Source organism: Oryza glaberrima, chromosome 6 (assembly GCF_000147395.1).
Source record: "Oryza glaberrima chromosome 6, OglaRS2, whole genome shotgun sequence".
NCBI lineage: Eukaryota > Viridiplantae > Streptophyta > Magnoliopsida > Poales > Poaceae > Oryza > Oryza glaberrima.
The window spans coordinates 17,276,943-17,349,031 of NC_068331.1; the positions used below are offsets into that span (position 1 = coordinate 17,276,943).

The following is a 72,089-nucleotide window of genomic DNA, read 5'->3' on the forward strand; positions in this document are numbered from 1 at the left end:
AAAAGACAAAATTATGACATACTTAACTTAAAATGTAAGGATTTTTGTTTCTAGCCTAAAGTTTTTGAATTTCAAGTTAATATTTTACACATAGGTGTAATATAAATTAATGTGTATGCATTTTTTTAGAACTTGTTATGATACACCCTCCGTTTCACAATGTAAGTCATTCTAGTATTTCCCACATTCATATTGATGTTAATAATCTTATCTAGATTCATTAACATCAATATAAATGTGCGAAATGCTAGAATGAATATCTAGATTCATTAACATCAATATGAATGTGCGAAATGCTAGAATGACTTACATTGTTAAACGGAGGAAGTATTTGTTAGTTGATGTGTTCTCGAAATATGTTCCTCGGATATGGACATATAGCCCATACAAATAGTTTACCTACCTAATTTATTTTACTTAAAGATTTTATTTCCATCAATTTTGACTTGTGGGCCTAGTTTACCTACTTTTCCTTGTGAATAGCTTGTTGTATTTTTAATTGACTTTCCATGGTTTGCTGTGTTACCTTATCTTGTTACTTAACTAACCGAGAAAAATCCTATTCAACACCGGAATAAAAGATATTACTCCCTCCGTTTCAGGTTATAAGACGTTTTGACTTTGGTTAAAGTCAAACTACTCGAAGTTTGACTAATTCTGTAGAAAAAAAATAGTAATATTTACAACACCAGTATAATTTCATTAAATCTATAACTGAATAAATCTATATATAATACTTTTTCTATAAAATTAGTCAAACTTAAAGTAGTTTGACTTTACCAAAGTCAAAACGTCTGAGGGAGTACTGTTCTTCTCTCTCCTTCATTTGCTATATTTTCTGATGATTTTGATCCTATTCACTCTAACTAGATACCATTTTGTAACACAAACATCTCAGTGTGAAAATGGATTGGATAATATCTGATCTGTCTGAAATAAGGACATGGTATGGATTTATAGAAATCTAGTGGGAATGAATGTGAATACGGATGTGGATATGGTATCTCTAAAATCCGTTGGATATGGATTATTCGACGTTGCTATCAAATTATCTGATAAGCCGTTTACGAGATAATCAGAAATTATAGACCGATATAACCACTCTATCTGTAACATACAACATAACCAGGCCCAACTAATGACCTAATTCACCATTAAACTCCTTAGTCTGAGGTTGTCACCCTCATCTCAGCTATGTTTTATATTGGGTGAAGTGTATGGACGATCCTTGTACAGATGTGTTATCTAGGTCCCTAAACTCTCAAAATGTATTTTTGGGTCCCCGAACTTGTCATGAGTATCATGTAGGTCCAAACGGGCTCCAACCTGCTCGTGAGATGACGTGGCATGCGACGGTGAGGCTTATGTCTTAGTGGGATCCACATGTCATTCGCATAAAAAATAAAATTTAAAAAGTGAGGAGAGAGAGAGAGGAGAAAATGATGGTTTTAATTTTGAAAAACAAAAGAAAAAAGAGAGGAGAAAAAATATTTTTAATTTTTTCTATATATGACTGATACATGGGTTCTATTGACACATAGGTGCCACCATGGCATGTCACATCAGCACACAGAGTGAGTTGGAGCCCATTTGGACCTATAGAACACCATAGACAAGTTGAGGGGCCCAAAAATGCATTTTGAAATTTCAGGACCTAGGTGACACACCCGTATAAGTTTAAGGACCACCCATGCACTTTACACTTTTATATTATAGACATTGTGTTCTTCGTGTTGTTTAGTACTTAAGTATATATTAAGTATATAGTTATTGCGTTAGATTATTTATTGATTATTATATTGTTGGTATTGCTAACTTGATGTTGTATTGGTTATATATACAGATTCGACAAATTTAATCCATTTATGAACCTAGGCCACACCATTTTTGACATCTTAAACAATCCGCTCCTTTTCCACATGCGCACGCTATCCATACCTCCTCCGAATCCTCTTAAAAAAAATATGATTTGGGATATTCGTCTAAATACGCTATGTTTTTACCCCTGTAGTAGTAGTAATAATTTTGTGAACTTAAAGTATGAGAAGGATAGAAATAGAAAGAGAATGGGGAGGGCAGTATATTTTACTAACCAAAGGGGATAGGATAGACATGCACAAGTGGATAGGATCGTAGGGACCAGTTAAAAAAATGGACAAATAAATGTCCAGGAGGTGAAAGCTATCCTATCCATTCCTCTCATAAACTTGGCAGGTGTCTCCTTAGACCCGAAGGAAGCTGCTGCTAGGGGTGAAAACGGTACGGAAACGAACGGAAACAATCTTTATCGTTTTTGTTTTCATATTTTTTTCAGAATCGGAATCGAAATATGAAACCCTGGAAACGAAAACGGAAACGAATATTATCGAAACCGAAAACGGAGCGAAAACGAACTGGCGCAGATACGGTAACGAAAATTTATCGGAATACAGAAACCCCTCAAACTGAGCTTCACAACAAAATATATTCTTCCATAACTTCATATAATTTGCATAACAAATATTCTAAAAAAATTACAGCAAGACATTGGTATAAGGTATAGACTTATTCAGTGCTTTCACTCCATCATCAGTACATACTACATAGTTCATCAATCATCACAGAACAGCAACACATATCAATCCATCAATATTTCAGTACGTAGTTCAATCTCATAACACATCACTGGCTGGGCTACTGGGCTACTGGCTGCTACAAGGCGAGGCGTCGTCGGCGTCGGTGGCGGTGAGGAAGAGTCGTCGGTGTGGTGTGGCTGTGGCGTCGTTGTCGGTGTCGCGTCGTCAGCAGTGTGGCTGTGGCTGGCGTAGGCAGTGTGGTTGTGGCCGGTGTCGGCGGTGTCGTCCGCGTCGGCGGCGGCGTCCGCGTCGTCGTCGGTGGTGGCGGCGCGTCGTTGGCGGTGTGGCTATGGCCGACATCGGCAGTGTGGCCAGTGGCCGGCGTCGGCGGTGTGGGCGTGTGGCCAGTAGCCGGCGTCGTCCACGTCGGCGGCGTCGACGGTGGCGGCGGCGAAATCGGTGGGGCGAGGAGCCGAGGACGGAGCGAGAGAGGAAGGGCGGCGAGACAGCGGGGGCGAGGTCGCGACTCGAGTCGCGAGGAGCCGACTAGCCGAGGACGGCGGCCTGGCACGCTCGACCGGCTCTGGATGCGCCGCCTCTCTCGATCCAGATACGGCGCCTCTCTCCTCTCTAGGGTTAGCCAGTTAGTGACTTAGAGACTTGGGTTGGGCTGGGAACTTAGGGAGGAATTATGGACTATTTGGATGGGCCTTTTTAACTTCGGAAATTCCGACAAACTTTTCGGAATTTTTCCGACCGATTCCGAGTTCCGACGGAAACTGCTATTATCATATTCGATTCCGTTTCCGAAAAAATATTTCCGTTTCTGAGAAATTCCGAAAAAAGTCTGACCGGCTGATTCCGTTTCCAAAAATAGGTCCGGAATCTAGAAAAATTCTGAACCGTTTTCACCCCTAGCTGCTGCTATAAAAGCCTCCCAAAAACCTAGGAATACTACTTGCACCATAGAAGCACAGGGCAGAGCAAGGAGGTAAATGTATTGTTACATTTTAATAGTGTTCAGACCTAGCAAGTAGCTAGTAATAAGCTAGCTAGATTAGCAAAAATTTCTTGTGGTACTAGTAGGCTGCTACACTTACCTTTTTTTTAGGGTGCTTTTCATAATCCTGTGTATTAAATGATGTAGATATATTAGTGTGAAAGGTTAGTACTTGTGGTGGCTAGTATAGAGACTAGGAGTTACTAGCTAGTACATGCATGCATGCAGTACTGCCCACTCGACTAGATGCATGCAAGCACCTACACACTACTCCATGTTGGGTTTTCTTTCTCTAGTATAGTCACATCAGCCAGTTATCTATGGTGCTAGTAGCTGATGTAAGTAGCTAATGTCCTGCACGACAAATATAGATATAAATTAATACCAAAGACCTGTATATTTGATTAGGTGAGATGCAGAGGAAGAACAACAGAAGACAAGGCAAGATTGCGCCCATCAACTATTTAACTTTGACTAAATTTGTTTACCAGTATTATTGAAATGGTGATACTAATAATCTAACAGAAAGTATTATGAACACCGAATAATGGATTGATGATTTTATTAGTGTTTGGACAGAATTTTAACTAGAATTTCCCCGCCCAGGGAAATAAGATGTACGGGCGTGCCAGTGTACTAAGTACACAAAAATAAAATGGACGAAGAAAAATGCATTTTATTATAATTCTCGAAGAATTACAAAAATACAAAATCCTTGGACAAATACGCTCCACAGCCCATAGGCAAGGTGGATCTGACTTGGCGATTGTGATCTCCTGGTTCCCGGGGTCTCGGAAGACACCCGGTTAATTACTCTCGCGGGTGAAACCCGTGAGATACCTCCGATTAAGCTACGCTGGTCATCGTCGTCCGTCTTCGCTTCATGTCCTCTCATGCATGATGGTGATGATGGTATAGATGTGTGTGAGTGGGCGCCGGCAGTGTTCCCGGCCTTGTCGGTCCGCACGCCGGTGTTGGTGACGTCGTCTTGATGTCGACTCCGCCCGCCCTGCCATTCAGCCTCGTCGGTGGAGGTGAAGATGGTGCTTGTAGTGGGGACTAGCATGGCATTGGCTGGGGTGAGAATAAGATCACGGTGCCGGTAGTGGTGCCGAGCTCGAGTATGTTCATGGTAGCCATGAAGAGGTCATCAGCGAAAGCACGAATGACATCGGTGGTGGCGTCGACCTTGAGAGTATATATGCCGATGGTGGTCACGAAGAAGTCATCCGTATGTGTATTGATATCGCTAGGAGCAATAGAGACACCGGTGGAGATTCTAAGCTTGTGGTCACTGGCGGTTGGGGTAGCATCACCCATCTAGTCTCCACGACACCGGTCGACCATCATCATGGCACAGGAGTTAGCCTTCTGATCGCTGCAGCACACACTTAGTATCAAGTGGCTGTAGGGGATGTTAGGGGCGTAGCGAAACCTGGGAGCGATGGATAACACTCCAGGTGTCGGTGGCCCTATTTTATGAGCCGACAATCGGGGCCAAACTCAAATGATGTTGAGCCACCTCTGATTGTAATGGCTTGAGTCGGGAGTGAGCATATGGCGGCCACGAAGAAGCCATCATGTGTATGGGCGCTGCAAAGTGACAGAGACACCAGTGGGGATGCCGAGCTCGTTTATTAACAGCTAGCGGCTCCAAACTTACACGTTGACGATGAATGCATGATTGGCGTCGGCAACGACGATAAGGCCGTGCTTGTCATTGGCAGAGAAACAATCTGCACGGGCGATGATCACCAGGAACAGCCGAACAGGTTTACCATTGGTGACAGCCACGAGGATAAATGTATGCCAATGATCGATGAAGAAGACGAGGATACTTCTGGTTTGTGGACGAGATCACATCACCGGCGTCGATGGCAGTCATGAAGACGCCCCGGCGGTGCGGGTCTGAGAGTATGACTGGCGACAGTGGCGAGTCGACAATCATCATCGATGATGGTGTACATATAAGGATTTTGTCATCGAGCGGTCAAGGCCGGCGAGCATGACACTGTAGCTCTTGGTATGAGGATGATCCCAACGTGCTGAAGCGAAAGCATCGTGGATGGATGGCACGACGACCTCGGCCGGCTGAAGCGAAGGGATCATGGCTGGACTCGGTTACGACGTGCGGGCACCAAGCAATGGTGCTCCAGCGTTCTCCTCGGGCGGCTCGACAATTGTAACGTGAGGAAGATCATAGCACTGGCGAGGATGACTTAGTAGACGTCGGCGGCGACCCGCAGAGACTACGACGAACGTGGGGGACTGAGGGTGTCGCCGATTAGTAGTCTCAGTGGGACATCCCTGCCCAGCAAGGCTGCATCATGACAGGTGCCGGCAACAGGGTCTGACGATACCATCGCGGCTTGTGGATGACATGTTAGTGACCTCCGGTCTCCGGATATCGGCAACCAGCACCTTGGCGACCTGAGAATATAATGGCCTTCTCCGGTGGGCAACGGATGGTGACGGAGACGAACGTTAGTTGGCAATGCCTCGTCGTCTATGGATTTGGGCGGCTCAGCGGCGTCCACGGGACCACGGCCACTCCAACAAGATAGTTCATGACGCAGCCGGAGGTAATGACGCCTTGCGTGCACCGACTAGTGGTGCTCCGGCCGGCGTTCTCTTCAAGCAGCAAGGCAATGAGTGTGAAGAAGATAGCTGCGTTGATGAGGGCGAGCGGACGTCGACGGTGTTGCGGAGAAGAGGCCACGACCGGCAAGGCGACGACGTCCAAGCATCCCGGCGACATCGCCGCACCATGCAGAAACATCGTCTCAACCTTGATGGAGACTTGCGGATGACGTCAACGGATCGGTTGGCCAGGCAACTCTGGCGATGGCGGTGCATCCGACATCTTCTCTGCTGAGGAGCATCGTCCCGGCATGCATGCACTGAAATGGAGCAAAGGGATGAAAAGATAAGAGGCTAGTTACCCATGGCAGTGAACTGGAGCGGCATCGTCTCCCTGGTGATCGTCTCCTCCTTAGCGCGCTTCCTCAGCACACGTGCCTCCTCGCCGGATGCCGAGGTACGGCAGCCGATGTCGCCGGCCGCAGAGCACGCACGTTCCCGCCGAGGCACTCAGCGCAGCGCAGCGCCTGAAGGCCGCGACGGCAGTGGCGACGGTGTGAGCTTGCAGGCTCTCTCGGCTGCCTGCCTCTCTGTGTCCTCTCTCTGCTGCCTCTGTCTGTTTTTCTCCTTGTGAATTTGCTTGGCCTTTTATAGCAGCTGCAGGTCGGTGCATATGCATGCCCGTGCATGGCTTTACCAAAAAAATGCTGAATGCGGAGATTATAACTTGCCATTTAGTTGTCTCACTTCTATACTTGTGTTCTTCAGGAAGCTTCCTGTTGATTAAAGTAGGAAATGGATGTGCTATTTTTCATCTAACCGTGATACTGTGAATGATGTATTTCCATTAAAATGATATATCCTGAAATTATACCATCAAGAGGAGATATGATCATATGTATTTCCATGTTGTTATATTGATCAGGAGCGATCATGTCCACATGTAGCAGATTTGTGGGCCCGGCTAGATAAATGGCACTTTTGGCAGGTCCGGTGAATAGCTAAGTACTGATGATTTGCTGCATGTGTGTGCTTATCGGCAATTAGCTATGACTAGGTACTAATTCCCCTTCTTTAAATAATCATGGAATGCACACATGAAAGTAAATCACAGGCAAACAACCAAGTATTTCCTTGCGCGTGACTTGCCCATTAGTTCTCAACTACATTACTCCGCACAATTCATTTTTATAATTAATTTATAAAAAAAGCGCACAAAATTTCGTCGAACAATCAGTGAGAATAATAACGTGATTGTGATACTTAGCCTAAGATAACGATATCGGGTCGGCTGATATTAGTGTGAGATGAGGAATGCCTCACACAGGTAGGGAATCCGGCGGCGTGATTATCAGATGAGGGTATCACTAGTTGGAGAAAAAAAATGGGTTGAAGGAACGAGATTACGACGATTATGTTAATACCTCTGCAGTGTGGATTTAACTCATTTACTATGGTTAATGTCCTTTATTATTTATTGGCCGTTAATATCTATGGGTAGTAGTATTTTCTTTTGTCTTTAAAATATATATATATATAGCTATATGTACTAATCTTGCTGAGTATGTATAACATATTTATATATTATTATTATTATTTGATGTGCGCAGAAACTAGTTAAGATGAGATGCCAGAGGGAAATGGTGACATGCAAACCTAGTGGAGAGTGTGGTCTACTTAGTCTTTAGAGGCATCTAGAGGTCATACTTGCATGTTAAGTATAGGGTACCATCCTGGTAATAATAAGTTCGTCAGTGAACCAACCGATGTAATATGCAATGTATCTGGAAAAAGTAATAATAATAAATGGAACCACTGTTGCTGCTTTGTATATATGCGTATAAGGATACGGCAGACTGTCACGGAAAAAAAAAATTGGGTCGTGAGTCGTGACAACCCCTATATGTATGCTTATTTATTTTCTTCCGTAATGACCCAAGGAGGTCATCCGAAACACATGCATCGTTAATAAAGTTCAAATCTAAAGCTCCACGTTCTTCTCTTCTCTTCTTCATGCTTCTCTTCTCTTCTTCCGAAACACATGCCCCTAGACATTGTTCTTCTTCCTGCTTCTCTTCTCTTCTCTTTTCTTACTTCTCTCTTTTCTTCTCTTCTCTTCTTCAGCGGTGTCGCTCTCGCGCTGCCTGCCACGAGCGCTGCTCCACCCTGCCATGCTTGCTCCAGCCCGTGCTCCTAGGCCTCCTCGTCGTGCTCCCTCGCTGTCAATCGTGGCAGTCCTCGGAAGCGGCGATGAAGGACAACGCCGACGGGACGCCGTTGCTGCTCTGCCGACCGCCGTCCCACCCGCCGCCTACCCCCTCTACCGCCCACTGCCGCGCTTGTCCAGGAGGCTCACCAAGTTATTGGAAGGGATCGTCGAGGCTTGGACAATAGCAGCTTCGGTTGGAACAGCTCGACTGCGAAGAAGAACTCCGGGTTCACGACAACGGCTCGATCTACTCGAAGAGCTGCCAAGTATGCACACGGATGGTGTTATGGACATCCTAGGGAGCTTCTATGTGCGATGGATTGAATGGTGGCTCACCGGAGCGGGTGGAATCAAAGATGGAGCTCGCCGGCCGGAGTTGGAGAAGACGATGCCGATCGATAAGCTCGCCGCGCCATTGGCTAGGTTTCTTTGGGGCTTCCGAAGAGGAGGTCGTCGTGATGAAGATGGTGTGGTGGCTTGGCCTTAGCTTCACCCGATCGACGGGAACGGCGATGATGTCGTGGTGCGACGCTCAAAGTGCGCTCCAGGGCAGCGAGGGCGTGGTCCGCGTTCACCGTTGCATGGAATGGCACGAAATTAGATGGAACGAAGATGGCATCAAGTGAAGATTGAGGAATGCAGAAAGGAGAGGGTGATCGTGGCTCATCGGCGCCGACGGCGGTCGTTGTCTTCACCGAGGGGCATGAGCGGCGGCAAGAGAGCAAGACATGAGGAAGAAGAGGAAAATAGAAAGAAATGATATGTGAGATTGACAAGTGGGCCCATGGGCAAACTTGTCTTTAACCAATGTTTCTCTCTCTGTTTCCACCGGAAATAATATAATAATAAGGCGGGTGTCCTGCAACTAATTACCACATTTTTGCAGTGTCCAGCAGCTAATACACGTTCTTTGAGTGTCCTGTAGCAAATTTTGCCCACCGACTATTACTGGGAGGCATAGTTCCACTGGACTGCATATTGTGGGGGTGCAGGTTAACCTTGGTCCAGCTGATCGTGTTCCCTACCTTTATTATGAGGCAGCTAAGACCACAGTAGCTGATGCTGAGCAAACTGCTTCACTCATGGCTATACACGCCTTAGCGGCAGAGCGCCAAGATGTCAATTACCCTCAGGTGCAGCATCTGCGTCATCAGGTGGCGTGCTTGCATGGTAGGGGTGGAGGCTGAGAAGCTCTATGCAGAACTACTGACTATTGTTCGCTCCAGTGAGAATGAAGTTATGTTTCTGGAGTGCCTCACCCATCGCCTGTACCACCACGTCTGCTACCTGAGTGAAACCATTACTTTTCTGCAGCGTAGGGGTGGGGGTAGTGACAGCTCTAGTGGCAGTGTGTGAGATGTAGGAGTGGTGTCAGTATGGGTTTTGTTTTCCCTTGGGATGGGATGTACTCCACTATAATAAGTCTTGTAGCATCAGTAGCATGTGTGGATGGGCTACGAGACAACCAAAGGAGCTTTTAGAACTGAGGAGTTAACATCAGAACTCATGGTGATGTCTTTCTAGACATCTCTTATGTAAAAACCAGAGCTCTGTATGTGGCAGTAGTACACCAGTAAGTGTTTGCCTTAGTGTTTGTGTAGCAGGATAGGCTCCTGCACTTTCTTTTCGTTGAAGTAATGCGTTGAAGTAATGCAGTAGTGCTGTGGTGCTTGTGGTTTGTACTAATTTTTATTATTTTTAAATTGGTGCATGTTAAGAATGATTATAAGACTAAAATAAGAAGAGAAAAGCATAATGGTGATAATATAACTAAATAGTTTTATTTTAATATTACCTATATTGATTACTCCCTCTGTTTGATAATGTAAGTCATTTTAGTATTTCCCACATTCATATAGTAAATCTGATTTTTCTTACCATTTTGAGATCCATCCAATGATCATTTATGTATTCTGGCTAATGAGTTGAATATGATAGATGGAGCAAAACAACAACAGCAATGGTACTAGTCAGGATGGAAATAATACTAGTAATGGTGCCACTGGAATAATTATACCTAGTGCAAGCAATCAAGACCCTTGGGCTATGGAGCTTTTAGAATGTATTACTAAAAGTGATGCTAACCGGAATGGACTTGGGGAATTTCAGAAATTGAAGCCACCAACATTTTCAGGAACTGCCAATCCACCCAAAGCGGAAGATTGGATTGTAGCCATGGAAAAGGCATTTGAAGCTATGGGTTGTACAGATAAAGAAAAGATTATATATGCTACCTATATGCTTCAATCTAGTGCTTTTGAATGGTGGGATGCTCACAAAAAGTCATATTCCGAACGTATCTCTATTACATGGGAATTATTCAAAGAAGCTTTTTGCAAGAAATATTTTCCAGAAAGTGTGAAGAGAATGAAGGAGAAGGAATTTCTAGAGCTTAAGCAATGTAATAAATCTGTAGCAGAATATGAAATAGAATTTTCAAGACTTGCAAGATTGGCTCCTGAATTTGTACAGACGGACGGCTCTAAAGCTCGACGATTTGAAAGTGGATTACGTCAACCGCTCAAAAGGCGTGTCGAAGCCTTTGAATTAACCATATTCAGGGAGGTAGTAAGTAAAGCACAACTTCTTGAGGAGGGGTATCATGAACAAAGAATAGAACACGGACAACCTCAAAAGAAGTTTAAGACTAATAATCAACAAAATCAGGGAAGATTCCGTGAAAACTATTCTGGACAAATGCAGAGGGAATCTTTAGAAAATCAAGGCAGAAAATGTCCCATATGCCAAGGTAGCCATGTTCCATCAATTTGTCCTAATCGCTGGGAAGTTGCTTTGAATGTGGAGAAGCAGGACATACTAGGTACCTTTGTCCTCTGTTACAGAAGGGTAAAAATCGAGTTAGTTCAACTACTCAGCCAAATACTAAAGTATTGACTCCAGTACCCTCGCTTTATTTACCTGGACCATCTTCAGCAAATAATCATGGGCCAAATCAAGGAAAGCCACTTGCAAATACTAATACTACATGAGGAATACGGTCGAATAATTCACAAGGTGGGAATCGTGCTCGGGTATACAACTTAACTAAGAGCACAGCTGAAGAATCCAACACCGTGGTTACAGGTAATGTCTTAATCTGCTCTTATCCTGGTAAAGTTTTATTTGATTATGGCGCAATACATTCGTTTATCTCCACCAACTTTGTGAGAAAATACACCATCCCTACTAGTCAGTTAAAAGAAAGGATCTGCATAGAAACTCCTTTGGATAGCCAAACAACTAATTTAATTTGTAAATCGTGTCCAATTACTATTGATGGATGGGAATTAGCTGCTGACCTCATACCCTTGGGTATGCATGATTTTGATATTATACTTGGTATGGATTGGTTATGCAAGAACAAAGCAAATATTGATTGCCATGAAAAACAAATTTCACTTAAACCATGGGATCAAAGCCAAATTACTTACCATGGAGATCAAAACAATTTATCAAGACCTTTAGTGGCAGAAATCATGAGAAAGGAAGCAAGTTGGGAAGGAATGCCAATTGTGAATGAGTTTCCATATGTTTTTCCAGCTGAATTACCAGGATTATCACTAGATCGAGAGATTGAATTTGGTATTGAAATAGTACCAGGAACTACTCCGATTTACAAGGCACCCTACAGAATGGCCCCTGTTGAGCTAAAGGAACTAAAGGTACAACTAAAAGAATTAGAAGATAAATGATTCATTCGTCCCAGTGTCTCCCCGTGGGGTGCTCCTGTTCTATTTGTCAAGAAAAAGGATGGAAGTCTGAGATTATGCACGGATTACCGAGAACTGAATAAGGTGACTATCAAAAACAAATATCCCTTACCAAGGATAGATGATCTATTTGATCAACTACAAGGAGAGCGGGTTTTCTCAAAAATTGATCTTCAATCAGGCTACCATCAACTAAAGATTAAACCTAGTGATATACCCAAGACTGCTTTCCATGCACGCTATGGACACTATGAATATCTAGTAATGCCATTTGGTTTGATTAATGCACCGGCAGCTTTTATGGATTTAATGAATCGTATATTCAAACCTTATCTTGATCAATTTGTACTGGTATTCATAGATGATATTTTGATATATTCCAAGACTAAGGAAGATCATGCAAATCATTTGAGAATAGTACTATAGACATTGCGAGATCATAAACTATTTGCCAAATTAAAGAAATGTGATTTTTGGATGGATAAAGTATCTTTCCTTGGTCATGTTATTTCAGGTGAAGGTATATCAGTGGATCCTGAAAAGGTCAAAACCGTCTCAGAGTGGAAAAAGCCCTCATCGATAACTGAGATATGAAGTTTTCTTGGGTTGGAAAAGGCCCTCATCAAAACCGTCGATTTATTAGTAACTTCGCTAGAATTGCAGCTCCTCTAACCCGGTTGACACAAAAGGGAGTAAAATATGAGTGGACTCAGACTTGCAAAGAAAGTTTCAAAGAATTGAAGAACCGGTTAACGACATCACCTATTCTTGCCTTGCCTATAATGGGAGAAGAATTTACCATTTAATGTGATGCTTCAAAAATTGGATTAGGTTGTGTTCTTATGCAAAAAGGTAAGGTAATTGCCTATGCTTCGCGTCAATTAAAATCATATGAGCAAAATTATCCAACCCATGATATGGAATTAGCTGCTGTTATTTTTGCCTTAAAAATCTGGAGATTACCTATACGGTGAGCATTGTGAAATATTTACTCAGAAGGAATTAAATATGAGGCAAAGGAGATGGTTAGAATTATTAAAAGATTATGATTTGAATATTAATTATCACCCTGGGAAAGCCAACATTGTGGCGGATGCTTTAAGTCGAAAGGCTCTCTGTAATATGGCTATTCAGATCACACAGGATCAACATATACTTAGAGACTTGGAAAGATTGGATGTGGAATTAAAGATCCATGAACCTGGAGTATTATTAGCAGCGCTCCAAATAAAGCCTACTTTAGAAGAAAATATTCTAGAAAAACAAAGAGACGACAGTGGATTACAAAAGGCAAAGAAAAATATTGAAGAAGGGAATGTGTCTGAATTTCCAATTGATCATAATGGTGCTATACGTTTCAAAGATAGATTGTGTGTGCCTAACAATCCTGAATTAAAATAGAAAATATTGGAAGAAGCACATTCCTCTCCCTATAGCATACATCCAGGAAGTACTAAAATGTATCATGACATAAAAAGGTCTTTTTGGTGGAATAACATGAAATGGGAAATTGCCAAATTCATTGCAGAATGTGATATTTGCCAGCGCATCAAAGCTGAACATCAAAGGCCGGTAGGACTGTTACAACCCTTAAGTATTCCACTATGGAAATGGGAAGAAATTAGTATGATCTTTGTTCAAGGATTACCTACCACACCTGCCGGTAATGACAGTATTTGTGTAATAGTAGATCGGCTAACAAAATCTGCCCATTTCATACCGGTTAAAAGAATTTTTTCTTTGAAAAAGTTAGCTAAACTATATGTCAAAGAAATAGTATCTTTACATGGGGTTCCAGTAAGGATTGTGTCAGGTAGAGATACCCGGTTTCTGTCCAAATTTTGGAAAAGCCTACACAAGGCCCTAGGAACAAAACTATATTTCAGCACCGCGTATCACCCCCAAACAGATGGACAAACTGAAAGAGTGAATCAAATTATTGATGATATGTTAAGATCTTGCATTCTAGAATTTAAGGGATCATGGGAAGAATTTATGCCCTTAGCGGAATTTGCATATAATAATAGTTATCAATCCAGTATACAGATGGCTCCATATGAAGCTTTATATGGAAGGAGGTGCAGAACACCTGTTTGCTGGAACGAAGTAGGAGAAAGAAAATTGTTAGGACCGGATATAATACAGCAGACAGAAGAAACAATACGACTGATACGGGAACAACTGCAAACAGCTCAAAATAGACAAAAAAAGTTATGCAGATAATAGGAGAAGGGATCTTCACTTTGATATAGGTGACTGGGTATATTTAAAAGTATCGCCTATGAAGGGAATTAAGCGATTCGGACTTGGAAAAAAATTAAGTCCCAGATATGTTGGACCATTTATATTGTCAAGCAAATAGGATGTATTCCACATCTCCATGCTTACAAGCTAAAGCTACCCGATGCTTTCACTGGGGTACATGATGTATTCCACATCTCCATGCTTCGTAAATGCCTTCATGCCTTCGGAGGCCAAGTGATCAGGTTGAAATTCATATGGCTGAGTTGCAGAACGACTTGACATATCTGGAATATCCTGTTTGTATCTTGGACATTAAAGATCGAAAAACAAGGAACCAAACAATTAGATTTTTAAAGGTACAATGGAGTCATCGCACCAAGGATGAGGCCACATGGGAGAAGGAAGATGATCTCCAGAAAAACTATCCTCAGTTTTTCCATCACCAAGGTATAATAATTTCGAGGACGGAATTTCTAAAGTAGTAGTAGTAGTAGTGAACTTAAAGTGTGAGAAAGATAGAAATAGAAAGAGAATGGGGAGGGCAGTATATTTTACTAACCAAAGGGGATAGGATAGACATGCACCAGTGGATAGGATCGTAGGGACCAGTTAAAAAATGAATAAATAAATGTCCAGGAGGTGAAAGCTATCCATTCCTCTCATAAACTGGGCAGGTGTCTCCTTAGACCCGAAGGAGCTGCTGCTATAAAAGCCTCCCAAAAACCTACGAATACTACTCGCGCCATAGAAGCACAGGGCTGCACAGAGCAAGAAGGTAAGTGTATTGTTACATTTTAATAGTGTTCAGACCTAGCAAGTAGCTAGTAATAAGCTAGCTAGATTAGCAAAAATTTCTTGTGGTACTAGTAGGCTGCTACACTTACCATTTTTTTACCATTTTTTTAGGGTGCTTTTCATAATCCTGTGTACTAAATACAGCAGGAGGTAGATATATTAGTGTGAAAGGTTAGTACTTGTGGTCAGCGGCGGAGCCAGCGTGGGGGCGGAGGGGGCTCGAGCCCCCGTTACCCCGCTGGACTCCATGGAAATGTGAGGGAGGAGAGGGGGGAAAAGAGGGAGAGGAAGAAGAAAATGGGGGAAGAAGAAGAAGGCTGAGCCCCCCCTCTCCTCCAAACCTAGCTCCGCCACTGCTTGTGGTAGCTAGTATAGAGACTAGGAGTTACTAGCTAGCAGCTATACTACATGCTATATGCATGCATGCAGTACTGCTCACTCGACTAGATGCGTGCAAGCACCTACACACTACTCCATGTTGGTTTTCTTTCTCTAGTATAGTCACATCAGCCAGCTATCTATGGTGCTAGTAGCTGATGTCAGTAGCTAATATCCTGCACGACAAATATAGATATAAATTAATACCGAAGACCTGTATATTTGATTAGATGGGACGCAGAGGAAGAACAACAGAAGACAAGGCAAGACTGCGCCCACCAACTATTTTACTTTGACTAAATTTGTTTACCAATATTATTAAAATGGTGATACTAACAATCTAACAGAAAGTATTATGAACACCGAATAATGGATTGATGATTTTATCAGTGAGAATAATAACGTGATTGTGATACTTAGCCTAAGACGGCAAATACCTGAAATAACAATATTGGGTCGGCTGATATTAGTGTGAGATGAGGAATGCCTCACACAAGTAGGGAATCCGGCGGCGTGATTCTCAGACGAGGGTATCACTAGTTGGAGAGAAAAATGGGTTGAAGGAACGAGATTACGACGATTATGTTAATACCTCTGCAGTGTGGATTTAACTCATTTACTATGTTTAATGTCCTTTATTATTTATTGGCCGTTAATATCTATGGGTTGTAGTATTTTCTTTTGTCTTTAAAAAAATACATATCATATAGCTATATGTACTAATCTTGCTGAGTATGTATAACATACTCATATATTATTATTACTATTTGATGTGCGTAGAAACTAGTCAAGATGAGATGTTAGAGGGAAATGGTGACATGTAGACCTAGTGGAGAGTGTGGTCTACTTAGTCTTTAGAGGCATCCAGAGGACATACTTGTATGCTAAGTATAAGGTATCGTCCTGGTAACAATAAGTTGGTAAGTGAACCAACCAATGTAATATGCAATGTAGCTGGTGAAAAAAAAAGTAATAATAATAAATGGAACCACTGTTGTAGGTGTCCAAGCTTTAGTTGTGATGGTTAGACATTGCATCTTGCTTTGTATTCTTATGGACATATATAAATATTAGTATATATGCGTATAAGGATACGGCAGACTGTCACGGAAAAAAAAATATTTGGGTCGTGACAACCCCTGTATGTATCCTTATTTATTTTCTTCCGTAATGACCCAAGGAGGTCATCCGAAACACATGCATGTTAATATAGTTCAAATCTAAAGCTCCACCTTCATTTAAAAATCACTATTGCTGCAAACAAAAACACTTTCACCTAGCGCTTGATAGCATCACAATATCCTATACAAAAACTGCTAGTTTTATATAACTTTACTATGTAAATACAACTTCAATTGTATGTTCCGCTAAAAAAACTAATAAAACATACATCAAGTTTCAAAATGCTAAAATAAAATGACATACACTACTACACAACTCATTTTCCTGGACGCGGGGCACTTTTGTTTCCAGGCAGGCCGTACGAAAAACCGCACATAATAATCATGGGACCGGCGCCAGATAGTTATCTACACAGAAAAATCAATTTTCCTGTGTGGGCTGTTGGTATTTAATACAGTCACAGATAAAATCCGCAAGCGCACGGATATACCGATGTAGCACTTTCCCTACGGACTATTCCAAGGGTATCGAATCCAAGGGAACGTGTGTGGTCAAATCTTCCACTAGTTCATCCAAGGACACCAAGCAAAAGATAGGCCAGGATAGAGAGGATTTAATAGTGAGAAACAGTGTCTAGGGAAAGCTTAACTTTAATCCTAATGCAATACTTCAGGCACTGGCAACCTGCTATTTCTAGATGTCGCTCTACTACGTACCCGGACAGGGAGGACTTAAGTGATCTCGAGGGCTGTCACCACCTCTACACCTACCTCAAACGTACTGTGGGATACGCAGCAATTACTGGTAACAATTACCTAAACACCACGTCTAAGCAATTAATATCTATTTTAGAGTTTATAACTCACCAAAGCAATCACTATATTTTAGTTGATTATAGTGAACAATAATCATGTATGCTATTTAGGAACTAACCAAGAGATAATTCTCACAAGATAAATCTAAATTACTCAAGAAGAATATTATATTAAATTCAGAGTAATAAACATAATAAAAGAAATAGGAGAAGATTACCGACAACTCCGGAATTCTCCCGACACCTTCTACTCTACTCTCTTCCTATTCTAGTATACAATATAGTACAATAGAGCCTCTTATAATTCAGCTCAAGCTTGGAAGTGTGTGTGAAGTGAGGGAGTGATGTCTTTATATAGGAGTAGGTATGACGGTTGGTGAAGGGGAAATGTCCGAAGTGCCCTCCAACCGCCATGGTTTGGAGCGTCCACGCCAAACCCCAGCCTGAACGGCTGAGATTTTGGTTTGGCCAAACCTGGGTTGGGCCCATCTGGCCTGGTTTTTGGCCCATCTCCTCCCCTAATCCTCCTTTATCCATTTCTTGGTATTTTGGGCTGATTTACTGACGTTTTGATGAAGTTCACAACCCATCCTTGTATGGATACAGAATTCTCCTCACTTTAGTCTAGATTTCCTCCCAACATCGGGGTTTATCACCTGCATATAAATATACACCAACACTGTGGAATATGTGAGATTTAAGCACCTATCACTATGTTGGATGTTTTATTATCTGAACTTTATGCAGATGTTGGCGGTATAGAACCGACATTTAACAGCCGCCAACACGGGCCACTTAACATGTCCACACGCAAAAATAGCCTTATTTTTGCGTGCGGACATGTTAATTGGTCCGCACATGAAAATACCCATCCACCATTTAATCCGCGCGCCCACTACTCCCTCTCCCATCCCCCTCCTCGATTGCTCCCATTCCCCTCTCTCTCTCTCTCTCATTTCTCTCTTCCTCTCCCCCTCTTTTTCTTTCACCGCGAGCGGAGGCGGCGGGCCGATGACGAGGAGGCGCCGGGCCGATCTGGCCACCGCCGCCCTCCCCCGCTCTGATCTAGCGGTCGCCGCCCTCCCCGGCCTTCCTCCTCTACGGCGATAGCGGTGACGACGATGAGGTGGCACGCGACGGCTGCAGCAGATCCATCGGCAGCCACCCCACGCGCGGATCCGGCGGCGCGGCGGTGGTGGCGGCCGCCCCCGCGCGGATCCGGCGGCGGCGGCCGCCCCCCGCGCGGATCCGGTGGTGTGACGTAGGGTGTAGTAGTGATAAGTGTCTACATTTTGAGAGATCGAAAAAGGTTCAGCTAGATTTGATTAGGAGGGTCGGCTCCGGCATCATACGTGTACGAGACTCTTCGTGAGGTTGAAGACGGTAGTCGGCTAGGAGAGCTAGCTAGGCCATCGAGGTATCGAACTGGACTAACACTGAAAAGGAAGGAACGAAAGACTTTTCAGCCAAAAATCAAGGAAAGATATTTATTAACTTTTTCAATTATAATTTATATAGCGGTCCTAATGGTTGCTTGCCTTCTAACTATTGTATCTCTGAAAAAACATCTTTACCTATTGCAACACACAAACATTTGTGCTAAAACATGTGATCGAGAAATTCTTCATTCGTGTCCGAATCTTAAGCGCAAAAGGATTGCACCTTAATATATAATATATTAGATTCGTGTCCGATTCGTTTTCAGTCATATCTCTATACCAATTAAATGATAAAATTACACTAGCGGTCCTTAAACTTGTAACAAAGTTTCACTTAGGTCCACGAACTTGCAAAACACACACCGAGCTCCCTAAACATGCTTTAATGTATTATCCTGGTCCAAAGCCTCTTTTGACCGTGTTCGTGCCTATATGGCATGCCACGTAGATGATGACATGGCAAAACTTTCTTTTTCCCTTTTTTTTCTCCCCATCTTTTCTCTCCTTCCTCATCTCGCGTGGTGGACGAGGTTTCCTGCAACGGTCAGTGTGCGTGCTCGGGCGCCTGCCGGTGGGAGGAGAGGAACGGAGCGCGTGCGCGGGCAACGGCCGGCGAGAAAGGAGCAGCGCACCGGCGCTGGCTGGCGGGAGGAGAGGATCCGCGGGTGAAGGCCGAGGGGGAGGAGAGGGAGAAGCGGCTGCCGGCGGCCATGTGAGGGCCACCACCGGAGTGGTTCAGGGGCGAAGAGGGCAGCGGCACAGTTCGTTGGGTCGAGGCGCGCGTAGGGGGAGGTGTCGCTAGCCGCGCCCGAGGGGAGGGGTGGCCGACCGCGGCCGCGCGTCCGGGGCGGGGGGGGGGGGAGGGGAGGTGTCAGTGAGCTCGGCGCGAGCGGGCTGGGCGCGAGCTTGACGGTGGCAGTGGGTAGCCGACCGCCGCCGCGCGTGCGGGGTAGGCGTCTGCGAGCTCAGCGTCAGCGGGGTGGGTGCGAGCTCGACAGCAGCAGCAGGGTGGCAGGGCGAGCTCGAGGTCAGTGGCGCGAGCTTGACGGTGACAGTGGCAGGACCCGACGATGAGCTTCGTGAGAGAGGAGGCGAGCTCGTCGAACTTGAGCAGCTGCCGCATCCGCTTGCCGCGCGTGCCCACGGCCGGCCGGAGCAGGGGCCTTCCCCTTCCCCTCCTCCTCCTTCCCATCGACGACGTCGTTGCCGCCGCCGGCCTCCCCGCCCCCTTGCCAGCCTCGCGCGGGCTGACAGAGTGACAGGTAGGCCCCACCTGTCAGCGGTAGAAGGGAGAGGAAGGAGGTGAAGTGGAGAAAAAAAGAAGGAAGAAGGGAGAAAAAATAAAAAAATTCCATGCCATCGAGGCTATGGACCTGGATGATACATTAAACTAAGTTTAGGGATCTCGATGTGTGTTTTACAAGTTCGTGGACCTAAGTGAAAGCTTATTACAAGTTTGAGGTAAGCTAGTGTAATTTACTCCAATTAAATCATACTACCTCCGTATTTTAATGTATGACGCCGTTAACTTTTTATACAATATTTGACCATTCGTCTTATTCAAAAAACTTATGTAATTATCATTTATTTTAGGAAAAAGTACGAGTTACCCCCCCGAACTATCGCGGTTGTCCGAATTACCTACCCACCCCCCCCCCCGAACCACAAAACCGGGCATTCTTCACCCCGAACTATGAATACCGGACGAATTACCCCCCTCAACCCAATCTGCGGTGGTTTTGGTCTACGTGGCGTACATGTGGCAGTCTAGTCAGCATTATATTTATAAAAAATTGTGGGACCCACATGTCATACACTACTATCTGTTCTCTCTCTCACACTCTCTCTCTCACTTCTCTCTGTCAATCTTCCTCTCTCTCTCACCGTCTCACGGGTCAGCGGCGGTGGAGGACACGGAGCGGCGGCGCGTGACGTGGTGGCGGCCGCCGGGGGGGGGGGGGGGGGGTGGGGATGAGGAGCTCGGCGCGGCTTCCCCCTCCCTCTCGGAGGCGTGTGGGCGGACGGAGCTCGGCGCGGCTTCCCCCTTCCCTCTCGGACGGAGCTCAGAGCAGGATGCGATCCGACCGCCTCGCCATCGTTGCCTTCTCTGGCGCGCCGCTCGGAGCAGCAGCTAGTGGTGCCGGCCCTCCACGGCGGGAGCTCGTCACAGTGGCTGCACGTCCTGTTCGTGGCAACACGAGCAGTGCCCGAGTCGCGGCGGCTGGCGGAGCTGAACGACTACGCAACGGCGCGGGCGCACAGAGCTACGCGACTACCGATGACGACGCACTCGAGCCGGTCAACCCCGCCACCCGCAGCCTCGCCTCGTACTCGGGCCATGCCATTGCCACCTCCTCCTCGGGCCTCCCCCACACCGAGTTCCACACCTGGAGGTCCCGCTGCATCGTTGGCTGCGATGGCGAGTACCACCGCCGGCATTTGGTCCGCGGCATCTCAACCCCGCCGCCCGTGCGCCGTCGCCATCTCCCCTCAAGCCCCACCCGCGCCGCGCGCCGTCGTCCGTCCCCCCCCCCAACCGCCTCGCCTCCTCCGCCGCCGCCGCCTTGCCTCACCTCGAGCAGCGCGAGCTCCCGCCGTCGCTCGCCTCCTCTGCTGCCGCCGCACCCCGGCGCCACTCGCCTCTTCCTCCGCCGCCGCAGCCCGCCGCCGCTCACCGCCTCATCCCCCGTTCGCCGCCTCCTCTGCTGCCGTGCGCGTATGAGACAGAGAGAGAGAAGAGAGAGAGGAATAGGAGTATGACAGGTAGGCCCCACATATTTTTAATAAATAAAATGCTGACTGGACCGCAACGCGTACGCCACGTAGACAAAAACCACCGCGGATTAGGTCGAGGGGGGTAATTCGTCCGGTTTGCATAGTTGGGGGTGAAGAATTTCTAGTTTTGTGGTTTAGGGGTGATTCAGACGACCGCGATAGTTTGAAGGGTTAATTCGTACTTTTTTTTATTTTATTATGACTTGCATGAAATGTTTTTAAAGTATGACATAAATATTTTCATATTTTCACAATAGTTTTAAATAAAACGAATGATTAAACATTGATAAAAAGTACACGGCGCCATAAATTAAAATATGGAGGAGGTAGTATATTAGCCTGATCGAACACATGACCAACTGAAATTGACCGTTCTTCCCATTTTGACCTTTCATTTTTTTCCCCCGCCACCTCATCTTCTCGCAGCGCCGCCTCCGCCCCCACCTCCCCACTCTCGGTTCACCATTCTCACACTCGTACTGCAGCCGAGGTGGTTGGGGACTAGAGCGATGACCGACGCGGCCGTGGACTCATGCTGGCTAGGCCTGGACTCCGCCGTTGCCATATGGCTCCTGTAGTCCGTCCCCTTCGCCGAGGTCGACGCCCCCCTCGCGTGCCGCCTGCAGCTGGCGGGAAATTCCTCTTCCAGTTCCAGTGTGGCCCAGCGAGGGGAATGCTGTCGCTGATCTATCTGCTGTAGCCCTCGCCCTTCGCCGCGTAGGTGAGTTAAATGCCCGTCATTGTGCAGATTGAGGAGGCCATGATTGGTGGGGGCAAGCCAATGACGATGGTCTTGCCAGTTGACAGCAAAGGTTTATTTCTTCTTCTTCTTGCGGGGTTGGAAACGGGGTGAGAATGGGGGAGAGTGAGAGTGGAGGAAGAAGCCAGGAAGAACACACAGAGAGGAAAGAGTGAGAGAGGATTGAAAAATTGAAGAATAAATGGTGTCCGTACTTTTGTGGAAGTTTGAAGATGAAAATTGAGTTTTTTTTTCCTTATCCTATATATACTCCATAGTACAGCAAATAGTTCAAAGAAACTGTGAAGCTAAAGAAGAAAGCGTCCAATTGAATAAGTTCCCATTTTCCTCAACCATGATTGGCTTGGATAGGCAGGATTTCAAAAGAAATTGACTTCAATTTCTTTTCTGTCAGCTGAAGATAATGAATCTAACCCCACCCTATCATAATAAGCCCAAATATGTATTGCAAATTGAGGATGTATTGATATTTTCTTCTTTGCCCCCTTTAATGGAAGCATAGTTTCTTTGGTAAATTTACTTTCCCATCCTTAATAATATTTAGATATATGATTGCCTAATTCTGCAAACTGTGATATAATTGTCAACTAAAGTACAGTGCTGTGTATTTTGCCTATCATAAAGTACCTTCTTTTATTTTATTCCTGTACCGTTCTTTTGCATCTCAGATTTGCATATCATATACAATTCAATATGCTGCGTACAATTTGGTGGAACAGTGAATTCCAATGGCCAAGACCATCTCATTACCAATTTTCTTATACAGGAAAACAGTGCCGTCCTTTATGGTGACCAGAATTTCTAAGGCTGCTATATATGGATCAAAATTCTTATCTTTGTTTTCGCGTACAATTTGGTGGAAAAGTTAATTCCAATGGCCAAGATCATCTCATTACCAACTTTCTTATACAGGAAAACAGTGACGTCCTCTCTGGTGACCAGAATTTCTAAGGCTGCTATGTATGGGATCAAAAGTCTTATCTTTATTTTCTTCTGTTGACATTAGGAACAGCCTCCCCTGCAAGAATGAGAGAGTACAGTGACGAAGTCCAGATTATCCGGCTCTAAGAGTTGTCACTTGTCATGCTACTTAACAAGACGGCATTGATCGCTAGCTCAAGTTGCCATTGTATAAAATCCCTGAGCTGTGGTAGTATATAGTTAAGTATGCGATTCTTATAGGTTTCTTTCATCACGACTGGACCAGGTATGTATTTTCTATATACTCAAACATTTGAGATGATCCAGCTTTCCTTTTGTCAATTCTTGTTCTGGATATCCACATTTTTGCAACCTGCGATCTTCTTATGTGTGCAGACCCGAATCAAGATGTGGGCAACCTTGCTGTGTAAGCATCTCCAAATCAAGATAAGGATTGGCATCGTCCATCAGTTAGTACTCTTACTCATGTCATCCTCTCTGTTCCTGGTAGTTTCTGCTCAGTCAGTTCCAGCTGATAATATGGATCAAGAGGCCCTCCTTGGTCTCAAATCTCTGGTCACCAGTGATCCATCAGGCATGCTATTATCTTGGGGTAATGGCTCCGCTTGCACATGGAGTGGGGTCCGATGCAATCGTCATGGTAGAGTCTTGGTGTTAGATCTCCAGGGCCTCAATTTGGTTGGCAAGATTAGCCCTAGCATTGGCAATCTATCAGCCCTTCATGGTTTATATTTACAAAAGAACCAGTTTTCTGGTGAAATACCTGACCAAATTGGTTGGCTAGGACAGCTTCAAACACTAAATGCTAGTGCTAACATTCTCACGGGCAATATCCCTGCAGCTCTAATAAACTGCACAAATCTTGAGATCATTGATTTGTCACAGAATACCTTCTTTGGTACTATACCTGCAAGCATTAGCTCGTTTCAGAAACTCCGAGTCCTGAAGATTGGAGGGAACCAACTAAGTGGTAGTGTTCCGCGATATATTGGTAACCTCTCGTTGTTGAGCACACTTGATCTTAGCACCAACAACCTGACCGGCACAATTCCTTACGAGTTTGGTCATCTAAGACAGCTCAAGTACCTCCAGCTCTCGATAAATAACCTGAAAGGCACAGTTCCTGAGCCACTTTACAATCTCTCTTCCCTTTCTTTCTTTGCAATTGCAAATAATGACCTACATGGGAAGATACCAAGTGATGTTGGGTTTCGACTCCCACGGCTCCTTGTTTTCCATATTTGCATCAATAGGTTCACTGGTCCAATCCCACCATCTCTCCATAACGTGACAAACATCCAAAGTATAAGGATGTCCCACAATCACTTTAGCGGCTCTGTGCCGCCGGGACTTAGCGGTCTTCACAATCTTGTCTTGTATAATATTGGATTCAATCAAATTGTTGGTAACACAAGTGTCCTTGTTGACCTTATGAACTGCACTAAGCTACAGCTGATTGCCTTTGATGAGAATCTCATTGAGGGTATACTCCCTGATTCCATTGGCAACTTGTCAAGTTCTCTCACAAGGCTATATGTTGGTGGCAACAGAATAACTGGGTACATACCAGCTTCCATTGGGCGTTTATCTTCCCTGACTTTGCTCAATATGAGCTACAACCTACTTTTTGGAAGTATCCCACCAGAAATCGGACTATTGAAAGAGCTGACCATGCTAAGCCTTGCTAGGAACAAACTGTCAGGCATAATTCCAGCAGAAATTGGGGATCTTGCACAACTAACGAGGCTCGAGATGAACCATAATGAGTTAGTTGGTGAAATCCCAGTAGAGATTGGTCACCTCCAACATGTGCTTTCACTGGACATATCAAGCAACAGTCTGAAGGGGGGCATCCCTGCTTCCATCTTTTCACTCAACAGCCTTAGCACTCTCCTTAATCTGTCACATAATTTACTAACTGGTTCAATAAGAGAGAATATTGGTCAACTAGGGCAAATAACCGCCATTGACTTGTCCTATAATTTCCTCAACGGTAGTATCCCAGTGTCAATCGGGAAATGCCAGAGTCTTCAGAGTCTATCATTGAGCAGAAATTCTTTGTCAGGTGTGATCCCTGGTACTATTGGGAATCTGAAAGGTTTGCAAACCTTGGACCTGTCTAGCAACCAGTTATCGGGTATTATACCTGCAACGTTGGTGAAGATGCAAGCCCTTAGGCTACTGAACCTCTCAATGAATGACCTTGATGGATTGGTGCCAAACAACGGCATCTTTAAGGACCACTCTGTTGTTTACCTTGACGGCAACCCAAAATTATGCTACTCAAACATGCTATGCTACTACATCCATTCCTCACATCGTCGAAAGATGGCCGTTGCTATTGCAGTTGGCACAGCAGCAATGGCTGCTATTACCATCGTTGTCATCATAAGCATGCCGCTGTTGCCAAGGAAATGGTTAAGAAATAGGAAGCCTAAAAAACTAGGCAGCTTCATCAAGAAAAGTCACCCACTTGTTTCATATGAAGAGCTAAACCAGGTGACCAGCTCCTTTGACAATAGAAACCTCATCGGCACAGGTGGCTTTGGTTCAGTGTACAAGGCAGTGTTGCACAGCGGAACAGCTGTGGCCATCAAGGTGTTGGATCTGCATAAGATGGGAGCACTGAAGAGCTGGACCGCAGAGTGTGAGGCCCTTAGAAATGTTCGGCACCGCCACTTAGTAAAGCTAGTCACCATGTGTGCAAGTATCGATTTTTCAGGCAATGAGTTCAGGGCATTGGTTTATGAGCTAATGAGCTGCGGAAGTGTTGAGGATTTGATCCACAAAGGCAGGCAGGGTGAGAATGTTGCAGGGGTGAACGCCGATATGATACTTAGCATCGCCATTGATGTTGCGAGTGCACTAGATTACCTACACAATGATTGTGGAGAACAAGTGGTGCACTGTGATATCAAACCGAGCAATGTGCTTCTAGATGAAGACATGACAGCTAAGGTTGGAGACTTTGGGTTGGCTCGGTTGTTGTCTCCAACATCAGCTGGACAAGATGTATCCAGTACTCATGGCCTTAAGGGCTCCATTGGATATATTCCACCAGGTGCTCCTTCTAGCTTGCCATTATTTGTGTTCATTCATATCATTGTGTTTATTCTAAGGAAAAAAAAAGAATGAATTGCGATATGTTTACACTAAAACTATATTGTGCAGAATATGGGTATGGGAGTAAACCATCAGCAAAAGGCGATGTCTACAGCTACGGAATGTTGCTCCTCGAGATGATCACTGGAAAGAGGCCTGTTGATCCGCAGTTTGGAGGGGACATGAATCTTGAGAAATGGGTGCGAGATGGATTCCCGCATCGAGCTCATGAAGTAGTTGACGAGCGCCTTAGGGGAACAATCGTTGATATCTGCCATGAAGGGCAGCAGCAGGCTAGTGCTGAGCAGAAGCGGCAGCAGCTGATGCTTAACAACATAATACTTCCTGTCATGGAGGTTGCGTTGTCTTGTGCTCTGGAGTCTCCTGATGAACGAAGCACCATGCGCGATGCTCTCTGTAGGTTGAAACGAATCAAGGAGGCTTTCTTGAAGAATCATAGCTTTTAATATGATAACCGAAGAGGTTACAAGCTGCCCATTTCTAAAGTACCTTTTTGTATTTGTATGTTTAGATATTTTCCCTGAAAAATGAGGTCGGATCAGACACCAGATTAATTAAACTTATTTATTTTTTGTCATGTAGCTATTATTAATGAAACATGTGTATTTCTAATGTGTCGCACTTGGACATCTGAAGTACATGGCAGTGACAATGGATCAAGCAGGAGTATGCATGTGTTGAAGTGAAGGAATGCTTCTTGATCTAAAGTTCTCACCAGTTATATATGCAAAGATATAAGTGTTATGCATGTGCCCTTACTGGCAGGGCAAATTATTATTTTTGAATGAAACTGTATAATTAAAAGAAATCAGTTTTGTTGTTATAAATATGTAGAGAGTCCCAACTTAAGTATTTGCTAGCCAATTTTGTAACTGATAGGCTTGATAGCTGTGGTGACTTTTGCTGAGCTTTCTGTCTGGGTAGGAAAGGGAAGCATTGGGAATATTTGAGCTGCATTTCTTTAACCGGAGACTGCACGTATTTCTGCAGGAAGTAGCCCATCACACGTTCTCAGTGCTTCTCTGGATTTCATCAGAGATATGGTACGTACATCGGTGTATTGCAGACCGCATGCGAGCAATCCTAGTCATTAGAAGGAATTAGTTAAACATTGCAAGTAAAAGAATTTAAATATATTAATTGTGTGGAGCATTACCGGTCATTATATATGCACTAGCAGCTTTTCCCTTATTTGCAGTTGTTCTCTACCATTTATCTTGTAGGAGTTGTACGCGCTGTAAGGATATTAGCGATTCATATTAAGGCGAGATTTAATTATAATTCATCAAAAGTACACATGCATGGATCAAGATCACTTACTATTGTTAGAAATTATATGTACATCCCGTGATTATAATCAAGGGGGTCTAAGACTGTAACGGTCTCATACTTCGGGTAGATCAAGAAACAAATCTACGGGTAGATCAAGAAACAAATCTAATGATCAATACATAGTAACGATGGTGCAGTTAGTCACGGATGAAGTAACACAGATATATACAGAGAAATCTATGGGACTTAAAATTGTATGCGGCCATTATGACTTTTTTGTTGAAATTTCAAGAAAGCTCGTCCAATGTACTGCACCACAGTAAGCAACTTAGTTTTGTGCAAGCCCTTGTTGTATTCTGCTATCTCTTCAGGCGTCTTAGCAATATCAATAAATTTAAATACTTCATCCGTATATGACGGCAAAAGCCTCAGCGTATGATACATCCGTTGGCGCATGTCCTTATCTCTGGAAAAATTTCATTTATAACTATATTTAAAAAAAACTCTTAACAACAAATATTTGTAAACAAACTTAAGTTCGCCTTAAAGGATAGAGAAATATTAATAACTAAAGGATGGGAATCTATGAATTTCTCGTAAATACAATACACTTTTTTTTTACATAGACCTAGGGGATGAAAAAAAATTTCTTCTCTCCTATCTAGGAAATGAGGAAATGGATGAGAACAAAATACATCATTTTGGGTAATTAAATTATCGCATTCAACCACTAGAGGATGACTGCGACCACATGCCATCATATAGTATACATAGATCCAACATAATTTTTTTACATAGACCTAGGGGATGGAAAGTAAACATAATACACTTATTTTTTTACATAGACCTAGGGAATGGAAAATTTTCTCTCTCCTATCTGATATAGGAAATGGATGGGAGCAAAATACATCATTTTGGGAAAATTCAACCACTAAAGGATGAGAGGATCATAGCATCAAGGAGTATACATGAACCCAACACAATCATATCAAAGGAAAGTATAGGAAAAAAAGAAAAGAAAAAACATGGTGCTTTTTTTTCACTATTTTGCATGCACGGATCCATCACAAAGGGATGTTTAAAGTTATAAAAAAAATGAGTAATAAGAGTGGAAAGGCATATATCTAACCACCGTAGAAAAATCCTTCGAAAATTTGGAGTTCAAAACCTTCCCCCCTATATTTTGTTTGTTTTCGGAGAGAAAAACTTCGGAAGAATGAACAAGTGCTCAAGGAGAAAAAAAGGCTATATAGCCTCATTTTTGCAGGTGGACCACATAAGGTGGTGCCTACAAAGATAAATTTTCGCAGGTGGACCACATAAGGCGTCCGCCTAAAATTATCGCAGGCGGCGCCTTATGTTGTCCGCCTAAAAAATCTATCTTCGCATGCGAACGACGATGTCGCCCCTGGTTACTATTTTCGTAGACGGCCATTTGGCTCCGAGAGGCCTACCCGCCTAGAAAAAAAATAGTGCTTGTTCGTGCTTGCTCTCCCCCATCATCGATCTCCTATAGTCTCTCTACTTCGCCGCCACCGCGCTAGCCACCCACTGCAGGTCGCCACTTTCGCCTTCCCACTGATGAACTTCGAGCAGATGCTGATCCATGTCTATTATATACTAAAAGTCCATTAAACTCTCTACAAACGCTCTAAAACCGTCACGTGGCACTCCTACAAACGTTCTCAAGCCGCCACATGGCACAGTAATCTCACCGTCGATTTTCACTTAAATTGGTGGACCCGTTATTTTACACAATTAGATTAGATTTATTATTAAATATAATAGCTTCCTCCTCTATGGAGGATACAAATGGTGTAGGATCGTAAAGGGTAAAGGGTCTTTCCCACCCCAAAAGCTAGCCATTGAGGTGAGGGGCTCCCCCACTTATAAGCTAGCCATTGAGGTGAGGGGCTCCCCCACTTATATCTTAGGTCCTTTGCCCTTCCACAACCAATGTGGGACTATTCAACAATCTCCCCCTTCACACATTCAACAATCTCCCCCTTTACACATTGGTGTCCCTCAGCCCTTCACCGTGTATAGACCCCATAGAGCAGGCCAATGGTCCATCAGGTATACGGGCCCCGCAGGCACCCACGGTCCATCAGACCTTCACACACTGTGTCCATCGGGCTAGAGATATTAACCTAGCCAGGCTCTGATACCAATTGTAGGATCGTAAAGGGCCCACTGGTGAAGAAACCATCTTTGGTCGGTCGGCCAAAATCCACAATAGTCCCGGTTGCAATAAAAACCGGGACTAAAAATGATCTTTAGTCCCGGTTAAAAACACCATAGCTAGTTTATGATCTTTAGTCCCGGTTACCAACCGGGACTAAAAATCATCTTTACTCCCGGTTCATCCCATGTCAGTAGTCTGTCAGGGGGCCGAGGATCTTTAGTCCCGGTTGGTGACACCAACCGGGAGTAAAGATCATCTTTATAGTCCCGGTTGATAATACGAACCGAGACTAAAAATTATATTGATCTTTAGTCCCGGTTAGTATTATCAACCGAGACTAAAATTTAATACGTACCTATCCCTTATCCTCTCCTACACTTCATAGATCCGTTCCACTTCCTCTTCACAGATCTAACTCCTCCTCCCCTCCTCACTTCCCATCCGCCCCTTCTCCTCCCCTCCTCCCTTCCCATTCGATCCGGTGGCCGGCGGCAGCGGCCCGGCGGCTGGCGGGGCCACGGCGGTGCCGCGCGGGGCAACGGCCATGGCGGGCGGCGGTGCCGCGCGCCGCGGCGGCCGGCGGGGCCGCGCCCGGCGGCGCCGCTCCCAGCGGGCGACCGGAGGTGCCGCGCGCGGCAGCGGCCGGCGGGGGCGAAAAGGATGTTGAGTGCACTGCCACCATCGATGAGGGATCTGTGAAGCTTGACGTTGTGAACCACTAGGTCTAGTACCAGGGGGTACCGCCCCGGGTGGACCACTCGGTCAGGATGATCCGAGCGGTCAAACTTAATTGTTGTCTCTGACCACCGAAGATATTGGGGCGTATCAGACTGAACAGCGTTGATCTCCCGTTTGGTCAGCTTTTGCTTTCTCTTAGATTCATAAGCCAGGGGTCCACCAAAGATGTGGTTGAGTTCCTTGCGGTGGTCTTGAAAACCAGTCGGGGCATCACCTTCATCATCCTTCTTCTTTGACGTGCTTTGATCTCCGTCGGAGGCCTTACGTGCGTTCTTGGCGTATTGTTCTGCAAACTGTTTGTAGACGAAGCAATCTTTGGCCGCGTGATTGGAATTGGGATGATGTGGATATTGGGAGTTCATGATCTTGTCAAAAGTGTTGATGCGCGAACGTTGTCGGGAGGATGGTGTAGTAGTTGCCACAAGTTTCTCGGGCTTACGCTTGCGATCCTTGTAATTGGTACTTCCACTCCCCCCTGTAGTCAGCGTATCTTTCTTCGGCTTCCAAGTGGTGCCTGACTGCTTGGACGCGGTAATGGCATCTTCGGCTTTGGCATACTCGTTGGCTTTTTCGAACATCTGCTTGACCGTCTTGGGAGGCTTGCGCCCGAACTTGCCGACTAGGTCTTCGTGGCGAATGCCCTTGGTGAAGGCGGCAATGATGACGTCGTCGGTAATGTCAGAGATCTTGTTGCGTTGCTCGGAAAGCGTTGGATGTAATCTCGAAGGGATTCTCCAGACTTCTAAATGACGTTGTAGAGATCAAAATGTGTACCAAGGCGTTCAAAGGTACCCTGGAAGTTGGCGATGAAGTGTTCGCCAAGTTCCGCCCATGATCCGATTGTGCCACGGGGTAACCCGTGAAGCCAGGACTGGGCAGAATCCGCTAGGGCCACAGGCAAATAGTTTGCCATGGCTTTGCTGTCTTCTCCCGCTACGCGAATTGCGAGACCGTAGACGGTGAGCCAGGACTCCGGGTTAGTGGTGCCGTCATACTTCTCGATTCCAGTCTGCTTGAAGCCGGCTGGTCAATCCACTCGACGCAGGTCGCTTGTGAAGGCAGCGACTCCATCCACGTCGTCGTCGTAGCGATCTGGTGAATGGTGGGGAGCGTAGCCTATTGTCGCGCGACGCTGATAGTATCGCGAAGATCGACGAGACGCCTGCGAGGTGGGGAGCGTGGTCGTTCAACTCGACGCTCCCTGTGTAGTTCGGGAAGCGAGTGGACAGATCGCTCGTCATGACCCTTGCTCCTGTGACTGGATCCCGCGCCGGCGACGCTTAGGCTTGGTTGGTGATAGTCTTGAGATCGAAGAGGAGGAACTCGGCTGCTAGTTGGCGTGCGGACGCTTGCAGAGTTAACCGGGACCGAGGCGGTGATCATGGTCTTGGTCTGGTTCAAGATGTTGACAACGTGATTGGCTTGATTGAGTGCGTCTTCCTTGAGGAGGGTGTCGAGGAGGGTGATCGCTGCAACCGCGTTCTGTTGAGGGGTGCGAAAAACCGCAATTCTCTCGACGTCTTGCTGCCCGATAAGTTCTCGTGCTCGTCGCCCGGCTTCCAAGGCCCGTTTTCGCCGATCCTCAGCCTCCTTTGCAGCCCGTTTGCGTTCCTGTTGCTCACGCTGCAACCGTTCTCGCTCTTGTGCTTGGCGCTCCTCTTCCAATCGGCGTCGTTCGGCTTCCTATTGTACGCGTAGTTCTTCTGCTTCTCGGGATTTACGTTGTTCTTCCGTCTCGTTGTCAGCCATGAAGATGCCGAAGTAGAGAGGTGTGTAGTTGTCTTCAAAGCCTTCGTCAAAGTCGTCGAGGTTGCGGTAGTCGTAGCGGTAGCCGAAGTCATCGTACTCCACGATCTTCATTGGTCGCGAGTCGACGCCAGGGGAGCTGAGGTAGCCGTCCAGTTGTTTCGTCGAAACCGTGCCGAGAGGCTGGAGTACGCCGCCGACTTCCCTAGAGCTAGGCCGGGCCGGGGCTGAAGCCGAATCCCGCCTAGGCCTCTGGGGAGAAGATGCCCTTGTGGTGAAGACAACAGCCAAATCATCGGGGAGTTTCATTAAGATTGGCGGATAGGCCCCATCGTCTTGATCGGGTCATGTTGAAGTAGATTGAATCTCGTCCGAGTAGTTTGAAGCCAACTCGGTGGAGATGATCTTGGGGTAGACCTCGGCCGAGTTTGGGATACCAAACGGGGCGAAGATCTGGCCTCTTCCTGACTAGTTTGAATCCGAGTCGAGGAGAGAAATCTTGCCGAAGTCGTTGTTGATGAAGTCGAGGCTGCCGAATCGGAACGCCTGCTTGGGAGGGAAGACGAAGTCGTCGATGCCGGAATTGAAACCCATCGCACTAGTCGGCGAAGAACTTGACGCTACCCCTACCTGGCTCGCCAACTGTCGAAACAAGATTTCGGTAATACTAAAAGGGGTGGCTATCAAGCTGGAAAAGTGGATGGGTTTAGAGACAAGGAATTTTATATAGGTTCAGGCCTTCTTAATCAAGAAGTAATATCCTACTCCTGTCTGGGGATTGATCCGCCGAGTGTATTATTGATCGTATAATCTGGGAGGAAATCGTGCCCCTAGAGACACCCGGACCCCTTCTTATATAGGGGAAGAGGTCTGTATTACAAAATACAATCCATATCCCTAACGAAATATGTAGCTACAGATAAAAAACAATCGTGGATAAGATTTGCAGCCCACCTGTAGCCGTTTGATTGGAAATCAACGATGGTGGTGCAGCGAGCATAATTGGAAATGCGTTGCAGACTCTGTTAGGGGATCGAGGATAAGATTTTTTTTTTTTTATATTTTGACAATTCCACATCGGTGATTTCTAGAAGTGCTCTTTGAGCTTTGCTGGCATGGGAAAAAACAACGTGGGCCAAAAGCCCAAAGTGAGGTAGGGATAGATGTGGCCTTTATTTACTTGATTTGAATTTTTTTTCAATATTTTCAACAAATAATTGTAATCATGACGCTATATGGGCTTTTAAAAAATTATACATACATGGCTAAAACGTAATTTGATTTATGGGTCTACTGAACGTTTTACGTGCATGTATGGTTTAACGCAGGCTTGTCAAACCAGTTGTTTATAAGCTCGTATTATCGAACATGCAATGAAAAATATTTAACCTACAATACTGTAAATCTTCACATAAATATCACACCCTCTATATTTTAAACAGACGACGCCATTGAATTTTGATTTAATATTTAACCACACATCATATTGTAAAAATAATGTGTTATTTATTGTGACTATTTTATTATCGAACACCAAAATCAGGAATTAAAATATCGTCAAATGCGACGCATATTCAGAGAAGCTAACTAGCAGGCTCGCTCCTCTTTTCAGGAGCATATTATATTTCTCAGTCAAAAGTAAAAGAACATTAACTTAAAAAAAGAATAAGGGTATTAAATATACCACAACTACTATTGGTAATACCAAAAAAATGGAAAAAAAAAAGGAACTAAAACAGTGTTAAAATGCACCATATCTACATAGACATACACATCCAAAATAGTAGGTGCACGGTGCGTCTATTGGCGGACTGATTTTCTAGTTCTATCTATACATGGCACCCCATATTTAGTTGGACTATACATGCCGTGTAGGTATGGGGTATCCATAATCTCCACACTAGTTGGGATAAATAGCATAAGGGGAGAGGTAGAGAGAAGGATACTTACTGACATGTGGGTCGTACAATTATTTTTTCTGATTTTAAATGCCACATCAACATCACATCAGCCAAAACCACCATCCAAACTATGTTGGTATCTTATATGCACTGGTTTGAGAGTTGAGTGACACATCATATCTGGTATTACGGTTTAGGTATGGATTTCAAACTCGACGACAACGTGAGGAACCTAAAAGGAATAAGTTCACTTTGGTCCCTCAATTTGTCGCCCAGTCCGATTTTCGTCCCTTGACCACAAAACCGGGTACGACTCGTCCCCCAACTTACAAAAACCGGACAAACGAGGTCCCTCGGTGGTTTGGAAGGCGGTTTTGGCTAATGTGGTGCCTACGTGGCTTATTTGACGAGTTCTCCGTTCCACGTGGCATTGACGTGACAAGTATATATCGGAAAAATAATATAAAGCGTGGCCCCACATGTCAGCTGCACACAAAACATAATTTTAAAATGGTGGGGGCCACGTGAGCCCCACATGTCAGCCTCACTCCTCTCTTCGTTCCTCTCCCTTCTCTCTCTTCTTCCCTTTCCCCTCTCTCTCTCCTTCCCCAGCAGCAGATGGCGCAGGTGGGCGGCGGAGCAGGCGAGCAAATAGAGGGACCCACTTTGCCCGTCGGCGGGGGCGACCGGCTCCCGCGGGGGATAACGGCGACGCGGTGCGCGTCTCCCTGCGCCTCCACGGCGCCCACCGTCTCCGCAGCTGCCATCGCCGCTGGGTGGCACCCCCTTCACAAGCGATGCGGCGTCTGTTGAGTCCTCAATGCCCGCTAGCTCGTGCGGCTCACCGCTGCCGCGCGAGCGCCCTGCTACTCCCAGATCGGCGAGGCCGAGACGGAGCACGTGGCTGCAATAGGCGTGGCAGTCGAGGTTGCGGCAGGTGTTGTTGTCGGCCGTCGCGCTCGAGAGAGAAGGGGGGGAGTGAGATTGACATGTGGCCCCACCTTTTATTAATTATTGTTTTTAATGTAACTGACATGCGGGTCTCACGGGGCTTATTTTTTTCCAACTCGAATTGCCACGTGAGCACCACGTCAGCCAAAACCGCTATCCAAACCACCTTAGGACCTTATGTGCCCGGTTTTCATAAGTTGGGAGACGGGTTGTACCCGGTTTTGGGGTTAAGGGACGAAAATCGGACTGGGCGACAAATAGCGGGACCTAAAGTGAACTTATTCCAACCTAAAATGAACCTATTCCGAGAAAGAATAGCCTTTCCGGCCTGCAAATGGCCCATCGAACAGCTTCATCCACTAGGACATCCCGCCTTCCTCCGGCGAAAATCCTCCATGGGTTTAGGGTTCCGGCCGCCGTAGAAGCAAGGGGGAGAGGGGGAGGCGCGGGGGGGGGGGGGGGGGGGGGGGGAAGATGAGCGGGAGCGCGTTCAAGGCGTTCAAGTCGCGGGTGGAGGTGGCGTGGAGCCCCAAGCTGGTGCGGGACCTCCCAGGGACGCGCCGCCTCCACCGCCACACGCTTGAGGCCATGAGCCTCCGCCGCTGCCACCGCACCGTCGAGCACCGCACCACGCCCTCCCTGCTCGGCATGCTCACCCAGGTCAAGTGCCTCGTCGTCGTCGAGACCCAGGAGATGTACGCCGCGCGGAGGCAGGCCGAGGAGGACCGACGCGCCCCCAGGCCCCCGCTCATCGTCTCCCACACCCGCCGCCGCCGCGGGGAGCGCCCGCCGCAGAGGCGCACTAGACTCAAGAAGTAACTTCCTGGAGCCTCTAGTTTTTCTTTCCCCCACATAGTGATTCGATCTGCGTGATTGATTGGTTCTCCTTGCACGTTAGCTGTTTGACGTAATGCCCCATAAGAAAGAGTGTTCCTTTTGCTTCTGTGCCTGGAAATGTTCATCTGATTGTGGATGTAACGTACATATTCCTCACATTGTTATTTGTTGTGCTTGCTTTCGTTCTTTACACGTTAGTTGTGTGAACAAAATAAATTGTGCACTTTTCCGTTGCATCTGTTTGAGCTGGAAATGTTGACCTGCCTGTGGATGTAATCCACATGTTCCTCTCTTCTAATGTGGCAAGAAATGTAACCTGCATGTGATTGTTCTAGTTCATGGAATGCCAATCGCCAAAACCTTCTTTTACATTGTGGAAACTTTTTAATAAAATCTCTTGATCTTTAAAATGAAACGGAATGAGTAAAGTAGATGCATTGGCTTAACAAAGCTAAATTTCATCTGCTCTGTAAAACAGTAGCTATAATTAGATTCTTTTTTTTTGTTCATAACACATTGCAAAGAAGATATCTTGAAATGTCTAGCTCACTGAACAATTCATAATTAACTAACATTTGTTTTTAACTTGTGTCAGTGCTAGCGACAAGGATTGCTCAACTCGGTAAGGGTTCATTTAGAAACAAGCTTGCCCTGACCCTAGTTCGTTCCTTATATGATGTGGTATTATGGTGGGTAAGATACGCATTGCTGCCAACTTAACACAGGCATTGCCAACTTAAAAAAAAAAAAAGCTGTCATAAAGAGTGTTCCCTTTGAAAATCAGGAATGATAGGATGCACCTCAGTCCGAATATGCTACTTACATAGATGTACTTGTGAGATTGTTAGAATTATCCTACTCAAAACTTCCATATTTTTTTAAAAAAATGCGATCATGTAGAGTTTCCACAAAATCTTCCCACGTCTTATTCATCCCTGTCTTTTCCCCATGAATCCCACCCAAGCTCAGTGACCCATTCGTTTGATTCCTCTCCATTTGTCACCTCGATTTTGAGAGGGAGGGACGGACGGACACGGACGAGAGGCAATTCCAGGCTCAAACATTTCTGACACCAGATACATTGTACCGCTGAACTGTGGCTTGATGCCTTCGGTCCAGCAGTTTTATCATTTGGGCACGACATCCTCTCTAACATCACGCAGTCACAGAGTGCTGCTTCCTGTATGCGACCACTTTCTCTCTGACTTCTTGTCTCTTTTTCTTTGTTTAGTTGAAGAACTGTGTTTGCCTTTTTAGACAGATATATTCCTTCCTTCCAGACTTTACAGTGCTAATTCATGTTATGCTAAATTAGAGCATAAAAATCTTTGTGCTGTATGACAGCCATGTTTTACAAGTGTAAAGAAGATCCTTGAAATGTTGTTGATGAAAAACTTACCAAAATTAAAGTGATTAGTAATCACCAGTGTATGCTGTTCCTTTGTCTACGCATGAGTAAGGTCATTATTAAGCCAAAATAGAAGGCCAGGGTTACCTGTTGTGGTGCTTATTTTTCATTCAACTGCCGTTGAACTTCGGGGATTTTCTTGATAGCATTGATGTTTGATCTGCCTATTTTCACCAAAGGTTATTAAGGGTTTTATTTATTTATCCAGCATCTAATTTAAGGCTTTTATTTATTTGTCCAGTATCTAATTTAGTATTGGTTTATTATATTTTGGATGAAGGGATGATAGTTTAGTCTTTGTATATACATAAGGCGAACGGTAGAGGCGTTGGCGTGTACTACTGCTGGCCCAATGCGTAGCCCATGGGCCCAGCGGCTCATGTTGTTAATTAACTAAAGCGATGGATATGTATACGTGCCTGGCACTATTTAATTTGTAACAAGATTGATTCAGCATTGAAACAACCAAATTAACATAAATATAGGAGTAATAATAATTAAGTATAATACACTAGTTACAGGATAAGAAAAACAATCCATCGATCTGGCTAGCTATCTAGAAAATCGATGGCGATGACGATCACGGATACGTATAATTAATTAGTTGCCTAATCGAAGTGACAGAGGATGCCATCGTTGCCGATGCGGCGCTTGATCTCCTCGTCATCCTCCGGCCTGAGGACGGAGACGTCGTCGTCGTCGTCGCGCCTGCGGCGAACGGCGGCCTCAAGCTCCGCCTCCTCCTCCGGTGTCAACGGCGGCAGATTGAACCTCGCGTAGCTCTCGGCGCTTGTCGCCGCCACCCACGTGGCGAACTCCCTCTCCTCACGCAGCTCCTCCTCCTCCCTCTTCTCCCGCTCGTTCATCTCCTGGAGCAGACGGAAAGCTCAGGCTACCGCCGGAAGCCAGTCCGCCGGCTCAGCCCCTGCCACCGCCTCCTCCCGCTTCTTCGCGTTCCGGCTATCCGTCATGGATTTTGAGCTTATGGTTGGCTCGATCTTGTTTTTTCTCGCTTTGTCGATATTAATTAGACGATTTACGAGTTACAGCCCTGTCTAATAGGATCTGTTTGTCTCAATCCCCCAACTATTAATAAAAAAACCCCATATTCAAAGTAGGTGTAAAACTCCTATTCACAATAGGACTCAATCCCTCGTATTCCTTTTTCTCCAAAACCGCAGCCGGACTTCAATTCGGACTCCTGCGACTCCTCGCGTGGGCCGGCTCGGACCAGGCCGACTGCTGCTGCTCCTTAGCCGACTCAGCTTACTAGCCAACCGAGTCAATCGAGCCAACCAATCAGCAAGACATGCACAGCACCCGTACATGCAAGCTGACGTCAACACACAAACCTGCATGCATCAACATATGCATGCATCGATCACACATACATGTACAGCACCGTACATGCATGCATACCTGTAAGCTACAGTACCTCGTGTACTGTAGCATCATATACTCCAACTTTTCAATTCCCTTCGCGAACACCAGTGCTTGCACGCACATCTCGTGAAGCCCGTTGCGAAGATCTCTCCCACATGGTGTCTGTCTCGTATCCAACTTCGTCACCCGGTATCCTTGACCGTCTGGACCTCAACTCCTCCCTGAATCTAGTCCCGATCCCCACTGTTGACCGAAGTTGACCTCCAAGAATCCATACTCTAATCATCTTCTCACATGATATCCCGACTGCACTAGACCTCTGCTCCTCCCTGAGCATAGTCCCGGTTCTCACCATTGACCAAGGTTGATCTCAAGTCACCTGCACACAATCAGACAAAACAACCGTTCCTGGGCACAGATATCACAACCTGACCCACATTAGTCGTACGCACTCACACAAACATCCACACATCTTTTCAAACCAATTCTTTGATTAAATCATTTGTATAACCAATTGTTCATCATAGATATTAATCATGAAAATGATTTCACAATCTCCCCCTTGATGAACACATTGGCAACATCTTCAAAATGCGAATTTGTGTTTTTGAGAAAAAACAAAAATCACAAAGTGAAAAGGAAAACTCTCCCCCTTTTTAAAAGAGAGCTACAGTGTGCCCTGCCTAATAGGATCTGCTTGCTATTTAAAGCGAAAAAGGTGTCCCTGCCAGAACCGACTCGTTACGGTGTGCAAAATCCGACTCGACGCAGTGTGCGAAAGTCGATTTACAACGTGCGTTCATAAAATCCGTCTCCATGCGGTGTGCGAAAGTCAATTTACAATGTGCGTTCATGTTCCTGTGCAGACACATATTCCTACCGTTCGATGTGCTTTGGGATTCGAGCACGGCCAGCCTTCTTTCGATCTCTCGAATTTATCCCCATTCTTGACTTTTTCTTTTTTAACAAAGACGCCCGCATACATGCTATATCTATAGCTTGAATATGATGGACAAGATCCCAGGGGATCACTTCTGAAATTATTAAAGCTGTGTTCTTTCCCCATCTTTCCCAAATGTGTTCTATGCGCACGCTTTTCAAACCGTTAAATGATGCATTTTTTGCAAAAGGTTTCTATAAGAAAGTTGCTTAAAAAAATCATATTAATCCATTTTTTCAAAAATCATATTGTGGAAACTTTTGAATAAAATCTCTTGATCTTTAAAATCAAACGAAAATTGAGTAAAGTAGAAGATACATTGGTCTAACAAGCTGTAACCATGTTTACATTCAATGTTTTTTTTTTTTGGCATAACACAGGCTGAGGCTCCAGATGGTACAGGTAACGAACGAAAGCAAAATACCCCTCTCACAGATAAATGAATATGACAATTTGCAAGATGGTGTTGGGATTAAGATGATGGAGGTTGATACCATAGAAGTGTAGCAGACCTCGGAAGAAATCGCCGGTTGGTAGCCCGAGCCTGAACTGAAAGAAGGGGAGGAAGACCACCATCTCGTCGGTGTCGGGCGTTGGGAAGTCTTCCCTGACAGCCTCCCTCTATTTGATGAGCTCCTGCGGGGGAAGATACTGTTGAATTGTGATTCAAATTCATTTGCATTTAACAAAGGTTAGCTTCTGCCATAGTGGAGCGGAGGCCCGTCGCCGGTAGGCTTGGGCCAGAGCGTCTTAGTCAGCAAAGTTACATTAAGAAGGTTCTTCAGCGTTTTAACATGCATGATGCAAAGCCTGTTAGTACTCTTATTGCACCTCGTTTTAAATTTTCAGCTTTACAATGTGCTAGTACTGATAAGGATGTAGAATAGATGTCAAGAGTTCCATATTATAGTGCTGTTGGTTCTTTTATGTATGCCATGGTTTGCTCCCGTACGGATTTATCTCATGCTATGAGTTTGGTTAGTAGATACATGGCTAATCCTGATAAAGAACACTGGAAAGGTGTTCAGTGGATTTTTAGGTACCTCAGAGGCACAGCTGATGCTTGATTGAAGTTTGGTAGGACTGATAAGGGGCTTGTTGGCTATGTGGGTTTAGATTTTGCTGCTGATTTGGATAAGAGGTCACTCACAGGTTATCTGTTTACTATTGGTATTTGTGCTGTGAGTTCGAAGGCAACATTGCAGCCTGTTGTTGCCTAGTCTACCACTGAAGCAGAATACATGGCTGTTGCTGAAGCATGTAAGGAATCAGTTTGACTAAAAGGATTGTTTGCTGAGCTTTGTGGAGTTGATTCTTGCATTAACTTGTTTTGTGACAGTCAAAGTGGCATATACATCACTAAATATCAGATGTTTCATGGGAGGACAAAGCACATTGATATTAAGTACCATTATATTCGCGATGTAGTCGCGCAAGGTAAGCTAAAGGCATGCAAGATAAGCACTCATGATAATCCTGTTGATATTATGACAAAGCATGTTCCTATTGCTAAGTTTGAGCTTTGCTCAAGCTTAGTTGGTATAGTGGTTTAGCCCAAGAGGCTATTTGGCGCCGAAAGTGTTTTTGTCTTTGTTGTGTTCAGGGTGAAGGATTGGTTCATGCTACAAGGAGGAATTTGTCTCAAGGTGGAGTTTGTTGAGTTGTGATCCAAATTCATTTGCACTAAATAAAGGCCAGCTTCTGCCGAAGTGGAGCGAAGGCCCGTCGCCGGTAGGCTTGGGCCGGTCGTCATCCCTTTTAGGGTTCCACCATATATATACCTCTTGTAAGCCACCGTGCGGCGTTGTAACCTCACCCTCGATATAGAAATTTGCTGGCTGTCCCCGTGGTTTTTTTTCTCTTCTGCTTTGGGAGGGTTTTCCTTGTTAAATCTCGTGTCTTCTGTGATTGATCTATTGTCCATTATCGTTTGTTTGCCTATCGTTTCCTCACAAGTGGTATCAGAGCTTGTTATCATATTAGGGTTTCGTGATGGCATCGATAAAGTATGATCTACCGCTGCTAGACTACAAGACGAGATTCTCGCTGTGGCAAGTTAAGATGCGGGTTGTTTTGACGCAATCTTCGGATCTTGATGAGGCGCTGGAAAGCTTGGGGAAGAGGAAGAAGGATGAATGGACCACTGAGGAGAAGTGTAAAGATCGTAAGGCTCTGTCGCTGATCCAACTTCATCTATCTAATGATATTTTGCAAGAAGTGTTGCAGGAAAAAACTGCTGTAGAACTTTAGCTCAAACTAGAATTGATCTGCATGTCTAAAAATCTAACCAACAAGATGCATATGAAGATGAAGTTGTTCACAGACAAGTTATAAGAGAGTGGTTTTGTGTTGAACCACATATCGGTCTTCAAGGAGATCGCTGCCGACCTAGTGTCGATAGAGGTACAGTTTGATGATGAAGATTTAGGTCTTCTACTGTTATGCTCAATGCCTAGTTCATATGCTAATTTCTGTGATACCATACTATTAAGCTGTGATGAACTAACCCTTGCGGAAGCTGTTCTCTACCATTTATCTTGTAGGAGTTGTACGCACTGTAAGGAAATTAGAGATTCGTATTAAGTGAAGATTAAATTATAATTCATGAGAAGTACACATGCATGGATCAGAATCACTTACTATTGTTAGAAATTGTATGTACATCCTATGATTATAATCAAGGGGGTCCCGGATTGTAACGGTCTCGTACTTCGGGTAGATCAATGTTGACAGTCATTAGCGATCAGTTTCGACCGTCAATATTACCAAAATAGAGGAGATCTAGTTATGCTTGCAATGCATATTTGTGTTAGAATAATAATATTCCACTAGTATTAGGTTTACTAACCTTTTGCTGAGAATAAACATAAAGTGGAGGAGAATCGGTATCAAATCAAACGATAAATCAATCGGACGATGTCGAGAATCAGACTTATGTATGAATGGGCCAAGAACTCAGAAATGTCAGAAACGTCACGATCAATTGAGCCAAAATTCACTAGTCTGCGAAAAGAAGAAGTCCAGAAGGTCGCTAGCCAAAAATGGGCTGAATTGGGCCACCCCATGGTTCGGCCAAACCCCCATCTCCACCGTTGAGGCCAGGGTTTGGCATGGACGTCCAGAGAAATGACAAACATTTTTTCAAAAGACGCTCCGATTGATGAACTACAAAGTCCACAGCCACATCAGAGAAATGATGAACATTTCCTCTGCGAAAGGAGGAAAATCTGCATAAAAGAGGAGAGGAAGGAAGTGTGGAGGAACCAAGCAGGAAGCGGAAGGAGAAGGTGGAGAAGCTTTTTACTTTTGCTAGAATACTCTTCTTTATACATTTATGGTATTGGAATATTTTTCGAGTATATGAATGCCAACTTTACATTATGTTCGTGTTATACTGATTATGCTGCTAGCTTATCTGGGAGATGCATCAGTACGGGTATAGTGTTTGCTTATGCAATTACTCTATGTCATAACGATAATATTAGAGTAGTATCTGGTAGTTTAGGCGTGGTGTCTAGACTACGGGATATCATTATTTGGGGTTATATGCTGTGGATGAGAGGTGGGCCGCTGATGGTGACAGCTTAGTACGGGTATTCCTCCGCACGTGTATATAGTCCTAAGTTAATTTCCTGTGGAGGGTACTAATCCGTATTTAGCCCCGGTTGTATGGTCATGACGGGCTGTCGTAAGGAACTTGGCAGTCAGGGGTGGCTTCTCGAAGTACTAGGAGGGCATCGGAAAGAGGGTATTAGCTAGTTAATCATATAACTAGAATGTATGTATAATTTGTATACTAGAAGTATAGGAATAGATTCTTTTTCTATTTTCTTTCCACTTAGCTTAGATAATTTAGTTTGAGAATGAGAAGTTCTATGCTTGTGTGTCATCCTACCCTTTGAATTATATTAACCCCTGCTTAGACTATGATTATTACAAGTAACATAAATTATTAGTGCGGTTCTCTCTACTGTAATCTTCCCACGGGATTAAACAAATACGATACCCATGGAATACTCTCGGGTGAAATGCTACCACTGGTGGAGAAACCCTTTGTAGTCCCAGTTCGTAACCCTCCTTTAGTCCCGGTTTTCAAACCGGGACTACCAATCCGAGACTAAAGATCGCTATCTTTAGTCCCGGGTGAAATAACCGGGACTAAAGATCGATCTTTAGTCCCGATTGGTGTTGGTAACACCAACCGGGACTAAAGATGGCTCCGCCACGTGGCCGGCTGAGCCATCTTTAGTCCCGATTGGTGTTACCAACCGGGACTAAAGATCGAGCTGACCTTTTTTTTTGCATGGCTCTGTTGCTGCATGGTTTATATATATATATATATATATATATATATATATATATATATATATATATATATATATATATATATATATAAACCATGCATATATATGTTTCAATACATATATATGCATATATATATATATATTATATTTATATATGTTTCAATACATATGTACATGCATAATATATATGTATTTATACATATATATGTTATGCAAATGCATATGTATATATATATATATATATATATATATATATATATATATATATATATGTATATATATATATGACCAAATTAAAATATATTTACATTATAGAAAATGTGTACACATGCATATAGAAACATATGTAGTCATGCATTAATTACAATCCATTATATGTCCTAGCTAGCTACGATTTCGACGTAGTAGTAGTCGCTAGCTCAGAAGCTAAGGACCTACGAATTATGTTTCCGTCGTAGTAGAATTCACCCTTGGGATCAAGGATTTGTTCGTTGATGAATCCCATGAGTTGTTCTTGAACCGCCGCGATAAATTCCTTGTGTGTGGTCAGGTTATCCCTCATGCGAATAAACTATATGAATGTATGAAATTGATTAGTAATTAAACAAGAAATCGATACGTAATGAAATTTTGAATTTATTTGTACGTACATCGAGCTCTCTTGTGGTGATGATTTGGTCTGCAAGGCAGTGGCAATACTCGCACACGTAGTAGCCATACAAGTTAGTTCCCTGCTTTTGCTTTGCGCACAACAAATAAATGACAAACGACGAGAGATCTAATTAATATACACTTGTATGTATTTGAATCGGAGAAATATAAATGTAGAGCATGTGTACTCACAGGAAATTTGAACTTCTGCCTAAGTCTTTCACTCCAGTTGCCGCGGACCAAATGACGGAACCGATACCAAGCCCTACATGGAGTTTAAAGCTATGATTCGTAGTAGCAATAAACATAACAAGATTTTCTTAATTAACAGAGGAACTTATGATAGTACCTATCTATAAGTTCGAAAACCTTGTCAAATGTAGACTCTTTTTTATCCATTGAGTCATATACGTTGACGGTGCAAGCCGACAGGTCGAAGAGTAAAAGCACCCAGTGGAATCTGCAATGTGCGTGGGATGCATTACATATGAAACACTTAGCAAGTTCGTACGGGAATGAAATTTGGTATAGGAAGACAGTAAAATTAAACTAACTCTGTGTTGTACGGCAACAGTATGAACGTCTTGTAATGCTGCCCCTTCAGGAGATGGACGAGATTGTCCTCTGTGGCTTGCGGATATTGGTCGAGCATTGCGACGTTTACTTTCCGAGGGTCGATGAATCCAGTATCGAAAACCCCCCGCCGTCGGGCCCTTTGAATCTCCATTCTACAACGATAAAAGGGAGTATATTATTTTCTATAGTCTACTTATATACAAGGACATAATTAATTAAAGGAGACGTAGTAAGAAATCTAACTGAACGATATACTTACAAAATCCAGCAACTCATAATAGAGACGTCGAGGGCGTCCAGCTGGTATATTTCGTAGATTCCCTTGAAATTGATCCAGAGAATGTCATATCCTTGCAAGAAGTCCGTGTCCCTGATCCTCGCTCCGATCATCTCTCTACCGGTGGCGCTCATCTCCATGTACAGCTGATGGAACTTGTACATTTGTGTGGGTAGGGACTGCAGCAGCTCAGGCTTGACAAGCAGTTTACCGAGTTCGTACATGTATTTCACTTCCGCCTTTTCGATTGGTGCGACTCCTAGCAATTGATCCGTAGTTAGACCGGTGTCAGTAATAAATTCTTCTATCGTCATTTCTTCACCGGTCACCAATGGCTCGATCTCCTGGTTTGGTTGCTCTCCAGGCTGAGGGACTGGTTTGGACTTTCCAAAAGATGCTTTATCAGCGTTCGCTCATAGTCCGATAGCTTAATGGCCTCCTTGGCAGGTGCAGACATACCCCTGAAGAAGTTCCTGACACTCGGGTCTATAGGAATCTTCTTTTCTGGACTTCGAGGCTTGAATTATCTCTTGACTTCTGATGCCACGTAAGCATCAAGCTCCTCTTGCGTGCAATTGTACCCCGGGTCCTTGTTCTTGGCGGCGTCAACTTTCGCCTTCTTCGTTGCCCTTGTGTGGGCAGGCGGTGGAGCTTGGGTGGCCCTTGACTTTGAAGGTGCCGAAAGAGGAGCTTGCGGAGGAGTCGGTACAGGAGCCTGAGGAGGAGTCGGTGCAGGAGCCTGAGGTGGAGACGGTGCTGGAGCATGAGGAGGAGACGGTGCAGGATCCTGAGGAGGAGATGGCGGAGCCGGAGGAGATGGTGCACGAGACGCCGCTTGTCGACCGGGGAGGATGATGTACCGCCTGCGCCATAGAATAATGGCATGGCTTGTGTCTCGTAGATGCGTCTCACCGTCTCCTCCAGGGTAATCTAGCTCGAGGTCCTCGTACGCACCTTCGACCAACTCAACTTCGACCTTGGAGTATCCTGCTGGAATCGGCCTGCAGTGGTAAGTACCTGAAGGGTCCGTTGGGATGGCCATGCCCGACGCCACCTTCATGTGGTGAGAGGTTATTTATTAGTAATCAACATATATAAGCAGCAACTAGCGGAATGGCCAAATCTAAAATATATAAACTACGAGCTTACCTTTATTGATAAGTTCTTGAAAGGAATATGCAGCTCACATGGTGTCCGCTGAGTGATGTCATCAACGGGCCAGGTGGATTCGTCCTGGGTTTGCATGGCGTCCATGCTCTGTGATCCTACCTACCCCGTTGAGGCGCAACTGCTACGGTTTCCTGACGGGCTCACCATTGCAAGAGGAATGGTCGGCTAGGGATCATGGGACCGATGTGCGGCCATGCGTTCATCAACCTTCCTTGCCACCTCCTCTTGCATGCTGCGCTCGTAGCTCGATACCCTGAACTCTAGATCTGCAATCTTCGCCTCGGTATCTCTCTTGCTCCTCATCCGACTCCTGTACGCGTGGATGTCCTCCTTGAACCCAATCTTCCAAGGAATCACCCCTTTCTCTCGTGTTTGTCCTGGATGCTCTGGAGTCTGCAGGGCGAGTGACAGCTCGTCCCTCTCTCTGTCTGGTCGGAATGTGCCCTGAGAAGAGGCTTCCACTGCGTCTGTTAGTCGACGCGCAGCCTCTCGTATCTGATCGCCGAAGACCAGTGAGCCATCAGCTGGGTTGAGCGTTCCACCGTGAGCATAGTACCAGAACTTCGATCGTTCCGGCCAATTAGCGGTGGCCGGTTCGATACCCCTCTCAAGCAAGCTAGCCTCCATCTCCTCCCACTTCGGCATCGCGATGCTATAGCCGCCTGACCCCAAGTGGTGATGGTACTTCTTCTTGGCGGCATTTTCTTTGTTTCTTTCCATCATCGCCTGCCCTTGTTCACCTGTCTTATATGCAACGAACTCGTCCCAGTGATCCCTTAGCTTTGGGAATGTGTCAAAGTTCGGTGTCTGCCCCTTCAGGATATTTTTCTGGTACAGATCTCCCTTGAAGCTCTGAAACTGTTCTGCCATTTTCTTCAGAGTCCACCTTTTCACTTTGTCCTCTATACCCGCGGGAAGGGTGAATGTCTCGAGCATTGTGGTCCACAACATCTCTTTCTCCGAATCTGGGACAAAGCTCTCATGATCTCCGCGTGCCCTTGTTCTTCGCTAGTACACCGTACTGACAGGCACGTTATCCCGCACAATCCAACCGCTGTGACGTACATAGTTCTTGGCGGCTTCTGCCGGGGCACTAGGTCGTCCATCTTCTTCCACTTCCGTTATGATGTGCCGACCCTCAAGCTTCTTTGCGGCACCTCGTTGCCCGCGTGCCCTCTTCTGTCCAACGGAGGGTTGACTTCCACTAGCCTCCTCCTCCTGGTTCCCTTCCACATCCCTTTCCGCGTGCCCCTCTTGGTTCCCCTCCGCATCCCTCTCCACGTTCCCTTCCTCGTTCAAATACTGGTTTGGATCCTCGTTCCCCTCTTCTTCGTTCCAGCACTGGCTGCTTCCCTCCGCGATTGTATCGTACAATATCTGTTCCTCATCGCGATTAGCCATCTGTTCATACAGGAAACATCTGCTAAGTCATGAGACATTTATGTTTTAACAATCTTATATTAAAACTCAAATAATCTTATATGCTAAGACTAAAATAGTCATGTATGCTAAGTGTAACTGTCGTATATTAGAACCCTACACAATCTTAGAAGCTTAGTCTAATTACAAATCTAATAATCTTATACTAAAACTCAAATAGTGATATATGCTAAGTCTAGGTGACATATATTATAGGACCCTAGCTAGTCAATAATTATATACTAAGTCTAATTACAAATATAATAATCTTATATTAAAACTCCAATAATCTTATACTAAAACTCAAATAGTCATGTATTCTAAGTGTAACTGTCGTATATTAGAACACTACACAATCTTATATGCTAAGTCTAATTACAAATCTAATAATCTTAATTGCATTACAAATATAACAATCATATATATAATTACGTCACTTGCCTGCGCGAATTCCTTCGAGGGCTAGCTCTACCACTCCGGCTTGAGGCACGACTCCGACAACGTCTTTTCTGCAAGATACAAAAAGATGTATTAGGATAAACGCGAAGTAACATATATTGCATTTGACGTTCACGTTTCGTTCACGATATCGTTCACGTTCGCGTTCTCGTTAAGGTCACGTTTCATTCACCTACGTTTGTTCGTTCACGTTCATTCACCTGCCTATAATTGCATTTCACGTTCACGTTCGTTCGCTCGTTCTCGTTCACGTTCATTCACCTTGTTCTCGTTCACGTTCGTTCGCTCGTTCACGTTCTTGGTGTGGCGGCAGCGGAGCGGCGGCGGGGCGGCGCGGCGGCGGCATGGCGCCGCGCGCGGCATCGGCATGGCGCGGCGGTGGCGTGCGGCGCGCGGCGCGGTGCCGTCGTGGCGCTATGCCCGGTGGCGGCGTTTCGCGGCGGCGGCGTTGCGCGGCGGCGGCGTTGCGCGGCGGCGGCGTGGCGGCGCGGCGCCGGTGCCGTGCCGCGGCGGCGTCGCGGCGTCTCGTGGCGCGGCGTCGTCGTGTCGCGGCGTCGTGTCGTGACGAGGTCGGCGTCGGTGTCTAAAACTCGGCGGCCGGCGGCAACCGAGAGGGAGAGAGAGAGATCGAGATCAGAGAGAGAGATCGAGGGAGGCGGCGGCGGCTCTCACCCCAGAGATGCGGCGGCGGCGGAGGAGGCGTAGGCGGTGGCGACGACGACGAGCGCGAGACGACGGCTAGATACGGCGGCGGCGTCGGCGCGGGGATGCCCTAGGCAGTGGCGGCGAAGGAGAAGCCGAGAGAGATCGATCGGGCAAAAACTTCTAAGTGTTGGTGGGGAAGACGAGGGCGCGCATCGAGAATATATATACCCCTAGATCTTTAGTCCCGGTTGATGAGAACAACCGGGAGTAAAGATATCTTTAGTCCCGGTTGTTGAGAACAACCAGGAGTAAAGAAAAGATCTTTAGTCCCGGTTGTTCTCAACAATCGGGACTAAATATATCTTTACTCCCGGTTGTTCTCATCAACCGGGACTAAAGATCTTTTCCTGCTATTTCCAAATTCTTTTTAAACCCGGTTAGGGTTAAGAACCGGGACTACTGATAAGCGCACTGAATATTATTTTCCATTACATATGTGTTTATAAAATAGAAGATAATGCATTACAATTATTTAAAGTACAAAGATTAATGACAATTACTTTGAAAAATTATTGTTGTCTGTAATAAATTAAGTGGATAAAACGTAATAAGCAAATATATGATTTAAAATTAATAAAAATTCTAATAATCATATATACTTAGCATATGAATGATATTATTAAATTGGTAAAAACTCTAATTAACATATGTATATACATACGACATGATTTAAAATTAATAAAAATTGTAATCATCATATATACTTAGCATAGGAATTATATTAAATTAATTGTTAAAAACTCTAATTAACATATGTAAATGCCACATGCATGATTTAAAAATTTTAAAAATTCGAATAGTCATATATAATTAGCATATGAATGATAGTAAATTAAATTATGAAAAACTCTAATTAACATATGTAAATGCCACATGCATGATTTGAAACTTTTAAAATTCTCTAGTCAATTATAATTAGCATATGAATGATAGTAAATGAAATGTTAAAAACTCTAATTAACATATGAAATTGCCACCTGCGTGATTTAAAACTTTTAAAAATTATAAGTATCGCATATAACTAGCATATACATGATTTGAACTTGTTAAAACCTCTAATAATCGTGCGTAATTAACATATGTCATACATCAATTGATTTATATGGATAATCAATATATCCAAAATAGTTTACATCGTGTACACAATAATTACGGCAATACATCTGCGGTGACGGTTGACCGCACGTACTTTCTCCTCACTATTGTTCCCTCCTTGTGATCGCTACATGAGTAAGGGGTGTCTTCATTTGATAGGAGGATGCTAGGGTCAATCGTCACCGTGAAAGGGGGTTGCCCATCCAACTGATCGTAATCCTCGTCAGTCTTGTCCTCAACTCCGACGATTTTTCTTTTGCCTGGGAGAACCACGTGACACTTAGGCTCGTCAGGCCCTCTGCCCTTCTTTCCTTTGCTAGACATGTCCTTCACGAAAAAGACTTTCGTTACATCATTGGCAAGGACAAAAGGTTCGTCCGAGTATCCAACCTCGTTAAGGTTAACCGTTGTCATCCCACTGTCATCAATCATTACGCCTCCACCAGTCAACCTAACCCATTGGCACCGGAACAGAGGGACCTTGAGATGACCATAGTCAAGTTCCCATATGTCCTCGATGGCACCGTAATACATGCCAGTTGTTCCATCGTGTCCCATGGCATCGACACGAACAGCGCTGTTTTGGTTCGTGCTCTTCGTGTCTTGGGCTCTCGTGTAGAATTTGTACCCATTGATCTCATATCCCTGGAATGTCGCGATCGACCCAGATGGTCCCCTCGCCAGGAAGGCAAGTTGTTGGTTGATCGACTTGTTACCCATGAGATGTTGTCGTAGCCACGCGGGGAAAGTATCAATGTGATGCCGTGTAATCCATGCATCGGACTTACCGATGTTCCTGGCGCGAAATAGACTCAAGTGCTCCTCGAAGTAAGGAGCTACCAATGAAGATTGTTGCAGAACCATGAAATGGGCTTTACGGAATAAATTGTTGTCTACCGTCATTATTGCTTTCCTTCCGAGAGTTCCCTTTCCCCGTAGTCTCCCTTCATGGCGTGATTCAGGTACCCCGATTGGGCGAAGATCTTCGATAAATTCTACGCAAAATTCGATGACCTCCTCTGTTCCATAACCCTTGGCGATGCTTGCCTCTGGACGAGCATGGTTACGAACATACTTCTTCAGAACGCCCATGTACCTCTCGAATGGAAACATGTTGTGTAGGTACACAGGCCCGAGAATACTGATCTCTTTCACAAGGTGACAAAGCAGATGCGTCATTATATTGAAAAATGAAGGTGGAAATATCAATTCAAAACTGACGAGACACTGCACCACATCATTCTGAAGGGCTTCTAATCTATCCGGATCGATAACCTTCTGCGAAATTGCGTTCATGAATGCACATAGCTTTGTTATTGTTGCCCGGACATTGTTTGGAAGGATACCCTTATTACAACTGGTAGCAGTTGTGTCATCAACACGTGACAGTCATGAGACTTTAGGTTTGTGAATTTCTTCTCCTTCGTGCTTATTATTCACTTGATATTCGTGGAGTATCCAGACGGTACCTTTATACTCTCCAAGCATTTAAACATACTTTCCTTCTCTACCTTGCTAAGAGTGTAGCTGGCTGGACTCAAGTAATGGCTTCCTTTCTCCTTTGGTTCCGGGTGAAGGTCGCCGCGTTGTTCCATATGCTTCAGATCATTACGTGCTTCCAGTGTATCTTTCGACTTTCCGTATACACCTAGGAAGCCAAGAAGGTTTACGCAAAGGTTCTTAGTGAGGTGCATCACGTCGATTGCGTGGCGTACGTCCAAGAATTCTCAATAGGGTATCTCCCAAAATATAGAGTTCTCTTTCCACATCGCCGCGTGACCATCTTCGCTCTCTATAGGCTGGCTTCCAGGCCCCTTTCCGAACACTACTTTAAGATCTTTAACCATAGCAAACACTGTTTTCCTGCTGCGATGTTTAGGCTTCGTACGGTGGTCAGCCTTATGTTCGAAGTGCTTGCCTTTCTTCCATACCGGGTGGTTTGCTGCAAGGAATCGACGATGAACCATGTATACAACCTTCCTATAGTGCTTAAGATACGTACTTTCTGTTTCATCCATACAGTGAGTGCAAGCCTTGTACCCCTTGTTGGACTGTTCGGATAGGTTGCTAAGTGCAGGCCAATCGTTCATGGTTACGAACAGCAGTGCTCGTAGGTTAAACTCCTCCTGTTTGTCCTCGTCCCACACGGGGACACCTTTCTTCTTCCACAACAGTTTAAGGTCTTCGACCAGTGGTCTTAGGTACACATCGATGTCGTTACCAGGTTGCTTGGGGCCTTGAATAATAATCGGCATCATTATGTACTTCCTCTTCATGCATAGCTAGGGGGGGGAGGTTGTAGATACACATCGTAACGGGCCAAGTGCTATGGCCGCTGCTCATCTCTCCAAAAGGATTCATGCCATCCGTACTCAAACCAAACCGTATGTTTCGTGCGTCCTTTCCAAATTCTTTAAATTTTCTGTCGATGTTTCGCCACTGCGAACCATCGGCGGGGTGTCTCAGCATCCCATCCTGTTGACGCTCTTCAGCGTGCCATCGCATCATTCTAGCATTCCCCTTGTTCCTGAACAAACGCCTTAGCCGTGGTATTATAGGGAAATACCATATCACTTTAGCAGGAATTCTCTTCTTTGTTAGCTGCCCGCCAACTTCTCCTGGATCGTCTCGTCTAATCTTGTATCGTAGTGCTTTGCAAACAGGGCATACTTCTAGGTTCTCATACTCCTCACCGCGATATAGGATACAATCATTCGGACATGCGTGAATCTTCTGAACTTCCAGTCCTAGCGGGCAGACTATCTTTTTAGCCTCGTACGTTGTCTCGGGCAATTTGTTTCCCTCCGGAAGAATGTTCTTGACGAGTTTCAATAAATTGCCAAATGCCTTGTCACTAACCCCATTTTTTGCCTTCCATTGCAAGAACTCCAGAGTGGTATTCAACTTTTTGTGCCCCTGCTCGCAACCTGGGTACAACGAAGTTCTGTGGTCCTCTAACATCTTGTCCAATTTATGGGCCCCCTTTTCACTTTCGCAGTCCTCCTTGGCGTCCTGCAACATCTGACCAAGATCATCCGCAACGTCATTACCATCAGCATCCCTTTCCTCCTCGCCCGTTTGATTTCCTTTAAATCTAACGTATTGAGCAAAGTCCGGAATATTGTCGTCTTCCACTTCATCTTCTTCCATTTCAACACCTTGCTCTCCGTGGGATGTCCAACAGTTATAGCTTGGCATGAACCCCGACTCAAACAAGTGGAAATGAATAGTCCTGGATGCAGAATACTCCTTCTGATTCTTACACTTATTGCATGGACAACAAATAAAACCCCTTTGCCTGTTAGCTTCGGCCACTCTCAAAAAATAGTGCACGCCGTCAATAAACTCTTTGGACCGCCGGTCAGCGTACATCCATTGCCGATCCATCTACATGAGTCGAAAAAAAATCATACAACAATAATTATTCTTACAATAATGACAGTCATACAATAATTATAAGATAATTACAAACTGTTTCAACAGTCATACAATAACGACATATCTTTATTCATACAAAAATCATAAAATATTACACCAAATAATTCTTATTTACTATTTCTAAAGTTTTAAACTAATTTTAATGTGTTTTACTTCTTTTAATTTTCATTTTAGTTTGTTTTCTAGTATTCAAGATTAACTTTCACTATAGTTTTCCTTCTCAACTATTTTATAAAACCTTCTTTAGCAAATCAACTAAATTTCTATATATTCTTTCTTCCCCACACAAATTTTCTCCCTCATCAACTTACAACTAAATTTTGGAGACAAAAAAGTGTGCAAAACATAGCTGCAAATGTAATATGACAAAAAAAACATTGGAGGATGAAGTTGCAAACCTTTTAGGCACCTCCGATTTTATGTAATCACCAAAATAAATTCACTAGAAATTTTGGCATGACCTCCCCTCTTTTTTGAAGAAATTTTGAAGCTTGCTCAGGCAGCTGGAGGAGGAAGAAGACATATATATAGGGGTGGGACTTTAGTCCCGGTTGGTGTTACTAACCGGGGCTAAAGATCCCCGAGATCTATAGTCCCGGTTGGTATTACCAACCGGGACTAAAGTTACGATCTTTAGTCCCGGTTGGTGTTACCAACCGGGACTAAAGATCAAATATGCCCGTTACCCTTTTTAACCGGGACTAAAGATCATCTTTAGCCCCGGTTTTTATTGCATCCGGGACTATTGTGGAATTCGGCCGACCGACAAAGATGGTTTCTCCACCAGTGAACGACCACCATGGCTCGTGTTGGCACTTGTGCAGCGATCGCTCTTCTTGTCCTCGTTGCTCTTGCAGCCTCTGCAGGTATAGGAATTGCACAATCTCTTCTGTTCTATTTTTCTTTTGCTATTTTGCAAACCAATACAATCCTTTAGTATTAGTATACTAGTCTAGTTTCTGAACAAATTTTTGTTTGTGTTTGGCTGTGTTAACTAATTTGCAGTGGGGGATCAGCCCCGTTGCTGCGTGGACTACCACTCGTGGGGAGGGAACACCGGGTGCGGTCCTAATCAGAACGACGCTTGCAACTCATGGTGTCAGTCGCAGTGCCGTGGCGGCGAGTGCAAACAACGCGGCGACCGTCACTTCTGCCACTGCTTCTGCTAGATCATCCATACCTAGCTACCTCATCATCTCTACAGCAGATGATCTATTAATTAGGTTTATTAATTATGTCCTAAGTAAACAAGTATTAATTAGTGTTTGCAATTAGGGAGTCCTCAGTCTCTGGATCGGAGAGTAGCTCAGGCCATTCCCAACCCAATGACTAGGATGGTGTCGATAGCATTAAATAAGGTGCCACCTAGGATGAAAAATGATGTGGCAATTGAATAAATGAGGAAAGAGAAGGAAACCATGTTGTAGACCCCCGACTTTGGAAATCGGAAATCTTCTGTGTTTATCCGTACCAATCCCTGGATCAGTAGTTGGTACACACATACATAGTTGGATCACAACATATCACGAATGAATTCAGGCTAAAAGAGTTAAATACTTACATTAGGGCCAGGTAGGCCAACAACTATCAGAGAACAACAGCGGAAGACAAAATAATATAAGGGCCCGGTTAACATGCCACAGGCAGTCGACTGGGGAACGAGACCTAGAACAAGACCACACTCCGATCATCTTGTTGGATACGCAAGCGTACCGACAAGGGCTTCTCTTCAACACTCTCCTAAAAGATATATAAATAGTAAGGATGAGTACTAACCGTACTCAGCAAGCCACCACAACAACAATGCATATGATAGAGGGTATTTCAAGGAATGGCTTTAGGTTTTTTTGCATAAAGCTAGTTTTGCAATTCTTTTCACAAGCCTAAGACCTAGCATAGACTGATCAAGTTTTAATACCAGTGTTCACATTAAACAACGACGGTTCTGTCCACCATCCATTGTGATCCCAAGGATAGCTTCCCGCCATTGAGTCGTCATGGTTTTCTGAGGACGTCCACCTTCCCTCCTCTCAGGAAGTGGCTCCAACAGCATAAAAATCATCATGCAATATCCCATCCCACACAAGTTAAGAATTTTGAGTCTAGCCAAGTGTAATACACGTCCCAGTGCTCAATAACGCGAGCACGGCTATTCGAATAGATTGGTTTACTCACACTGCAGTGGATGTACACTTTACCCGTACTCCGCGACTACCCAACACATGAGTGTCACGCCCAGAAATTCCCGAATAGAATTCCAAGCAGAATGTGCATTAAAATCCCCGTCCAGGACCGGCCGGTGTACACAAACGACAATGTTGCCATTCAGATCCACATCTTACAAACATCATAAAAGTCTTACATAGATGCAGCGGAAAAACAAAAAAACAACAGGAGCTAAGCCTTGACTAGAACTGCAGCGGGAACACCACTCCACAGGCATCCTCGACGGCACGGACGAAGCCTACCCCTCGGAGAAGCCTCCATCTGACACATACACGTACTCTGGGGTTGGGAAAAATAGAGCAAGACTGAGTACTACCCACTGTACTCAGCAAGTCATACCGGAATAGGGGTATGATGCAAGGAATTATCAAAGGAGAGCTAGAGTGGTTCATTTTCATAAAGCGAGCATTTATAAACAGAAGTTGGAAGATTTAAACAGTTGCAATAATTAAGTAATATTGATCATCCGCTGTCCAATGCTATCCCACGTTGCAACAGGCCCAACCATCCACCTATACTATCCAATTTCATTAGACTAAACTAGGGTGAGACTAATCACGGTGAATCTGGTTGACCGCCCATAACCGCGGGCACGGCTATTCGAATAGTTTTACTCTGATCAGAGGTGTACAACTGTACCCACAAGACACAGCCCCACGACACGTTTCCGTGTGCCGACATGCCACCACGACATACCGGAAAGAGGCCGTGACAGGACCCTTCGCATAACCCCCTCTAGCCAAGCACACCACACCTCAGGTTTCACCCCCGTCCCCAGCGGGCAACGGGCAGTCCCCTCTCGTGCCTAGGTGAATCCGGAAGCGACAGAGGCCGTCGCGGGGCCCGCCCCGCTCCATCACGCCCACCCTTGCCTGGATGCGTCGACTAGAGGAAAGCTACACTACAAGCCCAGCCGTTGCCCATGCTGGCTTGTGGTAAGTACGATAAGTTCTTCTAGGGCATCCCGCGAACTGGTCCTTAACTGCCATGGGTGCGACTAGCAAAACCATGCACCCACAGCCCACCATGTGATTCATTTTAATTAACCAACACCAAAACGGTGGTACTAAACCAACCTTACCAATTGAACCTAAAGTCTATATTTTAGTGAGCTTTCCCCATTGTGTGCTAGTGGAACTAAGCATGGCTAAGCAATTCCTAGTCCAAAATCTATTCATGTTATAACCCAAGCTAACAAAGGAGCATGGTATCAAAATGGCATGGCTGTAACAATAGGTAAACACCCCATAGTAACATTATAAAACAATGCAATATTTGAAGAAAAACAATAGAGCATTTGCAATATAGGATCAACATGTTCAAGTGACAAGCATGACTTGCCTTGCTCTGCTGCTGGAGAAACCTCGGCGACTATCTCGAAGTACACCGGAGCGTCGGAAGAACCGGAATCTAGCGACATACAAGGCAAACATTGCAAACAGGATATAAGACTACTGAAACAGAGAACAAAACCATTTTTAATGGATTCTACACATTTTTCTTGATTTACTGAGACTTGAATGGGCTTAAACGGAGCACGGATGAATTAGTTATGAATTTTAGAAGATTCACTGTGTTTATTACTATAACAAAAAGTCCTTAAATCATTTATTGCGCAATAATTCCCAGGGCTGACGTCATCAGGGGGGGCGGCGCCGACATGCGGGGCCCACCGGTCAGCGGCTCGAGAGAGAGGGAAAAGGGGCGCCGGCACGCGGGCCCCACTCGGCAGCGGCTCAAAGGGGGGGCGGTCCACCGTGGACCGGGACCACGCGGGTGGTCCACCCCGGTCCACGGGACCGACGGCCCAGATCGCCCCCGGGGCTGATCGGACGGACGGCGGCGACCCGGCTCGGCTCGGCTCAAGGCCGGCCGACCGGCCACGGCGATGGCGACGGCGCGCGCGCGCGCACGCGTTGCCGGCGACGGCAAACGGCGGCGGAGGTGGCGGCTTGAAGGCGACGCGAAGGCGGCGGCGCTAAGCGGCGGCTAGGAAGGAGAGGGAGGGGAATAGAGGGAAGAGGGATGCCTCACCGAGAGTGGCCGGCGCGGAGGAAGACGACGGCGAACGGCGACGGCGACCACGGGCAAACGGCGGCGACGGGCGGACGAGGTCCGGAATGCCCTAAGGGAAGGAAAGAGAGAGGTTAGAGGGAGAGAGATGAACCACGGCGATCGGAAACCATGGACGAAGGCGGCGGACATGGTGGTTCTCACCGTCGCACGGTGGTAACGGCGCTTCGGCGGCGAACCTCGACGATGGAGGGGTGGACGGGGTGGATCTCGGCCACGCGAACCCGACGGCGGCAACGGCGCGGTGCGGCGGTGAACCTAGCGGCGGTGAGCGACGGCCGGAGCGGCGGGAAAGGCGGCGGCGGGTGGATGCACGGTGCGGGAGCGATGGAGAGCTCGGGAGAGTTCGGCGAAATAGGGAAAAAGCGAGAGGGGGCGACGGCGGAGCTTAAATAGGGAGAGAGGGAGCCGGACGTAGCCGAGAGAGGCGGGAATCGCCGGCCAACGCGGGGGAGTGGGAGAGGAGAGAGAGAGGCGGGATTCGAAAATCGAATCCCGGCCATCTCGAGCGCGGGCGCGGGCGGGAGAGAGAGGGGAGTGGGCGCGGGAGGTGCGGCGCATGCGCGGCGTGGTCGACGTGGCCCGGAGGAGGCGGAGGCATGGGCGCGGCGGCGGTTGCGGCGGGGTGGTGACCGGCGCGGGTGACGGGAGGTTGGGGGAGGACCCGACAGGTGGGCCCCACCTGTCGGCGACCCCGGGAGAGGAGGGAGGCGGGGCGGCCTGCCTAGCTGGGCCTTGGCCTTCGGCCGGCCCAGCGGAAGGGAGAGGAAGAAGGAGAATGGGCCGGCAGCCCATCCGAAAAGAAAAAGGGGGAAAAAGAAAAAGAAAAAGGAAGAAAAGGATTTTCCCTGGAATTAAAATATTGCTTGTGCTCAATTTTAATTGATTAAAATTATTTCTAGGGCTCTGAAAATTCCACTAAAAATCCTGTTAGTGAATTTCGACATGTAGAACTCAAGAAAAATTCCACATGTCAAATTCAATTATTATTTGTATTACTTTCTTAGGGTTTTCTCTTGATTTACACAAGTATTTTCTTGAGACCATTTATAACTTTCAATTTAGGCTTGGGAAAGAACTTTGGGGTGTGACAATGAGCCTCGTCCCAACACATGACATGCGTCACGGCAAAGCTTTTCAATAACCTCGCATTGGCAGTACCCGCTCCATGAACTTAAATCCTCATGCACTCTAGGCGTCCATGTTTCTAGCAGTCAGAGGAGTTCTGGCGCTCCCGGGAAAGAGAAGTCTCACATCAATCATGGTTCAAGTTAAGTGCTCTCTCTCACACACTCATGGCAGTCCTACCAATGGCGACACCAATGTAGGGCTCGCCTCTCGGCCCTACCTCAACGGCTGTCCCACCGTAGCGCACCTGCCTCACTCAGGGGTGAACCATCTATGCAGGGATACTGCCTCCACTCGGCTATCTAATCCGCTAGGTCTATACCCATACGAGAAGTACGGTTGTACGGGGGTCGTTTCATGCTTAACTTCATGGCTCGGTCCTTAATTGACCGGGGATGGTACTAGCCTTTTCCAGATACCACCCAAATCCTCCGTCCGCCCTAGACGAAAACAGTTGTTTAGTTTTATTTCTCCTTTCACAAATCATGTCATCAATATCATGGCAATGTGGCGCTCATGTCTCCACATGCCGCATCTCAATTACCTTCCCAAAGGTAATTGCCCAAGCATAAAGCATTTGATAAATATGAGTATGCATGATTCTATAATAGCATTTCTAAGCATTTGTCATAATTGACTAGGGACTTCATACGTAAACATGGTTACGAAGGAATAAGGGGTAAACAATAATCAAGGCATGGCATAATCACAAGTAGAATGTTCATCATTGCATGCAATTTTATCTGTAAACAAAACAATTTCGCAATTGGGATCAACATGTTCAAGGAATAGTGATGACTTGCCTGCTCAGAATAATCCTTATTATTGATATAATCTTGATCAACCTTCACCTCCTGGAAGCTGCATACATTGCCTCACGACTATCCGATATATAAATTCTATAATACGCGAGAAAAACCAATATTCAAACAACAATCAAATGCGCAAACAAAATATAATTGTTGGGGGTTGAACCTAGGGCTGTTCATACTCATGTTTGCTAACGGATAATCTCTTAATCATTCTTATTGTCATGGTGGCTTATTTAGGAGCTAACCATCGTAGTATAAATGGGATACACATTTCGCTAATCTACTATACATGTTCATCATATACACCTCAGTTTAATATATGCAAAAGGTAGGTTATCAATATACTGTACATCAGTTTCCTAATACAAGTCGTACAGTAGATGTGCTCTAGATGGTTCTGTTGGGTTAGTTGATGGATGTCAACCGAATTATTCCACCTGATATAACATTGGTTAATTAATTTCGTATAGGTGACTAAATCATACTAGCTCTGTTTTTATTTCTCCTAAGCAAGCTTAGGATTGTTTAATGTGTTTCCTAGTTTATCTACTCAATTATAAAGCTAAACTTTTATAAGTCATGGGTTTAATTATACTGCCACCGAATATTTAATAGTACTAGTATTTTCCAATACATCCGTTAATTTGAAACATCCCTCATAATTAGTTTATGTGATTGCTGCAGTGACAAAACATGTTAAATATAATTATTTGAGATCTTCTCTACTGTACAATATCAATTGTATTTATTAACACATTTTTAAGTTGACTATTAAGTATCATCTTGATATTAATTATATAATAATTATAAATAGATTTTATTAAACAGTGAGTTATATACAATTGGAAAGATTATGATTTTAAATGAATTTAGGTTCAAGTTTCACTCAAATCCGAGTTAAAATGAGCAAGTTATACTAGTTTAAAGATTCAATTTCGAATTAATCCGAGAAATTGTGAAAAGCTACTGTTCATAATTCATTTATTTTTAATCCAAAATATATCCATATCCCTAACAGCTGCTGACATGTGGGGTCAAAGCTTTGATTTTCTTTTTCACAGGATTAAGTTTCTAGAGGAAATAGGAGGAGTGGTGACGGCTTGTCAGTGGCTCGGCTGAAGGTCGTCTTCAACCTTCGTCTTCTTCCTCCCGACCGAGCGGGAGCAGCAGGGGAACACGGCGCGCACGGAAGGCCAGCCGAGGGCGACCCGGCGGCGGCCAGGGGAGGCGCGGAGAAGCTCCGGCGACCACCCACCGGCTGCGGCGGCGCTTGGAGGGACGGGGTGCATGGCCGCCATGGCTGCGCCATAGCCGAGCTCGGTTGCAAGTGGCTAGGACGACAGGAAGGGTTTCCGACCAAATTGATGAGTGCGTGAGCATCTACGGCGTACGGGGGTTCCATTTTGTTAGCTAGATAGGAAGGGGAGCCCCCGGGATGGCCGGTCCACGGCGAGCTCGCTGGCGGCGAAACAGTAGCCGGTCCGGCACGGCTTTGGGTGCTAATCGCCAAAATTGGTGAGATACTAAGCTTCTATGGAACTAGGAGAGGCTTTAGGCGCGAGTTATTACCGAGAGGCGGCGAAACGGCAATGTTCGGTGCCATGGTGGGGAGACGGCAGTGAAGCAGAGGTGGACGACGGCGGCGAGCGCGCAGGTGTTCGATTGCAGGTCCTCAGGTCACAACGGCACCCGGAGTTGATCCAAGGTAGCAGCAGCAGCAGAGGCATCCCGAAGCCACAGCTCCCGCGGTCGTCAGCACCGGCTCCAGCTTCAAGCAATGGCTATGGAGGCACGCACACAAGGTGCTCAATGAAATGCATTCGAGAGGAAAGGCAGAGAGGGGTGGGGATTTCGTTGGGGCTTAGCTTAGGGTGTAAGCAAACGGTGTGGATAAGATCGCCAGCACATGCCTGGACGAGCTAGAGCTCTAATAGCGATCGGATAAGGGCAAGGAGATGGATGACGCGGATAAGTTTCAATCCTCCCAGGATTCGGGTTCGATGCATCGATCGGGCATGATTTTCCATACAGTAGAGTTGCAGGGGAGGGATTGCTAGCTGTGGGAAGAAGCGCTGCATTATCCAGCGGTCTCGGCTCGGGGCGACGAGATGGCGACGCGATGGTGACAAGAATGGCAGCGACAAGCAGTGGTAACGGCCGCCGATAGGGAGGTACGGGCTATTTTCTAGGGTGACGCGGAACAACATGGTGGCCGTTATCCCTCAGCTCGATGGTGACTCGTGATGAGATAGGATGACGCAGGCGCTCGTGGCGACGCGGCCTTTGTGCGGGATTTCGGCGGCTTGGTCGGGCGGCGGGCCCATGCGGGCGTGGCGCGGCACACAGCGCGGCGCACGGTGCAAGGTGACCGGAAGGGCGCACCGGTCATGCGCGACACGGTCGCAGCTCGGAGGTGTGGCGCTGTGTGTGCGGCTTGGGCTAGGGCTCTGGTCGAGCACCTGGCGGCCCAGGAACAGTGGCGGCTGGGAAAAGAGAGAAAAGGAAGAAAAGGAAAATGGAAAAGATGGAGGGGCCAAACTGCAAAATGGCTAAGATTGGATTTGGAATTGAAATGTAGCTCTACACATTTTGGATTTTGGTAATTCAGATATTTCATTTGAATATTTATTTATTTATTCATTAGTTCCCAAATGAATTTGCTTTCCTTTAGATTATCCAAAAATTATCCAATATAACTTCTAGGCTTTGATATTTCTTAAAAACTAATTAAATATACTAATGTGACCTTCAATAATACAATAGCACATTGGTCGAGTTTATTTGTATAACAATGTATTTTACATGGACATGCTTAATCTATTATTCCATAAAAGTAAATTGAGACTTGGTACAATATTGATCTAAATGTTTAATTATACACTCTCATAAACGCATTTTATATATAAAGCTTAATTCATTTACATGACCAATTATTTTATCTGAGTGAATTTTATGGCCAGAAAGATACGTTAAATATTAATGTAAATATTCCAATGAAATACTCATCTACAAATAGGATCACTATAGTGGTGGTCATCATTTCATGTGGATAGGTTGTCCTTTTAAATTGGTTTTACCTCTATATGGATTATTATAGTTTAATATTTGTCCTATAAATTAAATTAGTAATTAACCTTCTCTTTGTATGGCTTTGTTGTGGTGCATAAATATTTATAGGATTAATAATAATTATCTTATTCTAATTACTTCTTAGTTGTACGGCTTTAGCTTAATCTTCAATCGTGACAATTTATAGTTTGGCAAGCAATAGCAACCATAACATCCAGCATGATGCAAAAGTTTCAAAAAGTTTGAAATTTTAGTGATTTTTATTATTAGGGATTTTTAGGATGTTACACATGTCTTGCATGAGACATGATTTCTACACAACATCCAAGACATTATGTGTGATAAGAAGCATTAAATTCGAGTATGGAATAGTAGTGTTTGCATTGGAAGAGTAGTTTCTTGATGATGTCGAGTTTATGGAAACCATGTCTAGTGTTTTGGGTTGGTAATGGCCTGAGCAACATGCTGCGTGTGCATGCATAAATGCACGCATGTAATAATCAGTTTTGATTAAAGATATGGTGTGAGTTTTAATTGTTTGTGTGCTCAACACAGTCCCATGCATGGATTAATGATCTATCCCGCCCAATCTTGCATGGGTGCTGTGGGAGTATCTTACATATATATGTGGCGACGTGACATCATACTTTTTTTTAAAGAATAGTCAGATCGTTTTTTTAATTATAAATTACCTATACCTATATCATAAAAGAAATTATAATTATATTGTAACTTTTAATATTTACGTGGATTAAAAGTACTCTATTATTTTGTTAAAAGATTATAGATGAGAGATAGAAACTTATAGGAGAGAGCACAATCACATAGAGGAAAAAATGAGTGAAATTAAGTAAGAAATATGATGTCAAGTATTAAATGTCACTAGTACAGATCCTTCCATCTGTGACGGCCCATAACAAGACTGGAATTTGCGGACCGTCACAAGGATGTAATCTCAATCGGGCGAAACTTGCCGAAGTTTCGCCCGATTGAGATATGGTCGCACAGCCATGGTATATCGGCATAAAACTAATACCCGTCACGGATGATACTTATATGTGACGGGCCATAGTTGAGGCCCGATCCATATCTATATCGGGCCTCAACTATGGCCCGTCACAGATAAGTGTCATCCGTGATGGGCTCCAACTAGAGGTCCGATTGAGATAAGTTTAATGCCCGTCACAGATGACACTCTTTTTTGATGGGCTTTTATTAAGGCCCGATAGAGATTACTTGTACGCCCGTCACGGTTGATTGTTTTAGGGCTGTTATAGATATTTGTTGCACAGTATAAATACCCCCCACCACCTAGTGTAACTGTATCCCACTGTTCACTATTTTGATGGGAGGCTGTAGGGGGCGATTTTGTCTTTTTTTCCAAGGAAAACAGAAATTCCCAAAAGTGATCAAAATAGATCAATCAAGTGAGTAATATTAATCATTAATTGAGCAATTTCATCACGTCTTACTTTTGCAATACTGATCTTATAAGATGTGCGTGTAATTTGTTTTTTTTATTTTGTAGCAATTGATCGAAGTTGGATGTATGCGAAAAATTTGAAACGTCATTCTACGGAGTACAGAAAGGGCGTAATAAATTTTATGAACGCCGCGGAGGAGGATCGAAAAAGAAGAAACAGTGATTACATGTGTTGTCCATGTGCAGATTGCAAGAATGAGAATATGTTTGATAGCGGAGAGGACGTACACGGTCATCTGATACAATGAGGATTCATGGAGGGCTATACATGTTGGGTGAAGCATGGAGAGCAAGAATCAGGAAGAGGAGCAGCAGTAGACAAAAGTGGTGCGCATAATCAGGAAGATGAAGATGAGCACGACATGTTTATACCTTCTCCATTGTGCGGTGAAATGGTTGATGTGGATCACGATCTGCTGCAAGACATGTTACATGATGTTGAGGACCCAGCCCAGAATGAGAGAGATGGAATGAAGTTCAGCAGGTTGGTCAGTGATTCCGAGACGCCACTGTACGTTGGATGCAAAGCAAAACACACTAAGTTGTCAGTTACCTTGGACCTAATGAAGCTGAAGGCAAGTAGTGGATGGACAGACAAGAGTTTCACAGATCTTTTAGGAATTTCGAAGGCTATGCTTCCTGTTGAGAACACATTGCCCGAGACGACATATGAAGCAAAGCAGATTCTGTGTCCACTAGGGTTAGAGGTCCGTAGAATTCACGCTTGTCCAAATGACTGCATATTGTACCACAGGCAATATGCGGACTTGGATGCTTGTCATGTCTGCAAGGCTTCTCGATACAAGCAAAAGAAAAGTGCTAACGAAGGAAAGAAGTCAAAGAGGGGTGGTCCGACAAAGGTTGTGTGGTATCTACCTCTCATTGATCGTTTCAAGAGAATCTTTGCCAACCCCAACGAAGCGAAGTTAGTACGTTGGCACGCCACGGAGAGAAGGAATGATGGTATGCTTAGACACCCAGCGGATTCGATTGAATGGAGGAATATCGATCGAAAACACAAAGACTTTGCTGCCGACCCTAGAAACATGAGGATATGTCTGTGTACGGATGGCATGAATCCTTTCGGTGACATGAGTAGTACTCACAGCACTTGGCCAGTTCTTATTGCGAACTATAACCTCCCGCCATGGTTATGCTTTAAACGGAAATATATTATGTTGTGCTTGTTAATCCAAGGTCCGAGGTAACCCGTCAATGATATCGATGTATTCCTGGAGCCTGTTATCGACAATCTGGAGATTCCTTGGAAAGAAGGTGTGGAAACTTGGGATGCATATGGTCAGGAGAACTTCAAGCTAAGAGTTCTATTGTTCTCTACCATTAATGACTACCCTGCACTCGATAATCTTTCCGGACAAACTATAAAAGGAAAGAAGGCATGCTCCGATTGCAAGGAACATACATGAAGCCGGTGGCTGAAGAAATCACGAAAGACGGTATACATGGGTCATCAGAGGTGGCTCCCGCTAAGTCACGCATTTAGAAGAAAGAAGAAAATTTTTAACGGTAAGAGACAACTTCAGCCTGCTCCCAAAGATTTGTCCGAAGATGAGGTCCACAATATGGTCAACGACCTAAGCAATGAGGTTGGGAAGAGAAGAAAACGTAGCAAGACAAAGGAGAAGGGTATGTGGAAGAAAAAAATCCATTTTCGGGTACTAAATGATTTCAAATGGAAATATGGTCAAAAACAAAGTTGATCCTCTCATCAAGATCTACAACTTTTATTTTGGTCATTTGTCTATATAACTTTGTTCCCAACAGCTTGAAATTGATTTTGACAATATGACAAATCTAAACAGCATTTGTAAATTATAAATGATTTCAAATGGAAATATAGTCAAAAACAAATTTGATCCTCTCATCAAGATCTACAACTTTTATTTAGGTCATTTTTCTATATAAATTTTTTCCCAACAGTTTGAAATTGATTTTGAATATATGACAAATCTAAACAGCATTTGTAAATACTAAATGATTTCAAATGGGAATATGGTCAACAACAAAGTTGATCCTCTCATCAAGATCTACAACTTTTCTTTTGGTCAATTCTTCATCAAACAAAGTGATAGTTATATTATTCACAAAAATTACATTTCTCTCATCTGGTTTATAAACATCAACACATATATGTCAATTTTATAAACATTGGTACTATCACTTTGTCGGATGAAGAAGTGACCAAAATAAAAGTTGTAGATCTTGATAAGTTGTACAACTTTGCTGCTTATGGCTTTCCCATTTGAAATCAGTTAGTATTTACAAATGCTGTTTAGATTTGTCATATTGTCAAAATCAATTTCAAGCTGTTGGGAACAAAGTTATATAGACAAATGACCAAAATAAAAGTTGTAGATCTTGATGAGAGGATCAACTTTGTTGTTGACCATATTCCCATTTGAAATCATTTAGTATTTACAAATGCTGTTTAGATTTGTCATATATTCAAAATCAATTTCAAGCTGTTGGGAAAAAAGTTATATAGAAAAATGACCTAAATAAAAGTTGTAGATCTTGATAACCTCTACAATTTTGTTGTTCACCATATTTCAATTTGAAATCATTTAGTATCTGAAAATGTATTATGACTAATAAAATGAATTATTATACAGCAGCTATATATTTTGTACGCACAAATATAAAGACTTGTTTGGAAAAATGGAAAAATATTCATCGGTGACGGGCCTTAGTTAAAGCCCGATAGAGATTTATCTATCTCTATCGGGCATTATCTTAGGGCCCGTCACAGATGAGTCATCCATGACGGGCCTGAATATCATCTCAATCGGGCATTAGTATAGAGCCCGTCACCGATGAGTCATCTGTGACGGGCCCTACGGCAAAGCCCGATAGAGATGACTCATCACTCTACTATAACTAGGGTTTCTCAGATCGGATCAAAAATTTTTCTAAGTCCCGCTACAGTTTCCCGCCTCCTTAGAACCCTAGCGCCGCTGCCAACTCCTACTTCACCGCCATCGTCCTCCCTCGCCGCCACCGCCGCCACCGAGCCCGCCGCCGCCGCCACCGAGCCCGCCACCTCCACCGAGCCCGGCGCCGCCTCCACCAACCGGCGACACGCTCCGCCGAGCCCAGCGCCGCCGCCGCGAACTCCTCCTTCGCCGAGCCCGCCACCGCCGCCACTGAGCCCGCCGCCTCCACCGAGCCCGGTGCCGCCACCACCGAGCCCCCCTCCCCCCCGGCCAACCTCAGGTGAGTCCTCCATCGCGCCGCCCTCTACTACCTGCATGTGGTGAATGATGAAATGTGGATGTTGGGATGAATTTAGTGAAAGATGATTTTAGTTCATTGATGACATGATGATGAATAGATGAAATATGGTACATTAATGAATTTAGTGATAGATGATTTTAGTGATAGATGATTTTAAGGATTGATGATATGTGGTGAACGAATGATTTTTTTGATTGATGACATATTGATGAATAGATGGAATGTGGTGCATTAATGAATTTAGTGATAGATGCATGATATGTGGATGAATAGATGGTATGAGGTGAATTTATGATTTTAGGATTTGATGATATGTTTAATTTATTTATATGTGACATTCAATTCATTCTATTACTGTGAGATGTGCAATTTAGTTTATTTATATGCTTCATTTATTTATAAGTTACATTCAATTCATTGTAATAGATTGTAGCATTGAATTGTGTATTTTTGTTATTTTGAAAAAAAGTAGACGATGTCTCAGCAAGGCGAACCAATGTCGACGACAACTAGTGTGTCCTCAAGGGCACGTACTCCTAGGACTGGGAACAAAATCCCTAAGGAACGGTTCCGCATAACAGCGGTGGACGCCGTAGGGTTGCCGACATCTCCAAAGAAAATATTGAGCCGAATTAGGTCTATCTGCGGGGTCATAGGGAGGCAGAAATTCAGTATTCTGCAAGATGACATCAAGCTCGTGTCGGCCGCAGAGAAGGACATTGCTTGGCTAACGTTCAAGGAGAGCTTCAATTATCCTGCGGAGCATGAGGACCGTCTCAGGCGGGCTGCTTTCAAGGTTATGGGCAATGATTGGAAGAACTTCAAGACTAAGCTAGTCGGCGAGTTCGTCTACAACCCGGCGAATCCAGATCCAAGAGAGAAATTTCCTTGGATCACGGAATAGGTTTGGGAGGAATTCCATGTGAAGAAGTCGACCCCCGAGTCCAGAGCTAGTAGCGAGGCATATCACTTGCTCTAGACCAAGAACTAGCATCCGCATCGGCTTGGCACCACCGGATATGCCGGTAAGGAAGAGGAATGGCAGCGTGAGGATGAAGAAGCGGAGGAATCGAACACGCCGCTCGTGTTTGGCGATATCCCACACCCTCGGGCTAGGAAATGGGCCAGGGCCAGGTACCAGAAGAAGGATGATGGCACAATCTTCATGCCAAATCCAGAAGATCAACGAGTGTACGAAGCTATAGTAAGTGTGTAGTCCAACTAGATGTTCGCATTGTTTCCGATCATGCAGTTTATTTAACCCCACTAAATTGTAATGCAGAAGGAGTTGGTTGCCGATCAACAATCCTCGCAAAAGGCCTGCTCTCAAAGATGCGAGGACGACCTACTCACGAAAGCGTTGGGCAACAAGGAACACCGTGGACGGACACGGGGCGTTGGGTCTTCTGTTCCCTGGAAGTATGGATTTCCAGACTACGCGCGGCAGTACAAGAAGCGGACTTCCAACAAGGCGGAGAAAGATGCACACCTTGAAGCCAAGATCCGGGCGTCGATAAGAGCTGAGCTGACATCTGAATTCGATGAAAAGCTCGAGTCGATGAGGGCCAAGATTAGGCAAGAGATCCGAGAAGAGCAACAGAACCCCCAGGCCGCCGCTGCTGCTGCGCACGAAGAGTTAGGAAGTCCCACCCAAAAACGCAGCAGTTGCGCATCAACTGAGGTGGCGGAAAATCCAACATCGGTCGACAGCGCCGTCGACCACATAACGGTAAAAGTTTCGTCCACAATGCATGAAAGACTTAACGAATCCATATGATATATAATATTCTAAAAAAATTGATTAATCTATCGCAGAAACCAACGAGCTGCACCCTCACAGTTAGGGTGATGCCGACCTTCACGGTTCCAGCAGCCGAGGGTCTTGCGTACAAGCCGACCCTAGAGACAAGAGTGCATGGAGCGCAACTCAGGGGCGACTATGCAAAAGTTTAAGTTGACTCGGTGAAGCCGGAATACGAGCTATTCTCACTAAAGTATCTATCGAACGACGAGGTCCTCTCACTAGGAAATGCCCATGGTACCTTCATCCAATGGCCCAAGGACCTCATTGAGATCAGGGTTACAGCGAGGCCAACCACTGCACCAGGCGGTCGTCCACCAAAGAGACCTGCCTCTGCTCCTTCAGCCCCTCCTGCTCAAGATCGTCATGCACAATCTTACGATGTGCAGTTGCAGTACGACACGGATTTTGGGGAGGACCGATCGGAGGCTGACAGCAAGGCGATTCATGAATCCCCACCGATGAAAAAGAGCAGGAAGGCACACTCTTCCCCTTAGAGAATTACTCTCGATAAACCCGAAGCAAAGGGGAGAGGAAGGGGAGGAAAGGTGCAGTCCTCGCTTCTAGCTCCAAGGAAGCTAGATCTGGGCAAGGGCCAGAAAGAAACTAAGGGCAAAGAGGTCAAGAAGAAATATGTCACTCCATAGGAGTTCCAACTAGGCATGCCATTGGTTGGAGATGACGTGCTTGCCACAATGGGCACCGCTTGCAAGGACCTTCACGCATACTACATGGAGAAAACTAACACCAGGAAGCCGAATAGAGCTACCGATATCCTTGGAGAGCATGATGGAAAGCCATTCCTTGGTCCAACAAATTATATCGTCATCGACTTCAAGGATTTATTCGACCTCTACAGGCTCCGAGTGGTGGACACAAGTCTCCTTAAGTGCTACTCCTTGTAAGTATTGTCGCCCAACTCAATCTGGTAATAACAATCGGATTAACTCGCTTACAAGATCATTTATCCTGTGTGTAGGTTAAGTTGGCAATGGTGTCAGAAGAATGCACCGGAAGTTGCCTTCCTTGATCCACAAGTGGTCACTGTCACAAATCTCCAGAATGACCGTCAAGGAATGGTCAACTACATCTACGACACCTTGTGGTCCCGCCGAGAAAAGGAGTACATTATGTGCGCCAATAATCAATAGTAAGTGTGTTATCTAAATGTACACAACAGCATGACACATTCCTTCAGTACTTAATTAACTTTCACTATATTCATGCCGCAGTGCCCATTGGATCCTTCTGGTCATAACACCTAAGTGGAGTACATGTCACTACCTGAACTCCAGAATTGATATGAACGCATATGATTGGACCCCAATTCAACTAGTGATAGATGAAGCGTGGGCCCAATACGTGCAAAGAGGAGGCCTCAGGAAGACAGGACATGACACCCTCATCCACAAAAAGGACTTCCCGGTGAAGCAACAAATAGGTGACCAGTGCAGATTCCATGTGTGCCACAACATGCGCCTTCTGTACAGAGATAAGGTGAAGACTTTGGCTGAGTTTGAGGTCGGTGGTCTCAATTGTGATAGACTAACTACATTTTAGTACTTATATATGATCGATCAACTAATCTGGAATTATGACAATGTAGTGCACAATAACCAAGTCTCTGCCTACCAGCTTTGAGGAGGTTCACGAGGAGATAGCCAGCTTCATCCTCCGCGAAATAATTAACCCCAAAGGAATGTTTAGGCTTAAACTAAAATGATGAACAATGTTGAACTTTTATGTTTAGGCAATGTTGAACACTTATTATGCAACTGTGATGATGTAACTGTGATGCTTATATTTATGTATATATTTCATATGTTTATGTTAAGACTTGCTAAATAAATAATTGATCCAATTAACTCGGTTTTGCAAGTGAAATATGATAAATATTTGAATGGGTGTGAAATATGTGAATGGATGTGAAATATGAGATGGCTGTGAATGTGTGGTTGTGTGAAATATATTGATGTCTGTGTATGTGAATGCATATGTATATGAATGGGTAATGCTGGGGAGCTGGGGATATTGGATATCTGTGTTTGTTTCTATTATTTATGCAGCGGGCATGGCTAGCAAAGGCCTGAGGCTAGCCAAAAAACAAAATTTATTTTTTTTGTGGATTATAGTCATCTGTGACGGGCCATAACTAATTGCCCGATTGAGATGATAGTCATATGTGATGGGCTCTAATTTAGACCCGATTGAGGACAGTAGTCCTCTGTGACGGGCTCTAGTTTAGGCCCGATTGAGGTCAGTAGTTATCTATGACGGGCTCTAGTTTAGGCCCGATTGAGATGAGTATCATCTGTGACAGGCTCTAGTTTAGGCCCGATAA

The 72,089-nt window shown here is 44.9% G+C and overlaps 3 protein-coding genes and 1 pseudogene across 8 annotated transcripts; 2 read left to right on the forward strand and 2 right to left on the reverse strand.

The window, feature by feature from the left end:
- The first annotated feature begins 22,046 nt into the window (after positions 1-22,046).
- LOC127777087 (probable LRR receptor-like serine/threonine-protein kinase At3g47570) lies at positions 22,047-27,058 on the forward strand. Of its 6 annotated transcripts, none has more exons than XM_052303593.1 (4): positions 22,047-23,300; positions 23,388-23,588; positions 23,699-26,384; positions 26,495-27,058. In XM_052303593.1, the coding sequence occupies exons 3-4, from the start codon at positions 23,711-23,713 to the stop codon at positions 26,890-26,892; spliced, it is 3,072 nt and encodes a 1,023-aa protein (XP_052159553.1). In that variant the 5' UTR covers positions 22,047-23,300; positions 23,388-23,588; positions 23,699-23,710; the 3' UTR covers positions 26,893-27,058. The 6 variants fall into 6 exon arrangements, with proteins under 6 accessions (XP_052159553.1, XP_052159551.1, XP_052159552.1 ...); XM_052303591.1 differs by having other exon boundaries at positions 22,047-22,433; positions 23,148-23,588; XM_052303592.1 differs by having other exon boundaries at positions 22,047-22,342; positions 23,148-23,588.
- Positions 27,059-35,707: 8,649 nt separating this feature from the next.
- LOC127777415 (uncharacterized) lies at positions 35,708-36,493 on the forward strand. The gene has a single exon (XM_052304002.1). The coding sequence runs from the start codon at positions 35,714-35,716 to the stop codon at positions 36,056-36,058; it is 345 nt and encodes a 114-aa protein (XP_052159962.1). The 5' UTR covers positions 35,708-35,713; the 3' UTR covers positions 36,059-36,493.
- A 1,546-nt stretch (positions 36,494-38,039) lies between these two features.
- Positions 38,040-38,562, reverse strand: LOC127775399 (uncharacterized). Its single transcript, XM_052301636.1, has one exon. The coding sequence runs from the start codon at positions 38,348-38,350 to the stop codon at positions 38,093-38,095; it is 258 nt and encodes an 85-aa protein (XP_052157596.1). The 5' UTR covers positions 38,351-38,562; the 3' UTR covers positions 38,040-38,092.
- A 7,046-nt stretch (positions 38,563-45,608) lies between these two features.
- LOC127775943 (uncharacterized) lies at positions 45,609-53,850 on the reverse strand (annotated as a pseudogene).
- Between the last annotated feature and the right edge of the window lie 18,239 nt (positions 53,851-72,089).

Excerpts from the sequence above, each read along its gene's own strand:
- LOC127777087 (XM_052303589.1), top strand. The coding sequence starts at position 23,621 with ATGATCCAGCTTTCCTTTTGTCAATTCTTGTTCTGGATATCCACATTT. Across the intron at positions 26,385-26,494 it reads CATTGGATATATTCCACCAG|AATATGGGTATGGGAGTAAA; the intron begins GTGCTCCTTCTA and ends TATATTGTGCAG.
- LOC127777415 (XM_052304002.1), top strand. The coding sequence starts at position 35,714 with ATGAGCGGGAGCGCGTTCAAGGCGTTCAAGTCGCGGGTGGAGGTGGCG.
- LOC127775399 (XM_052301636.1), bottom strand. The coding sequence starts at position 38,350 with ATGAACGAGCGGGAGAAGAGGGAGGAGGAGGAGCTGCGTGAGGAGAGG.